Below are 60,948 nucleotides of genomic sequence, written 5' to 3'. Positions count from 1 at the left end.
TTACTGTGTTGACCATACTGGGGATGAAATCAGTGGACTACCAGAAGGAGTGTGGTCAAGTGATCACGGGCTGCAGTTAAAGTGCTAAGCAAAATGTTAGGATCATTATATCACAAACTTCAAAAGGAGGACTGAATTTTGTACTCAGGGTAGAGTTTCTCTTACATCAAAGTGACCAAGATTGGTTGTGCAAATAATTTACATTAACTATGTATGGAAACTGTAAAGATGTTTGATATTTACCATGAACGACAAATTAAATTCAATGTTTCCTTGTATAAATGATCTAATGCCTTATTCTTTTTCTCCCGAGTAGAAAAATGATAACTCTCTAGTATACCTTATTATTATGAAGAAATCCATCAATTATCACCAAAACAATGAATTATATAACATCATGATTAAAAAAAATATATCTTTATGCAGAGATAACAAAGATAGCAGCTAAATATAAATACCATGCATATAACAGATTGCTCAAGCATACAATTGTAAACCATAGTGTGATAAAACTGCATGTTTCACATTGAAATTTTGAAATGAGCATCAAATGGTGGCATTATGCCATGTGTGCAGTAAAAGAAATTGACAGATTGTCAGGATGAAGGGAATTCGGAAACCCCTTGAGTGAAATTAACATGCTTCCCATACAATGAGTTTCTCATAATATGCAATGCATTCATAAACATTTCATAAAGCGGGTGTAATTGTTTTATGCACTCACTGCATCCTTGATATGTGACATCATAGCATAAAAAATGTCGAAGTCATTCTTATGAAATTTGGAGACAGGCACGTTATTATGTACATTAATCTCTATAAATAATGTTTAAAACTGCAAAATTATTCTAAATCTCTGAAAAATAGGTAAACAATATAAACAATAAGAGTTAACTTTACACTGAGTACATAAGGGTAAATTTCATCTGCACAGTACAGTGACTAGGTATGAAAAATGTAAAGAAAACTTTTTTTCAGTTTCATCACAGAATTAATATCTCCACACCATGGTGGCACAGTCAGACTAGTGTCTCCATCCAGCTTCATGCCCACCTTCCATTTGTGGTTCCAGAAATCCTCGGAAATTGAGACCATCGCTGGTCCATCTCGCACCATAACCAGACGACTGCCTGATTTCGATGACATCAACTGCTTGCTGTCAAATTGGATTCAGAAGACATGCATGCAGGGATCAATGATCAGAAACAGTCCTAAAAACTTCAAAATTCTAAGGAAAGTTTTTGAATTACTTTATTACTCCCATCACTGATTTTTTTTTAAAGTTAGTCTCTTCCGCATTGAGACTTATCTCTATTGTCGTTTACAACTTTTCAAAATCATTAAACAGTAATTTAAGTTCATTGCTTTTTCTTTATACATATACAATGATCAAGGATAACTCCTTCTGGGGGAATTCTGTGCATAGTGTTTCAAGCTTCTGTCTTGAAATTCCCCCTCCATTCACCTGATATAGCTTTGATTAAGGTGTAATTTCTGTGCTTGTTACAAAAACTGACAACATTCTAAACACTGACAAGTTCATCAGCAAGGATTGCTATCAAGCAAGGAAGTTTGGTGAGGTGAGTTACATGCAAGAAGGCAGATTAACGGATAACAGCATAAAGTTATTTTATCACTGCGATAGATATTCTAATGGTATTTTGCTTTTTGTAACATATTTATATTGATATCAACAAAGTTGAAAATACATAACTTTGTTTCTGTAAAGTGAATGCTACAATGTACCTTCATTTTTGTACACTTTTGACCGAGATATTTCACTGATGAAACCTGTCTCCTAGAACTCTGAGCAATTGAAGAAGTGTACGTAATGAAGGGGAGTTCTTAGTAGATGACCAAAATCTTATTGAAATAAATTGTAAGTTTGCTAAACATAGAGGTGTCTCAAAGGACATGTTTCATGAAAGTTTTTCCAGGGAAGAATAAATGATTTGCAATAATTAATAAGAACTTTGACAATAACACTCAAGGAATATGGTCCTTGACACATTTGAAGTTAACTTGACATGTTGAAAAAAATGTGTACTTTGAACAGGTTTGTGAAATTGACAGACAGATTACTGATGTTAAAGTCCATCAAAAGAGACAACTCTTACCGGCAAACTGTGCACATTAATCCAAGCTGCATCGTCTAATATTTTATGCACCACCTCATTTGCATATTTATTTTGAACTTCTTCTCCTGGACAGACATGCAAAATAAGATAAGGGATGAAATATACAAATGAAAACAATCAAATGAAAGTAATCTTGTCAAAATATGAAATAATTATCCTATTCTTGGCTACAGCACAGAAACTTTTCCAATCATACTGGTTGGTGCTGATAAACCGTCAGTGGTGATGAGTATTGATAGAAAGGCTGGAACAAGGCTGCCCGTCACAAAAAGATCATTTTGTTATTATGATGCCTGTTAGATTGAAGATTATCAGTTTTGCTGATGCTTATTTCAAAAATACAAATTCTTGGGCAGCATCATTACATTTTCATAAATTTCTACTCTAAATATTTCTTACAGAATGATTTATTTTTGGGGGTGTGCCAATTTGTATCGAGATGAAATTGTTTCTTTTTTTGCATGTGATGTGTAAAACAAACTGACAGGGATCATTAAGTAGTAATGAACACCATGCTTGAACTAAATGAAACTGTTTGTGAAGCATGAACCAAGAGACTGTGTTCGTCATTGGCCGATGTCAAGGTGACAAATATCAATATTACTTTTTTTAGACTCTCCTCATGGGAAGCATTCACCTGAAATTGACAAATTGAATTTTCATTAGAAATCAACAAGGTGTTCCATATTTCAGCGAATCTTATCTAAGACGTACTACACTTTCCAGGTTATGAATGCAATTCAGGCAAGATTGCAGAATAATGACGCCATCAATTGTACAATATAACTGCCCAACCCAGTATTTATTTTGAAAGGGTGGAACTACATGCAAAGGTTGGCGTATTTTTGGATTGTGCCATGGAAATATAATTCAAAGAGATAGCTTAAACTAAAAGTTGCTGTTAAAAGTTCAAGGATCGAGACGACTCTGTAATTTACATCAAGTGTTCTATCAACACACAGTATGAAATGTTACATCATATCTGGTTTATCAGAAAATACGAGCATCGTTCTTCATTATACAGATTACATGCGTATCTATCAAGATTAATGAGTTATAAAGCTCTTTTCCTGTGCATCTATGAACCACATTGAAATCAAATTACAAATTACTGTAATTTAGAAATCAGCAACACAGCAACACATGCGGAGACATTGCATTGACATAAATCATATCAGCTGATATGTGCATGGAAAGCGTGATCTGAGACTTGGAAAGGTGTATCTTAACTACGTCTCACTGAATATAAATGAAATGTACAGCTACCTCCTTTGGCTTTTCCCCACCAGCTTGACGTTTCGTCCCTGTGACAGTGTTTTGCCAAAGCCCTTGCACCGACCGTCAGTTTGCTATTTGCTCTGGACAAACAAGGAAATTAATATGAATGGAATTGTCATTAAAATATTCTTCACAATTATGACATAAAATTTACATGGGAATACTTTAACAGCTGATAGTTGGTTTCACACTGCATATATACCAAACTCATACTAAGCTACAGATCAAGCGAAGGAGGCATTCTAAAATGGGCTTAAATCATGATCACTGCCACCAGTGAAGAATTAGAATGTGAAGTACTTTTAAATAATTTCATGTCACAATAATTTCTTTTCATGTCAGAAAACTTAGGCTAACGTCAGAAAAGTTAAGCTAACATATTTTTACAAAATGCTGTTGCTAAAAAAATCAGTTTTGGTTTATTCTTTGATTTTAAAATGAAATTAACTATCAGGTATGTCAAATTATTGTACCTTTGCTGACTTCTTAGCGTTGTGCAAAAACACGGTAAATAAAAACATTTTGGCAAGTTGTAGCAATTGTAGTGAGGCAAGTCTTATTGGAGTGCCACTAGTCATGCAATGTGACCGTGACCTTGACTCTGAGTTTTGATCATGGTGCATGACAAGCGCACATAAATGTGCAGCGACAAAATACATCCTAATCAATCGTAAGCCTCCATTCAATTGACCGAAATAACCTTAATTCATCAACGTACTTATTTTGCTGGTTGAAACTCTTCAATAAAAGTGATTTGGACGGCGGAAAACATCTCTGCTGCCGACTGTTTTCCTCATACACAGCAGATCCATCAATCCTCTTTTTCCGAGATCCTGTAAATCACATCACAAAATAAGTCTGGAGTTGTAAATCTTCATTACACAGCTTTCCCCCTTCATTGCTGGGTAAATAAATTGTCCACTTGGAGCGTTGCTGTGATGGGATCGTCACGACAACATGAAACCCATTTGTGTTGACAGTATAATCACCTTATCCCGCCGTTGAAAGGGCCATGGTAAGACGACGTCAGATCATAAATCCAACTTAAACAGACACTTTGTTCACTAGTGATCACAGAGGTGTTTGTGTTCAAATATATTGAACTGCATATATCCTTCAGCTGTCTGTGTCGTCTCGTCTTGTCATATCTTGTCTCACTGAGCCATCTTTTTCAGTAAAGCTGAAGGCTGTCCGGAAACTACTCATGTAACCAATTCACCACAATTTTCTCTATCAGACGTGCAGTACGTTGTTTTATAATGACAAATGTGTCGGTGAAAGCAGTAAAATATTGTAATCTTACCGCAAACGACTTGTTCAATTTCAGTTGTCACATTTCATCTTATGTTCTGACAGACAAATCGGCCCGAGTTATTTGCTTCTTCTCGCAAACGCAGTTGAAACGTAAAACAAAGCCAATGTACCGTAAATCATTTTTACTCACAGTGTATGAATTTTGCTCACAGAAAACAAAAAAAGAAACTTACTCTTAAAACTTCTTGCATGTTACAGATCTGTTCCGATTCTGACCAATCGTCCCACAGTGTTTTCACTCCTTGTAATTTTGATGTCAATGAGTCCATCTTCTCAGACCTGCAAAAATTTAAACAATTGATGTACGTGAATTTAGAATGATTGCCTTGAGTATCAGCTTTTGATCATTTGTGATTTACAATGTCAAGATGAGAAGCAGTTTTAGACACAAATGGGGAATGTGATGAGGCAGATAAATGAAATGACAAGTGATGTATTGACTATTGACGGGAAGAAATGACAAATGACACTGAGTGTATGCATATGAATTGATAAATCAACGAGTGGTGTATTGATTACTGATAGCAAGAATTGACAAATGACAGTCTGTAACTACTGAATTGGCACATTGACAAATGATGCATTGAATAATGCAAGAATGAATTGACAAGTGACACACACTGTAAATGAACAAATGGGTAAATTGACCCATGACGTAAGTCACATATTTGAAGGTGATTTCTTGACAACGAAAGAAAGGATTGACAAGTGAAAATTCTTAAAACTAATGAATGGGTGATTGATTGCTTGACAAAATGATGACTATAGTAGTATAATGGATATATATATATATGTATATATATATATATATATATATATATATATATATATATATATATATATATATATATCTATATATATCTATATATATCTATATATACATTAATATATCTATACATACATCTCTAGCTCTCTTGTTATCTATTTTACCATATATATATATATATATATATATATATATATATATATATATATATATATATATATATATATATATATATATATATATATATATATATATATATATATATATATATATATATATATATATATATATATATATATATATATATATATATATATATATATATATGCATGCAATCACAACATGCACAATACTTACACCTGGAAAAAAACATTCTTTAGGCCTATTTTCAAGTTTTCAAACTACAGTAGCTAATCCATTCAAATTCTCATCACATGCTACCCAAGTCAGTGCATAAATGGGTCTAATTTAACGTTCATTTTGGCAAGTATATCCCAAACAGTGTCCTAATAAATGGTCCATCAACTGAAACATGACTGGGATGCGTAAATCACCTCTCTGTGCTGTATTCACTCTCATCCAATAGGTGATAGTTCGGTAGTTGTAAAACCGCGCAACTCCTGAAAAAAAGGAAAAGATTCAATGACTTTGATTTCACGATAAGCAGGAATTTATGTCGGATAGAAAATATGAGCACTAATGTCTTAGTCACATGAAACAATGAACATCTTTCATACAAATTTGTTCTTTCTCCCAGGTAAATGTATTCATACATGCTAGTTGGATTAATGAGCATTGTTTGAATATGCAAATCAATTTATAATTACTCGTTATCCATTGAAAATACTAATTAGCATTAAAATTGTACACTTTGTAGCATAGGCCTATGATGACGATCCTATTCTAATTTAGGCATAGTTCCCCTTTCAGATCTTCTTCACAAGATCTTTTTCTTTTTTCCAAAGTACAGTCACTTCTTAATCTTGTCTACAGTTACGAAGAAATCAATGGTCTAAAGAAAATATATGAAACCCAACTGAAATACTTCAACTCATTTGTTAAGGAGACAAGACTGGCAAATGTACAAAAACAGAAATTCAAAGTTAGTATCATTTCACCCCGAGTGATAAAATTTCACATTTCACATGAACATGCTGAAGCTTGCTAGGTTCAAGCCTTCACAGCATTTTAAAACTTCCTGAACACCAAGATGCCGAATCAGTTGAGAGAATCCGGATAGCCTGTTGACATCTATAGAAAAGCCGGACAGTTCCTAGGCATTTAAACCTACTTTGCCGAATGCTACACACACACATACAAAACACAAACACTCCTGGATGTACGAAAAGCTGTGAACACTTCAGGAGAGAACTTCCTGAATAGCAGGAAATTGCACGGAAATTGGAAAAACCGGCAGGATCTACCTTGTCTGTGAATACGCAAACACACACACAGTCTTCCACCCGCTTACCCTGTTTCCAGACATCCTGTCAACACCGCTGCGATTCTCTTGTAGAGTGGAGAGCTGGGATAGCCTTTTAAAATGTCGTCATCACTTTTGACATTTTCTTCCTAGAAGATTTAAAAAAAAAAGTCTTTTGGCAAAATTTACTGAGAGCCAGAAAAAATGTTTGAGAATACAGGGCTCAGTCTAAGCCATAATTATGATGCAACATTTTCTCAGGGATGGGGTTGGGGTGGGGTGGGGTAGGGTGGAGGTGTTGTTATCTATTTCTTTATTATAAATAGTGCCCCGGACTGCTACAGTATTGAGAGTATTTCATCATATGCTCTGACAGTCTGGTTTGGAAATACTACTACTTCAGAGCTGCATCCTCTGGTGAGTGTTGTCACAACTGCAGGGATCATTAGTTCAGATTTACCTACACTACGATCAATCTCTTAATCCTGGACCTTTCGTAAAACCAAATCTATCACAAATGACAACAGTCACCCAGCATATAAATACTTTGAACTTTGACCCTCTGATGGTCGGCACTATCCATGCATTAAAACAAAATCCGAGCATTTCTGGAAAAGTGTTCATCCATCATCCACTTGAATTTTAAATCAAGTGTAAGAGGTTATTTGGTGATTACATTTTTTTCTAGTCTCACTTTTTGGTGATTTTCATGTCCCAGGTTATAATATTTTATCTTTATACCCTAGCATTTTAGTCTTAAATGGTTTTTTAATGTCTATTTATTTTATTTCTAATCTTTCCCTTTCAGAAGAACATGAGAAAAGTCAATTTTCATCGTTCTTGTAATCCATATGACAATAGACAAATTATCATTTGATGAACAAATAACAACCACGATTGGTCCATGATTTTTTAGTGTGAGGAGAGGTGAATGCAAACTTTGGATAAAAACTTAAAGGGTATACTTGCTAGGGAAGCTTTAGCTATATGTACATTCAGAAGCATATATCTGATACTACTCTCTGTGACTCCCTAGGTTACTAGAAATGAATGCAAAAAAAACACCATCTATGTCCACTTACCTTCATTCTTTCCAGGTGACCTAATGTTACAGCTGTCAATGATAAACTGTATACGTTTTCCATCTAAGCCCAAAATCCCAAAATCTTCAATATTTTTTGTTTTGTTGGTAAGGGATGGTCTTTACTTTTTTGCCACGAGAGCTAATATGTATTTGAAAACAGGCATTTCACAGTGTTTGTAATCCTTGCTCTGTTTCAAAAATGATGTTGAGTTGCAGTGTTTTATTAATTTTTCTCTCTATTTTTGGTGCTCACAGTATCGTAAACTACCAAAACAAAAGAAACATGAATTCTCAAATGCGGCAATAATCATGACCTAGCAAGATGATTATATAATGAGCTCATACTTCACACTGTACAGTGTATAAAGGTGATATTTCAGATATTAGTACTTTCTGCTGTGGGTAGTGTACTGACAATTTTCATATTTACAGTTTTCCAGGGGAACGTGAAAAACAAATGGCTGTCGTGATTGATGAGTGCATGAGGATAATCAAGAATTGAAACCTTTTTCTATTTTTTGGCTAAAGTAAGACAGGACAAAGAATGAATGACAGAAAAAAAAGCAAAATGTTGATGACTCAACATTGGGTATCAACAGTCAACATACAAAAAAACACTTACACAAGACCAAATGAAGCTGATACAGCTGATTTCTATGCCCTTCTTACGGTAGAACGCGCCTTGGGGACACAAATCTGGACTCTCAAACTTTTCTTTTCTGATATAACACTTGTGGGGGTTCATTTTAAAGCTCTTGGTGTAAGAAAACTTTTCACTGGCTTAGTTTTTCGAAATTCGAAAATCTTAATTTTCTCCATAGTGTTAACACAGGGATGGTGGCCATTTTGAATTTTAAATATCAGTAAATCTTGAGTTATTTGTTTCCCTAGTACCAAAATTTGCACGTTGACCCCTGATTTTTATTCTTGATTTTGAAAAAGAGTGGTTGAAAGACTCCTCAAGGAAAGTTTGAGCAAAAGTTTAAGTCTTTCACATTAGAGGCGCATACTACCGGTACCTTAAAGGATTAAATAGTGTGCAAGTCAAAGGAAAGTAAATTATACATTGACTGATTGAAGTATTACCCACTGTTTAGTGTTACAAGCAAAGAATTATGGGATTGTAATAACCTCTGACAAAGATGAATGTTGTATTAAATCATAATGTAACCATGCCACTGTTATCTCTTTAATGACCTTTGGCCCTTCAACTCACTGTAATTTCATCCTCCTGAAGGAGCAGATCACAGTCTTCAGATGTGAGGAAGGACGTCTCATCACACCTCTCTTTCAATATCACCTAAATGTAAGGTATAGATGAGATTATTTTCAGAAACACAGATACTGCTGGTATTATATTACAGTGTTTTTCTAATACTAGTTTTTAAGCGGTCTCTGATCACGCTAAATGACTGAAGTAGATTCAGGCAAGTCTGTCTCTTAAAGTACGGCATGCTCTGGTTTGTCGTGAGCCTGGAGGAAGAAGCATCACATTTGTGTCAGAGGAGATTAAAAGATTTCAATAACCAGTTCAGATCGAAAAATATCTGATGGTTTGTCCCCAGTCCATGTGCCTCAGAAGCTGGTGATCATTGAACAATGTGTGAACAAAATGACTTTAATAAATAATTTATAAAGTATAATATGAGCAGATGATACTGAGTGATTATCTTCTTGTGAATGAGGAACAGAATGGATTATCTGATATTGTATAAATGCCTTGGTCATAATTCCTGTCACGTGATGGGAAACTTATATCCAGCCTCCAGGGCATTTTCAGACTTGAAATTTTTATGTGGTACAACACTGAATGGGCATTTGTATTTGCTATAACGTTGATGTGAACCCATGGGCACAATGTATTCTTAAACCAAGTAACACTGGGACACGAAGCTCTCATCAATGAATGGCAATGTCATGCGCTACGTACCTTTTTAAGTTCTGTTTCCAGGTTCAACATTGTACAATTTGCTACGAATGTTCTACGTATTAAACCAACCAACTTGTCCGTCCAAATTTGTAACTTGTAAACGGGTCAAAATAACGTAATTTGCACAATCCCGAATGATCATTCGCTTAAAATGATCACGGAGCTTCAAATGTTACATTCTATCATGGATTGTGCGGTATATTTTATGGGTATAGTCCTCGGCCAACGATGATGAAATAAGTTGAAAGTTACTTTGTGTTTCATCAGTACTGCTCTGTCGCAAGCACCAATCACTAACGACTTCAGACCGTACGTCAATCATGATTGATAAAAACTTACGGTTTTGCCGTACGCGCACTTATACTTGTTGGGACAAAATGATATGTCACAAGTCACAAGTAAGACACACGGACACAAACGCCGGTGCCGTTGTCATGATGTAACACATGCAGGTACGGTGTAATGTGTTGTTGTTCTGTTCTTCACAACACACTTGCACCTTCTATTCATCGAGGACTTGCGGTATCACGACCGCGACTCTCTAGCAGTACATACGCACCTGTCGTAGCACATTTTCCATTCCCTTCTCAGCTTGTTGCGGAAAGGCCGATAGATTATACGCCAGCAGTTGGCACGGTTTTCGAGCCAAGAACTCTCTATTCGTGGTTGTCAACAAACCATACCACTGTCCGTTTGTTCGGCCGGGTCGCACAACAAGACAGGTCAAGGTATACTTCCGGATTTCATCCCTCGCCAACAAATCCTTGGTGAGGGCGCTAGTAAGGTGAATGGTGTGAATCGAGAGCAGTTTCTGATGTAACTTGCATCAATTATTCATCATTCCTGTTTATATCAATTTATTTATCATCACTATTTTTTACTGTCCATATATATATATATATATATATATATATATATATATATATATATATATATATATATATATATATATTAATCGCATCATTATTTTCTTTTGTTTCATGTGTCGGGTTTGCACAAATCGAACATTTCAACTAGGTAAGGCCAGGAAGAATAATTAAATAGTTCTACAGAATCGCGGCTTCTACTTAGCCAATTTGACTTTCTTTTGAATTGCGGCAGTTAGGCCCTACATGCTTCCTTATTGCAACTGTAAGGCAACTTTGTTGTGCATATTTTTAGGTTTTTTGGGGGGGTTTTCTTCTGGGAGCATGTGGAAATGCTCCGACTTTGTTCTGTCAAAGCTTCCTGTAGCCTATATGTAATGCCTCTAATATTATTATAGACAGTTTGTAAAATCTAGACTCCAAATTATGAGTGATAGTGGCCTCTGTAGCTTTGCCCCGTTCCCCAATCTGAGAAACAATTATTACTTTTTTCTCTGGCCTAAACTTCCCTGCAGTGATCCAGAGATGATACAAATATCTGAAATCATACAACATACAAAGAATGGCCTATTTCTACTGTCTATACTTTAATCTAGGCAGTTTGTATACTTTAATCTAGACAATCTATGTCAACTGTAGCTGGAAAACATCGATCCACAAGTCGATCCAAGAGGCCATATTTGCTGTTGACAAAATTCTCGTCATCACACGCAAGTCTGACACCTTGTTAAAGAAAACTGATTTTGTATGATTCAACTCGCTTTAGGGAACATACAAAGAATATGTGGCTAACGTACGGGACAAAAATAATGACCTGAGAATTTTTTTCAAAAGTTACACCTTGTAAATTGTTGCTGTCCAAGGTAAGCTTTGGGCGCCTTTTACATGTGAGAAGGAAGGGGAAACAACGTTAATTAAAAGTCAGCTTGAGGGCGCGTCTCTCGTCCGTGGGCAGAAAGACCTTCTGGCAATGGGAAGAATCAAACTACTTGACTCAGGCCTTTAAGAAACAAAGGCCAGAGTTCGATTCGAAAGTGAAAAAAAATAGTGTGGTTTGCTCGCTTTGGAGAAAACTTAACAATAAACTTTCTGTTTGATGTATAGAAACTAGAACTCTCACATCAAGCACAATTTTCTTGGGCTGCGGCTTAAGATAGAACTTGTTCCCGAGTGACACGTAGGACAAAGTGGGGGATTGCTAGCCTTGATTCTGTCCAGTACTAAAATTTATAGACCGTCAGTTTAATACGTAGGCCATTTGGTGTAATGGGCGACTGCAGAGTGCAGAGCCGTGCACTTGAAAGTTATGGGAGATGGTACTCAGCGGTGATTTAATCATTGTAAAACGCACCGTGTGAAATCTAGGTCTGCGTACTCTGTGGTATCACTTCAGCCAGTTTTCTCGCAATCGGCAGTCCGCCAGCTCTCGTGTGGCCCTCTTCCTAATAGAAAATTCCCTGCACCGGCAATTTGAATGGAATGAAAATTGTACTGCACTATGCAATTTGCTAGAAAGATAAAAAAAAAAACTTCACGCATTTTAGATATCATATATAAGTTACAAAGAGATTTCATCACCAAACTTGATCAGGTCTTTGCAGTTGAGTGATTTCGAATGATATTCCCTCGAATACCGAATTATTGATTTACGTGAATCTAATTAGTGAAGCAAATCTTTTTCCATGCAAAGTGTGAACAGATGTCGCAATACGCGCCACTGTCTGTGAGCACGCACACTCACTCATACACCCACCGTTCCAAAGTCTCAACATTCATCATCCACTTGTAGGTCCGTGTTTGTTTTTTGTTCTCTGCCCGTTTCCTTCCTTACAGCCTGTCTGTCTGTCTGTCTGTCTGTCTGTCTGTCTGCCTTTCCGCCCGTCTTTTTTGTATGTATGACCACATGTCTCACGGCAATCAAATTTACACTTTGCACGCCCGTGTTTGTTTTTATCGCCTGCGCGTTTCCTTCCTTGCAATCTATTTGTTTGCCGGCCTGTTTGTCCGTCCGCCCGTCTCTTTGTCTGTATGACCGTCGAGCGGCAACCAAATTTGTAATAGGTACGTATACCCTTCCTAACAAATGTCTCATCGCACAAGAACAGTGACACACATCTCGCGAAAACCTCTGCCATGATTCGGAGATTGATATCAACTTGAATAATTTAGAGAAAGTTTGGAAAGTCGGAGACTGAACGATACTCAGAGGCGCCACTGAGAGTCCAGTTTAGTGGTTTCTATCAAACTAATCATTAGCAAATATCATCATTCCTAAATAAAGGTGGACAGTTGTAGTTGAGTCTTGAGATGAGACACAAACCATTATCCTTTCTGGTATTCAGCGGGAAGACTTCGTTCCCTGTTTTCTTCCCCGGGGCGACAAATCGGTATAATTGAGTCTTTACAACTTCCGTATAACCCTAAGGAGACACTAAAAAACAGACGACCTTTTACTTAATAGCATACCTGGCTGCTCTACGTGTTCTGCGAGTTGTATCACAGAATTACAATAGCGTCTTAATTCCTTCGACAAGCCAATCGAGCTCCATCGCGAACTAACCAACCTTGTAATCCCATATTCCACAAGGACCTTGGAGTAGGTTCAAATCCTCATTGCTTGTAATAATCAGCCCCCAATCTGGCCAGGTACCTAACTTGCCCTGTTTTTTTTTATCCCTTACCAACTTTCGATGTGTGCGATGTGCAAGCAATATATACCTGACATGATGAAGATATATACCTGACATGATGAAGAACTAATTTCAACGGCTCCTTATGCCATGATCCAGTCGTTGACGACTTTGCTATCAATTTGTATGTTTTCTCCCCTCAAAACACAGCAAGCAAACTGTACCCTTCCTGGAAAAAAACGTTTGACATTTGCAGAGGCCTCTAGTCATCGGCAAGCATATACACTTTGCTATCGTCTATTAGGCCAGAAAAAATAAAAAGTTTGTTTCTCATCCTTGCGCGCGTCAATTCAGACCCGCCGAATCAACCTTTTTCTGCTCATGATGAAATAAAAAATAATAATAAACGCAAAAATAAGCGACGATAGTGCAAAACACAGTGCTGTATAAAACAGAACTGTAAACAAAATAACTGACACTAACATTCCATTCAGAACTGTACACATATGTCACTGTTATATTAAGCTGTCGAAACTGTGCATTGCTGCACTAAAAGTCAAACCACAGAACTGTTGCCATACAAAAATACTAAAGCAAACTGCTGCGCATTTCTCTCTGCGTGCATTCATACTTTGTTTCATTCATGTTTTTTGCACGTTCTTGTTGATTGAAGAATAAAAAAGCTCGAGAAAAAAAGAAACCGCGTCACCGCATCATTTTTGAAATATATGTTGGATGAGAAACAATTTTTTAATTTTTCTTGGCCTTACTGCCAAGTGCAAACTCCATGGACACTAGCACATCAACATTTATTTGCTAGTTTGCTATGATTTTCTATTTCTTCACCGACTTAACTTTCCTGCAGTAAAAACAAACATATAAAAAGCTGAGTTAATGTTTAAAAAGTGTATACTTCCACTCTACATTCTATACATGTTCTAATTTTTTGTTAGTTGGCCCGCGAGTAACCCCTGTACATCTGCAGGCTTACAAGCATCGGTTGAAGAAGTCTTTGAAGCTTACCAGATGCAAAATGTCACGATGTCTCCCGAAAGATCGCATTTAATGGTGATTAAATGCTAGAATACTCAGATCCGAAAAATAATGTCGCGTGAAGTTATACCCCAGCAAATAACACAAGATGAGCCAAATATGGTGATGAGTTCGCTTCTCCAAACGCTTTGATAAAAAAAAATCGTCTTTAGTGTATGGCATATGGTGACATTTAGGCGGCGTGATCTGAGCGCCCCCGACTCGCGTGATATGTGTGCTAGTTTTTGTACGGTTTCCATGGGGATTGATAGAAGATTCGAGACGCAGATGAAACGTTATCTTCTACAAGTATATACAGTATTATTTTTTTTTAAAGCGACAAAGCTCCGCTAGGGTGGATGTGAACGAAATAATTTACCACAATATTGTATGTCTTGGCCGTAACTTTAAAGTGGAATCTTTTCAAATTTAATTGCACTTTTCATAGTCTGGAAACGTCTGCATTTACTGGAAAGTGCATTTCCCATTTTAATAGAGTTTGTGCATTGATTCCTCTGGGGTTCTCCCGGTTTGGGAATAGAAAGTAAGCTTTTAGGCATATCTATCCTTTACCTTCGATTTTGTCAGTTCTGATAGTCTGACCTGATATCGCCGGCAAAATGCAAATCAAACTCTTCAACCGAAGAAGTCTCAGGTGTCTTGAGACTCTCTTATCGGCATTCATTTGGCCGATCTGTGCTGTTTATTCATGTAGTCGTGACGGCATCGATCTGTTTTTGTCTTGCATCTCGCAGGTTTGAGATCTGTTATTTCAATCTCGCCACATCACTGTCATTTAGTTTTCTTAGCCAGATGCTATACAATAAAAAAAGAAAGAAATCAATGAGTAACCGGTTCTCGAGATCGATTGACGCATAGGTAAATAAGTGACGCCGTCAACATGTTTCGAAATCTCGTTTAGTAACGTTCCCGTAGATTGCCTAATTTCAATTATAGGTTACACGATAATTGTGTTTGTCTTCACGACAAACATGGAGCATTGTAGATATTCTGACGTATTAGATCGAGTTAGGAATATGATAGGCTATAGTACATTCATTACAGTGATGTAATTTTATTTGCACGACAGGATATCGCCCCTGTTTGAAATTGCAGCAAATTACTTCACTGTCTAAGGCACAACAAGAAGAATTATTCACACGGCCTGGTTTTCTGTGCCTCAAAGGCAAGTAATAACAATTTGCTATCACTACATCATTTATCTATATTATCGTATTCCAAGAAATGTGCGTGTTTGTCTATAGTTTGAACGCAGTGGTAGTAATGAGAAAACATCTGTCATGCTTACCCATATGTTATTATTATTATTATTATTATTATTATTATTATTATTATTATTATTACAAGTTTAGGTACGGTGGCCCTACACGCCACGGAACTCTATTACTTTTGAATATAAACTCTAATTTTTCTTGACAATATCTTTAATATTTGTGAGAGATTTATTTCTCCACCGCAAACTTTTAATTTTGTACGGGCAACTTTATCTTAACATTATCTTAACTTTAACTTCTCGAAAGTAGCTTTAGTTTTAACAATAAAGAAAATATGTTTCTCAAAAAGTATTTTTTATTTTGTAAAACAAACGTAAATTTTTTTCAAGATAACAGACTCCCCTACACGTCATGGAAATTTATTACTTTTGAACATAAACTCATATTTTCTTGGCAATATATTTAATATTTGTAAGAAATTTTATTTCTCCACAGCAAACTTTTATTTCTGAACGCAGAAACTTTATTTTTGGGGTAAACTGTTTTTAAAAACTTTAACAAAAACACTTTAACTTTTAAAAATTAACATTAACTTTGAACAAAATATTTGTTTCTCAAAAACGTTTTTTATTCGAAAAGAAGTAAAAATTGTTCACAGCAAGAGTTTAAGATATTTGCTGAGCGCGAACTGAGTTACTTAAATGACATAACCTTATGTCCTTAGAGCAGAAAACTTAAATTCTTAAAGAAAAGTTTTATTTTTCAAGAGTAAAAATTATTTCTTTATGGAAAAAAGATTTTCTCAGAGCAGCAAATTGAAATATAGTGAATAAATTTTTTTTCTCAATGGAGAGAAATTATTTTCTGAAGACAACAAAACTAATTCCTTCAAGATATATTTTCCACATATGAGTGTGGTTTAAGAATTTGGTAAAACTGAACTGAGAGAGAACGATAAAGGGATGAAAAAGTCAAACTTACTTTTCTTCAGAGCGAAATTTATTTCTGAGAGGAGAAATATTTCATGTGAGGGCGCAATTACCTATAATGCATAGCAAACTCTTTCTAGCGAGAGTAAACATACTTTTGGGAAGAGTAAAACAATTTTTCCGACGAGCAAAACTATTTTAACGGCGGCGGAAGTTAAAGTATCCCACCATGCAACACCCAAGTTTGATGACCCAGAGTCTCCGAGTTGGTAGCCGGTATCAGACAGTTCGTGTTCATGTCGGCTACATGGACGATCTGCTCTCCGAGACAACCATGACTGACTTCATCGGCGATACGGGCACGCCTGCCCGGCCCTACCCTGCCTGCGTACGATGCTGTGTGTTGGGGCCGTATAACGCCGGGAACTCACAACATCGTACACAGGGCTACGGGCACGCGGGTCAGTTGCTGCGGATCTATAGCCCTACCATTCCCTGTGCTGGTTATGTTAACCAGCACAGGGAGTGGTAGGGCTACGGATCCGCAGCAAGCGGGTCAGTTGCCACTTGTCTGAGTCCCCGAAGAACGGTTTTATGTTTGAGTGATTCGTCCTGACGGCAGACGGTGTGCGACGGGACCGCATTGGGGTTCTTCATTAGCTCTGCATGACATAGCCCTGCGAACAGGTCTGTGTGTTCCCGGCGTTATTATACGTTATTAGAGAGGTTTAGTTACACGTAATTACGTGTAACTAAACCTCTCTACTATACGCCGGGAACACACAGACCTGTACGCAGGGCTATGCATGGCAGGGCTGTGTGTTACCGGCATTATACAGTCTCCCGCCACATAACACCGGTAACACACAGCACACACAGCCAATGTGTGTGCTATTCATCTTTTCTAAGAGGAGAAGCCAGATTCGTAATTTATAGAAACTGAAACTGAACCGAGCCCGCCAGATTTGACCACAGTCGCGGACTGGTTTTGACTTTCACGTACGTGTGGTTTGCGGGGTCAAAAACGTGAAAGTCTACCAGCCCGTTAAAGGCATATCCCGTCCGAAAACACCACAGCTGTGGACCCACAACTATTGTTTTGAACCACGCTCGACTGTGGTCAAATCTGGCGGGCCAGGTTCAGTTTCAGTCGAAGACTCTATCAATTACGAATCTGGCTTATAGAAAAGATGACTATCACACAACATAACATTTCACAACACAGCAACTGATGAAGGAATAGCTCTGGATGGCAGGGCTGTGTGTTACCGGCGTTATGTGGTGGAAGGCCGTATAACGCCGGTAACACACAGCCCATGCACAGCTAATGAAGGAATCCAATGCGGTCCATCCCGTCGCACAACGAATCACTCAAACACAAAACCGTTCTTCAGGGACTCAGACAAGTGGCAACTGTTGAACTGACTCGTTCATGTCGTTTGCGTGCCCGTGCCCATAGCCCTGCGTACGATGCTGTGTGTTCCCGGCGTTATACGGCCCCAACACACAGCATCATACGCAGGCAGGGTAGGGCCAGGCTAGCTGCAGTACAGTACGGCAAACCGTCCGACCCAAATACCTAGGTAAAACCTCGAGGTACTGTACTGCAGCTGGGCCGGGCTAGCGTGCCTGTATCGCCAATGAAGTCAGTCATGGTTGTCTCGGAGACTCTGGGTCATCAAACTTGGGTGTTGCATGGTGGGATACTTTAACTTCCGCCGCCGTTAAAATAAAGTTTTGCTCGTCGGAAAAATGTTTTACTCTTCCCAAAAATATGTTTACTCTCTCTAGAAAGAGTTTGCTATGCATTATAGGTAATTGCGCCCTCACATGAAATATTTCTCCTCTCAGAAATAAATTTCGCTCTGAAGAAAAGTAAGTTTGACTTTTTCATCCTTCCTTTTTCGTTCTTTCTCAGTTCAGTTTTACCAAATTCTTAAACCACACTCATATGTGGAAAATATATCTTGAAAGAATCAGTTTTGTTGTCGTCAGAAAATAATTTCTCGCCATTGAGAAAAAAGTTTTATTCTCTGTATTTCAATTTGCTGCTCTGAGAAAATCTTTTTTCCATAAAGAATTAATTTTACTCTTGGAAAAACAAAACTTTTCTTTAAGAATTTAAGTTTTCTGCTCTAAAGACATAAGGTTATGTCATTTAAGTAACTCAGTTCGCGCTCAGCAAAAATCTTAAACTCTTGCTGTGAACAATTTTTACTTCTTTTCGAATAAAAAACGCGTTTGAGAAACAAATATTTTGTTCAAAGTTAAAGTTATTTTTTAAAAGTTAAAGTTTTTTTTGTTAAAAGTTTTTAAAAACAGTTTACCCCCAAAATAAAGTTTCCGCGTTCAGAAATAAAAGTTTGCTGTGAAGAAATAAAATTTCTTACAAATATTAAATATATTGTCTAGAAATATGAGTTTATGTTCAAAAGTAATAAATTTCCATGACGTGTAGGGGAGTTTGTCATCTTGAAAAATTTTTACTTTTGTTTACAAATAAAAAATACTTTTGAGAAACATATTTTGTTTATGGTTAAAACTAAAACTACTTTCGAGAAGTTAAAGTTAAGATAATGTTAAGATAAAGTTGCCCATACAAAATTAAAAGTTTGCATACAAAAAAAAAAATAAGCGTTAGAAAGAAAAAACAAAATCTCTTACAAATATTAAAGATATTGTCAAGAAAAATTAGATTATATTCAAGTATAGAGTTCCGTGGCGTGTAGGGGCCACCGTATTTAGGGGCTATAAGTATTATATAGAAATCTAATAAAAATTCATTGAAGCTGTGGGAATTCTGAAAAAAAGGAAAAAGGTGTTGTTTATTTTAATTTTGTCAATAGGGGTGACTTCTAATTGTCGTACGTATATTCTCTCCGCCCAGTTAGATAGGTGTTTCTTTTGACATCACTACCCTTGTGAATATTCATATACTTGCAAAAACCAACAGTCGTTGTCTCTGGCAGCGCGTGCTCACAGCTGCTGAGCTGCACAGCGTAGCCTTTCGGATCGCAGGCCCATCGTGGCAGTCGTGGGCGCCCACAAACAAGGCACAGCGACTGTGGAGAGTCTATGCCAGTGGAATGTTAAATGTATCTTCAGCGTGGCATTTGTAGTTGTGGCGAAAACCATAAACCCTCTCCCTGTGCTGACGTTGTTGAGTTTTATTTTGTTCATGTGCATTTACTGTAAGCGATCGAGCAAGTTTTGGGATGGAAATAGAGCAAAAGCATGAGTTTTTCCCCGAAATCTGTGCTGCAAATATAACTTCACGCATGCGCACTCATCGTTTGCGCGTGAATGTGTCGTCTGTACACTACGTCTCGTGCTATAATCTTGTCGTTGAGCTTTGCATGTTGACAGAAACTGGAATTACTGCAGAGAATACTTTTCAGGAGATCACAAGTGAGTCCTAAGGTAACAAGTAGGACGTTTAGGAAATCCTTTCAGAAAGTTCACGCGGCCTGTGGCCATTTTGTGGAGTATAATACGAACCTGGACTGGAGGCGTGGAGCGACGGTATACCGTATTTCTACTGCAAATATTGCCAGATAATATGCGATGGAATTTTGCGTTTCACGTCGTTCAATCATTCAGATGGAAATGCCGGCCTTCTCCAAACTTTGAAAAAATCAGGGTGACAGACTTTGGCTAACTCTTGTATAACAATGACGTAATTTAATGAGAAGACCTTTGTATTCGAGCTCGCAACATTTTTTGATTTGAGAACTCTGATCATGACGGATTCACTGAAACAGTGAGTATTCAACAACTTTTTCGTATATCCATGTAGCACTTGTGCAAAAAATAAGCGAGTCCACAGGCCTTTGGCAAATCAATAAATGCGTTTTTCACCAAGCTGAAAGGTTGAAAGATGCGTCCGTCACTTTGGGACGAGCTAGATAAACGCAGTCAAACCCAGCTGGGCGTAGAAATCTGCCATAGTATGACTTTGTTCTAGAGACGACCGGCCGTGCGGTGGAACTTTGCAACAAAGTTTCCATATCTGAACTGACGTACTTGAATGACAGGCACAGGAAACGATGGCTAATACAAATGCATTGTCGTTGCATTTTGATAATAATGTATCAATCACAATGACACGGACATTATGCCTCCTCCCAACAGAAGGGCCACGGTCTATTTTTAGCCCTGCTACAGTATATCTCAGTGCTGAAAATGCCATATTGTTGTCATGTTGTCACGGCGACTTTTAAAATTTGCATACAACTGTGAGAGTGAAACGGGTTGTTTATAGGTCACAAAACTTTTGAGTCCCACTGTCGTCCATTACACCTGTTTCCTTGGGCATTAAAGGTGTGCAAGTATACACATCAAAAGACTAGAAAATTCACTTCATGGGCAGAACCTTGTAAAATAGCCCTTTCTTATCTGGTTAACGAAAAAAGATAGCCCTGATCTAAAATATGCATGGGCTACCAGCCAGTGTCACCGGCCTACCACATTCAGAACATGGTTGCCCAAGTGGACTACCAGGGAAAAAAAGTTTATTTCGAGCCCTGTGCAATATTAAACATGAAACATTTAACTTGTAATATTGCCCCTTGTCTTGGCCTGCTGGGTTTTAAAAAATGTTTAAAGGTATACAAGGACCATGTTCAAATTTAGCCATTGCTACCATGGAAAGGGGAGATCTAGCTAATCATCAGAATCATAGAGTTTATGGGGTCACGCCAGGTCACACAAAAAATAATGCACCACTACATGGCCATAATTTTACTTTAGTTAAAGAATCAGAAATACTTTGTCTTCATTATTCTTCCTAGAATGAGGCAAAGAAATTAAAATAAATTATTATAAAATGAACATTATTATACGTCGTTAATTATAAATCCGTAAAATAAATAAGTACCAGTGAATTATGTTTTAAATAAAACAAAAAAAAACTGTTACTGCTTCTTATAAATAATGGTACATTGGGTGATAAGGGGAATTGGGTTCATAAAATTAATTTGAGATACAAGTAGAATTAATTTTAACACATAAAATTAATTTGAAGGCATAAAATTAATTCGATGAATGCATAATAAGTTGGTACTATACTCTATAACACTTATTTGGGATGACTGCATGAAACAAATTAAAAATGCTTGAAAAATTTTTTCTGCTCTACATAAAATTAATTCAAACACACAAAAATAAACGGAAAACAATTTTGACAAGAATGGCCTCAATGTACATTATCTTTATTATTCTTCCTAGAATGAAGGCAAAGAAATTACAATTATTATTATTATAGAACAAACGTTAAAAGTTGTTACTTAGAAATCCATAAAATAAATAAAAAACAGTGAATTATGTTTTAACATAGACCCACTCAAGGGTATATTGTTTTAAATAAAAAAAGTTGTGGTTCCCAAATAGGTTACCATGGCAACATAAAACAAAAATGAACATTGAGTTCATGCTGTGATAAATACACTTAGGAGAGCATTTGCACAGTTACTAGGATTACTTTTATTGGAATTTTGAAAAAAAAATGAAATTTTAAAACTCAAATAGGTCACTATGGAAACACAGGAGAGGTAAAAATTGATATCATATTTTGTCTTTCTAACCTAAAATAACCCTTCGGTATAATATTTCTGTTGATTTAATGTATTTTTACACTGGATATTTGGTCTTTCTAACCCAAAATATCCCTTTGATATAACACATTCTGTTGATTACTGGATTTTAGGTGGAATCTTTGAAACACTGGTAATTTTTACTCCTAAATGGTTGCCATGAAAACATCTCACATTAAAATGAGTGTGATTTTTTTGGTGCTAACCAGAAAAAGCCTTATTATCAATTTTTTACATCAATCAATAGTTCTTTAATAGGAATTAGGGAAAAGTAACATTTTCAATCCCAAATTGGTTACCATGGCAACTCGAAACATTAAAATAAGTCTTTTTTTGTGTTGTCTGACTCGAACTCCCCACTAGATAATTTTCATAACAATCAAAGTAACTTTTCATGGGATATTAGAAAAACTGGAATTTCCAACCCCTTAAATGGTTACCATGGAAACATGGGGCAGTGAAATCGATATCATATTTGGTCTTTTCGACCCAAAATACCCCTATGGTGAAGTTTTCATGGAAATTGAACCTATTATTATTCGCATTATTATTTCTATATAATACTTATATTAATTATTATTATTATTATTAATTTTTATTCAAACTCGATAACTCCATAGGTGAAACACCTCTTTTCATGGAGGTCGAATAGACAAAAGAAAATCATATTACAGCACCAACTTGAAAACAAAAAAAATACCGAAGTACAAATATCAAAAAAATAACTACGAAGAGGCATCAGACAAGTAAATAGAATACAGAAAGTTGTAAAAAGATTTCTTAAAACTAGTCAGTGACTCAGAGTCCCTGATTGATTTGGGGAGATTGTTATATTCATCCACACCCGCAACAGACAAGGTGTTTTGATAAAGAAATGTACGTGCTTTGGGAACTTTAAGGAGGTTCTGATTGGAAGAACGAAGTGATCTGGAAGGGATATAATTATTGAACATACTGGTGTGAACGTATGTGATGTCGAGTGCACACTTCAAGAACGTGGAATTCATCTCAAATGATTGCCTAATCGTACAAGCACACTCTTTTCAATTCCTAAAGGGAGTGCTGAAAATGTGCTTTAAAGTTGTCGTAGTTTTCATTGGAACAGAAAGGTATTTCTCAAGATTTAAAGATGTTTTGAAAAAAGAGTAAGATGTATAAGTCTACTCCAATTACCAATTGAACCATGTCAATTATGTTTGTCTGTATCTTAGACAGATAAATTTGAGAAAAGCATTTTATCACTCTGCATGAATACCGAAAATACGAAATTGACGTAATTGCCAGGACGACTCGGAGTCTGTCATGAAAACCAACCCGAAGTTTCAGAATAAAGCATTAATTTTCATAAAATTATACTAATTCGCAATAAATCTAAAAAAAAAAACTAACCCAAAATAAAACAGTCGCCTATTCTGGCCTTGGCTTAACAGTCGAATGGAAAGTACAGTGCCCGGCAGGGACGGCATTTAAACCAAGGATGCATTTGACGCGTATAAACGTTGTGTTGAAAGCCAAGTAGTAGGTGTTTCAACATGCCTTTTGGAGATGAACAAGAACTTGCAATCGACACGCAAAACTATAATACTAAAAATCATCAAAAGTTACAGTTACTGGCCCTTTCAGTGATCGGTTATAAATGCTAATATTTGTCATATCCACGAAAGGAACCATTTACTTTCATAACAAGCACGGTATGTTTATGATCTAATGTGTCATCATTGCACCACAATCCCAGTTCATCCTTATGCAGATTTACAAAGTTATAAGTGCAAACATCAAGAGCGCGAAGCAGTCCAGCACAGGCAAGATTCTTTTAAGGGGTTACAAAGTTCCACTCTAAATTGCTAGATCCGAGACTAATCATGCATGGTGACTTCAGCTTATAATCTTTGACTAAGTCTCTCTAAAAAGGCAGTTACTTTCAAACTGGCCATTTCTGTACATTGAAGCACTCACTGAGAATTTTAGAATTATTATTACCTTCACAGATATTTTTTCAGACAGTTTTTTCTCCAGAAGGATGAAAAGTGAATGTACGTCGATGCTTTGCCAGTCACGTGTCTGCTTACCCAGTATTACCAGTACAAGAAAAAAACATCAACCTTGTAACATACCCCGTGTAGCCCCTGTGGCACAGGCCTGTGTCAAAGAAGACGGCAATTGCCTATAACAGCGCTATGACAAAGGTTTGTACATTGTACATAGAGCTGTAAAGATGTTATGGATATAGATGTATATATTGCCTTGTACACAGGGATGGGCAGGACTAAAATTTGTTGCTTTTATTAGTACCAGCATTACTTGACTGCACATAGATTTGTACAGACAGTCGTGTGACAAAGTTTGAAATGTTTTGTATTTCTTCCGTTTATCGTACAATCGTACAATGGACTCGTAATTCCGGAGAATGTTACATAAGTCTCGGATTGTACTTACTCACAGACTCTGTGAGATTTCGTCACCGGATAACAACTCTGTCAGCACGTTTTTCAGAATTATGGCAAAAACAATGGACGCAGTGAGAAATTACATGACTATACGCAGTCATGCACTGACAGATCTGGAAACGGCTCTGCATGCAATCTGCTCAAAACTATATGCCCTTTGACAAGGGCTTAGCCATTACTCGTGCCCTTTTAAAGTGACTGATCAGGGCCTGTAAAGGCATGTCCCGTTATCTTCTCTAGGATTTCTTCAGGATTTCTTTCTGTGTATCAAGGACTCCCGAAGGTCTCGTTTCACTTCAGTACATCATTACGTACCATTGTCGGTTAACAAGATACCCTGCATAAAACAACCAGTCCTATCTTTATGAGTGATATTTTTCGCAATATACTCCCGGGCGCCGATACTGTTTTATCGTAGACCCACGATGACGTCAACAGTGACGTTGGACTTTCACAAAACATTGAGATAGTAGCAAGAAATATATCTATCTACGATGAGAAGTTTATGCGAAAGTCTTCTAGGGTTGTAAACTGCCCAAGACTAGTAGCGCAGCGTCAGCCCATTCCATCGACTTGCGTGTAGAAATACAAGAAACTATTGCTGTAGTAAGTATCGTCATATTGTCGAAACTTTCATCAAACAAAAATTGGTGAGGGTAGTCGGGTTGTAAGATGTAAACGAAACTTCGTGTCACACACACTTGATTTAAGGGCAACCCTGGATAAAGTGTTTCTTTCTCGCTACAAGGCTGCCCGAAAATTTGCGGAATAAATGGTATCTAAATTTATCTGTCTTCATATTCGTGACAGTTCCCCGTTTTTTATTTACATAAATAGAAAGTCACTTGTAACTTTAAGGTATATTTTACAAATTTACGCTGGGAGGAACTGACCATTATTTATGTGCCACTGTCAGCTTCTTTGATGGCCGACATTAGTCACATATGGATTTATGTCAAAGGGTAAGTCAGTTCTCATTTGACATACATAAAAAAAGTAGGTCGACTCGTTTTGCTGTCTCATCATCCATCTTGTTTATATGCCTCTGGCCACAACATAGGTAATTATAAATAAAATGACAACATTTTCTATTTTGCGTAGTATCTTGCCTGAAGACATGGAGCTATATATCATATCTGCACTGAAACAGTAGATACCAAATGGTTTTCCACGAAATAGGACCGGATCGATGGGGGAAAAATACATGTCCATTGTTGAGGAGGTAAGGATAATAGGCCGAATATTAACCAAAACTCAGATGTATCGCACGACTGGAAAGCAAAATGTAAACGCTGTAAAGATCTCAGAATCTAGGGTATGCCGAAACGCCCTACAGCGAATCTAAGAAACCCATTTGCTACCTCCAAAAAAGCCGAAGTCCTACTCAAATTCTGCGATTGTCTGCCCGGGATGTCTCGGCGGCGATGGTAGTAATGGCCACTTGCACTGAGAACAACCGTTCGGTATTCGCTAAATGGACTCCATCTTCAAATCTCTGAGCAGGACAACGCTGTCTGTCAGCGGGTTAGACTAAGACGTAGAGTACACTTCCAGCCCCATCATCGGACGAGCCTCCATATGACACAGTGTGTAGTGTTACCTGTAACGAGTTTCTAGTACCCCTGACTGTGAAGAGATTCCGCTCGGATCGGCTCATCTTTGAACGCCTCAAGGGTGCTTTAACACTTTCTTTTCGCTACGTCAAGCGATAAAAGCCACTTTTCAACAGATAACCGCATGTACGTCCGTACATACATAAGATCCTGTATCTACGTACCTTCCAACGTGCATACCTACGTACATACTTAACTTAGCTTAGGCCTATATATTTATTCTACTGTATCGCATAATTAGTTTCTTGTTTGTTCGTGTAATGTCCTTTCTGAGGGTTCTGATGTAAATTACAATATTTTTTGTAACTCAGACTGCCTTCCGAACTCAAGATTATCATCATCATCGTCATCATCATCATCATCATCATCATCATCGTCATCATCATCATCATCATCATCATCATCATCATCATCATCATCAGCAGCAGCAGCAGCAGCAGCAGCAGCAGCAGCAGCAGCATCCCTACCTATCTACCAGTACATAGATACATAGATACCATACATACATAGATATATGGATACATACGTACATACATACATACATACGTAAGTACGTTATATTCAACTTTACTTATATGTATATCATATTTAAATATATATATATTTTCTATACGTTTTTTTATGGTTTTCTTTTTTACGTATTTCTACTTACTCGTAATGTATCTATTTAGTTATATATTTATTTATGTAGTTGTTCTTTTATTCACTTAGTTACTTTGTTACAATTAGGTTACTTTGCAGTCCAGCTACTTTCGTGTTACACTACCCTCGATATACTTCAGTTTTCTTGTTTCTTCTTCTTTTTCTTGCTTTAACATCAAATGGCTTTGGGAACGGACTAGACTAGCATTTGCTATTTTCCGTTTCCGTTTACCCTTTATCACAGCACTACTCAGATATACATTCATTACTGAATTGTAATATTAATATAATTAAGGGTAATAATTATTATTATTATTATTATTATTATTATTATTATTATTATTATTATTACGTACTTACGTACGTACGTACATACATACATACATACATACATACATATATACATACATACATACATAATACATACATAATACATACATAATACATACATACATACATACGTACATAATAATAAATAATAATAATAATAATAATATTTGGTTCTTATATAGCGCACATATCCACAAGTAGATGTGATCAAGGCGCTTTACAATTATTATTACCCCTGTCACTGGACCTAATATGATACCACTCAACTCCCTGGGGAGCAGACAACAGCTCACATGTGCAGCCAATAAGCGCAGCAGAGCTAAACGCACACATAACAACCTCTGTCCTACCAGGTACCCATCACTCCTGGGTGGGGAGAAGCAATGAGGAATAAAGTGCCTTGCCCAAGGACACAACACCACAGCCATGCCGGGGCTCGAACTCACCATCCTTTGATCGTGAGTCCACTGCTCTAGCCACTGGCCCATGATGCCTCCATACATACATACATAATACATACATACATACATACATACGTACATACATACATACATACATACATACATACATACATACATACATACATACATACATACATACATACATACATACATACATACATACATACATACATACATACATACATACATGTATTAACTGAATACCGTCATGTCTGTGGTAGACAAATATCCCGATCTATGATAAATTACGACAGTTTCAGTTTCATTCGAACAATAACCTTATGACATTTGATCTATCAGACCCTGACTATTGCCATATAAACGAGTAACACAGGATCGCTTTGCTTGCATTGAATATAAATATAAATAGATTTATGTAGAAATGTTAAAATTTGCCGGTGTTTTTCATTTAATAAATGACATTTTCTGGCAAAACCGCGAAATATCCTCAATTTTAATAGTAGCATCTTTATCTCTGAACTTTTGCGAACAGTTTCTATCAGTACTCATAGTCGAGTCACGACCCCTCCGACGCACTCACCGCATCCTGCACTTGTGAGAGACAGTGATCATTAGCAGTATAAAGACAATCGAAGGAAGAGGTTGGCCACAATAAGGACAAAAATAGGCATCTTCATGAAGCTGATTATTTTTGCACGAAAAAAAGACTCCGATAATTGGTGGCACATCCTCGTGAAACACTGGCGTCTCTTCAGCAACAGCTAGAGGCGTTACCGCAGTCGTGGAGCAGAACTAAACCTCTGGCCTGCATGCGACATTGCTTCTGGTAGGGTTTATACTGTCTAAAGCGTCTCCCCGGGTATTAAAGACAGCTTAGCCAATGTTGAACTCTCCTTTTTAGAAACATACTTCTTTAATCAGCAAAACCTAGTTGATAAAGGTCAATAAATGATCGGTAACAACATCTTTGGCATTTGGAAAAAAAATGGAGCACTTAGTTGACCTAATTTCCGATGAAGATGCCCACTTACTAAAGGTTTCTTTCAAAGCATATTAGCACGGAAAATTTAATGGGCCATGAAGGTATTTGCCGAGCTAACAGTCTCAATTACGTTAAATATGCATACCCTTTTTGGATCATTAGAACGCTGCCATAGTTTTGAGGTGGGTCTTGCGCCCGAAAATCCAGGCGACGGGAACTCGTGGTTCATTCTTGCATGCTCTATTATTCACGCAGTTTCAATGTTTTCCATATTTTCAATCGTAGCTACCATTACCAAATATTACAATGTGTTGTCCAAACTCGAATTAAGCCACTGGGGCGTGGACTCGTTCACTAACAACATCGCGTTAATCGAGAAAACCCTCAAGGTTGTATGCTTAGACGAGTTCAGTTTCTATACCCTTCAGGAAAATACTTTACATTAATACCAGAGTCATGTTTTTACAACTTTCTACGTCTCACACATGTAAGAAAATCTCAATTCATCTTTTGAAACGCGGATCGCCAATAAACCACGGATCGTTCTATTAAGTTTACAGCAAAACAGTTTTTACAATTTTGTCAAAGAAGGTTTTACAACAATTGCAAATGTCACAATTTTTAAGTCTAATTGCCGTAAAAAGGTAAAAATACTTAAAGCCCCTGTAGCTGTAACTCTTGAAATTTGTGAACCTGAAAAAGGCTTTCTTTTTTCACTGGTTTTCTTTAAATTCTACAGATTTAAAGGATATAGTCTTTTACCACTGAAAAATTGGACAAGCAAATTTAAATTTTAACCGTTATTTTGATTTCCCACCATTTTTAAAAATTGATAATAATTCAAAGAAAACATAGCATATGGTGTCCCAGTGGAGTACATTCAGCAGTTTGCATTATATTTTGGACTACTCTGTTGTTTCTTGAAGATTCCAATGCATATATGCACTACGTACTCTGTTTTTGCTTTATTTGCATGAGGGCGCCATTTTATGTTTGGGCAAACATTTATTATTTATCTTGCTCAAAATTGCACATGTAGTCCCAGTGGACAGTTTATTCTACCTGTATAAACACCCCTCAATGAGTACATTCCCATGAACTTGTTTTAGTTTGGAAGTAAAATCACAAAAATAATGCGAAAAAGATACAGCTATAGGGCCTTTAATGATGTCAGTGTTTGTCGTAAACTTTCAAAATCGAAAATTGGTGAATCGCTGGTCATTGGTTATAAACTATCGCGATAATAAAAAACAATAAATGTCCAAAAAGACAGATGCTAGTTTCGCTGTCAACGGCTAGACACTAAATTGATAACAGCGCAAAGGCTGTAGGATCATCATAGGTTCATTAATTTTAAATATTTTGTAACAAATTGTATGTATGTATGTATGTATAAATAATAATATTGGGTTCTTATATAGCGCACATATCCACAAGTACATGTGATCAAGGCGCTTTACAATTATTATTACCCCTGGTCACTGGACCTAATATGATACCACTCAACTCCCTGGGGAGCAAACTACAGCTCACATGTGCAGCCAATAAGCGCAGCAGAGCTAAACACACACATTACAAGCACTGTCCTACCAGGTACCCATCACTCCTGGGTGGGGAGGAGCAATGAGGAATAAAGTGCCTTGCTCAAGCGCAGCAGAGCTAAACACACACATTACAAGCACTGTCCTACCAGGTACCCATCACTCCTGGGTGGGGAGGAGCAATGAGGAATAAAGTGCCTTGCTCAAGGACACAACACCATGGCCATGCCGGGCTCGAACTCACCATCCTGTGATCGTCAGTCCACTGCTCTAGCCACTGGCCCATGTATGTATGTATGTATGTATGTATGTATGTATGTATGTATGTATGTATGTATGTATGTATGTATGTATGTATGTATGTATGTATGTATGTATGTATGTATGTATGTATGTTTGCAAGGCTTGTACACACTTTGTGTTTCAACATATCTGAGGAAGAAGAATAAAACACAATGCTTGTTCTATAGAACAAACACAACGGAAACATCATTTGACGTCACAGCTACAGTATGTATATATGTCTATCTATATACACTAAGGGGTTTCAGAATGACTAAACTCTTGCCTTTGATTCACAAAAGAATAACCTTTGTATACAGTGCCATATAAAAATGTAGAACTAGTCAAAATGTGGATCCTTTACCAAGAAAACAGCGATTTAAAAGTTTGAGATTTCCTACTGACAAAATAACGTATGATAAATTAAAATATCACTTACACAACAGCTTTACTAACCATCAAACGTTTTTCTGTCTGCCGAATTGTTCAAGCTGTTACGAGTATGCTTATTTATATTGTGAAAATTCTACTTATTTTGAGAAGACACGCTGCTCGTTTCGTAAAATTGAAACTAACAGTGACGCATATGCTTAACTTGCTCATCGAGAACAGACTGAAGTTGGGAGACTAAACCAAGCATGTGGACTCCCACGGGGACCAATTGTTATCTCCGTATCAGACGACGAGGCCAGTTTTCTAGGAAGATCTTCTCGACAACATATCTGTTAACTACGTTGGAGAACACATCTTCCTGGTGACACTTACGTTCTTGTTCGGCTGCCGACTTGTTGCCATGCCTACGCGGAGTAGCTTTTTTCCAAACCGTCATCACAGACAAAAATTTCTCAGTTACACTAACAAAAGCTTATCGAGTGATTCTAGGATATAAAACGGTATTGGTGACCATTTCTTCGTTGTTCTTTTACCGGTTCCATGATGCAGTGCGCGCTAGGGTATAGCGTTCAACGGTCCCTCCTGGCCGTGAGCCTATACACAGCGACTGAGCGTACGTTACTCTTGGCACTTTTTAGCCGTAGGGTACGTATACGCAGGGTGAGTTACTCATAGAGCACTATGGCAGGTTACACCCTTAACTATGTTTTCGTTGCGGATACAAAATACAAGAGGTGTTTGTTTGGCATTGGAAATTTGTGTCATTCTTGCATAACGATCCGTTGTAAAACACAAAATACGTATGTTGTTCGTTATTTTGAGTGCGTGTGTTTGATACAGCCACAGCAACTTGTACTGTGGGATAACCGGGAAAAAAGGTTTATTTGCTTCTGAGCTACAGAAAAGTGCAAAACCGCTCTCATTTGAATGTCACTGTCATCGTATCTCATGGCTCTGCAGTCATACATCATACATACCGGCCCATGGCGTGCACACATCTGTCAGCTCAATTGCTGTTACAACTCACGAAATATGTTGATACCCTTTTTCAAGGGCATCCTATGTTTTGAACTTTTGAGTTACCAGTTCACTTCATCGAACGGCACGATTGCACATCTGAATACTATTTTACGAAGAGTCATGAACTGCTTACAGTGTGAGGTAATTATCTCTGACAGATGCTTTCTTTGGAACATACCTGCTTCATATTGTGAATTATAGACTGAGACAATGCGGTAACGGATCTGTAGCAAGGTTAGTCCACTCTTTCCTTTGAAAGCTGACATCCGCTTTCAAATATACGAGTGTGACAATGGTTAAGAGGTTTAAATGGTCACGATGTCTGAATCATTGTAAAGACCTTATCAAAAAGTAAAATTGATGATTTTGCAAGTTTTGATGAACAATGGATTTTAAGAGCAATTATCCCTAGGCCTGATTTGTCTTAAATTTGATATTTTCCAGCGATATCAACACCTGCTAACCCTTGGCCATTACCCCGTCGCTACGCAAGGATGCGATCTAACATCTGCTATTTTGTTACAGATGTATGTCTAGGTTATACTTTATAAACATTCATAAATATTCTAAGCTGTTTTTCTCTATGTTCAGACCCCTTCTAGCGCTCGTTCACTTGTACTGAGACGCAATCGTTTAGAATACCGGTTATTTCCAACATCTTTATTTCAGCCATTCTCAGGTATAGTTTCCCATATTTTAGATTGGATAATATGAACACATCTCTCATATTCAGCTCAGCAGTGATGAAGTCATACTGGAATGAATTTATTAATTTCCTCGACCTAGCTTACACTTATCCAAGTACTTCTCTTTTGGTAACGGCAAATGCTGACTATCGCGAATGTAATTTTGCTGTATTAAAATTTCAGTGTATGTTATTTTTCATTTAAGCGCCTTAAATAAAATTCTTCGTTTGCCGTCCGCCTGCTGGATGGTTTTCAGAGAAAATTAAGAAAACAACACAACGCTAAGACTATTAAAAATAAAAATATCATTTTTCCAAAAGAAACCAAATGAAAATTGAGCTAATGTTATACACCTATTTTTTTGTCTGTGTTTCTTTTTGCCTGGTTGGCCTGTAGGTTTTTAAAAACTCCAAGGACGGCAAACAAATAATTTTCTTTAAATGGCCTTATTGCGCTTCATATTGTCTTTCATTATTTTTATTCGTACATTTCTTCCACTTCCCTCCTGGGAAGAGGAATCGAGTACCATGTAGCTTACTGCGGATGAATGTTAATTGATAATAAACCTGATAGTTGAATCCCACCGTGACATCCGTGCAATGACATGGACACTTTTCGGTGCAGTCAAAGCCTGCACGTAAATTAAGCTATAATAGTATATATATATATATATATATATATATATATATATATATATATATATATATATATATATATATATATATATATATATATACATGTATATATATATATATATATATATATATATATATATATATATATATATATATATATATATATATATATATATATATATATATATATATCGCAATATCGACCTAGTGGCTTCACCTTCTATAGCCTCTTAACTTGCATTGTCAGTCAATACTTTCTCCGTAGTCTTTTTACTTGTTAAATCACAAAAGGCAGAGCTATGTTGAGTGTACAAGCATCTCTTTCCCATATTGCTTTTGAAATTAAAGCAATTGTGATTTATGTCAAACATTTATGCTTGTCAGTTATATGACTAGCTTCAGTTACTCGAAAGTGATTCTGTAATATGTCTCTGAGAGTGATATTGTCCCATTAATTTCGTCAGCAAAGCGGCAGGCATTTCTGACTCCTTTTTGTATCTCACCCCACATGATTGTCAATGTCTGGTCCCCTAGGATGTCTACACTATGCTAACCTGTTATCTCAACGCTGTCCGTCTTGCATATTTGTACAACAAGGGCATCAATTCGTTGAGATGGCGTGGAGTATTCAAAAACGTTATCTTCTGCCATAGGTTTGCCTGCGTAGTTAGGAGAAAGACATGCAAGTCCTCATGGAACCCTTATCTTCCACAGAAAAGGCACCCCAAGCTTTTTCTTGGCTCTGCCTTTAGAAAGCTTGCAAAATCAGTTGCGTTGGCAGTCGCCGTGGCACCTGAGTGAGAGACGCTTCCATTTTGCCTCCGGCTGGATATTACAAAACGAGTGCAAGACCGCTGCAGGCTGAACAACCTCGAATCTTAGTTTCTCTTTTGACTGATGTCTGCAATGTCGATGACATTTCTACTGTCATATAGTGGCGACGCTCGGAACGTTTCACCCCGTTTTATTACAATCCTGCCCGCCATCACCATGCAACGTCGATCATGACATATGCCCACACCAGAGATGAAAAAAACCTCCTCGAACACGATAAGAACTTTTCCACCGCTATACCTGTTTACTTCCCAAGAGATCGCTACCTTAAAAATAAGAAACCCGAATTGTACATTACGCCTACATAGATATCGTATTGGTCAAAGGCTGCATCACGAATGATAAAAGTTCGCCTACTCTTCATATTCATTCGTCAGTGATAAAATCATCCTCGATTAAGTGTTGCAACTTTCGACTATAACTCACCACATATCTACAGAAAGAGAACGCAACGGTTTTAAAATGAAAGTGTTTGACCTTTCCCGAGCTGAGGAGCACGAGGTCGATTTATGTGGTACGTGCGTACTAGTTGGTATCAGTACTCGGTTTCAAACTACGTTTGGAAGTGCATCATCATTCACAGACTCACTGTACATGTCACTTGTCAATACACATGCTAATTCGAGTGATGACAGTTTAATTTCACCTAAGCATTCCAGATTTGCTGGTTTTAATACCCTGTCACAATAAAATTTTATCGACTGAATTTTACGCCTTACGATATGTCATGCGTTATGTGCGAACAATGCTGGCATTCTCCATGTAATGACTGCAATGCGGTGGGATATGACCCTTGATGGTCATATTGTCATCTCCGAGAAAGCTATCATGAACGACGCACTTCTATCAGCATTAAGGGTGGGATTGGATGGCTTCACTAGTTGACTACGTTATCAAACAAATACTCAGTAAACATCTTTAATACTCGGCTCACGACACTCTCCCGTTGTCAGGGCTATTTTTTTGCGCTGAATGTCCTTTTCACTGCAGGCGTGTTACTATTCGACTCAAAGTCCACGCTTTGGAATTAGAAGCTAGTATCTAGGGGATTAAGACGGCGCACTGGCAAGGACTGCCGAAATGAAATCGCCCCGCGAACGAGGAGGATACTTGAAACGTGTTGATAACGTTAATGTGTCGCGGAAACATTTATCAATTCACTTGAAAGTTCCAATCTTCACAGTCTGGTATAGTCAGAAGAATGCAGTACGATTATTGTTACAGATTTTTTTTTCATTCCACTGGCTTGGACACACTTAATCCACTTTGTTCGATCCAGGTATGATTTCGAGGCGCCGCTGGCTAAATAACACGTCGGCTCGGTTTGTGCCTCCATGCAGGTGAAGGACAATGGATCGGAAAATTGGAATGAAAGAACCGTGAACATCCGGCTTAAAATCTGTGTCAAAGTACCCGCGCGGACGGAGTTTTCTGAGGCGATCTGTGCAGACTGTAAAATACTGAGTCACCAAGAACGCATTTTCCCCTCACGGGTAATTTACACAGTCGCAAGTATTTCGTCAACGGCAAGAAATTTTCTAGTTTTGAGGACTTTTAAATTTAATTCCAGATGATCCGCTGGAATATTACAAAGTCAACAAACGACTTGGAAATCTTCATGGCAATATGCTATCCATCCATACATTTTCTTGTGAGGTAAAAATTGCCAATGGATTGTTTGCTTTGGTTCCCACAAATATTTGGCGGCTGATATTATGCTGTAGGGGTGACATGACCAAAAGCAATGCGATATGTCATGTGCATTCAGCTGGACAAACGTTTCCATTTCCGTACCATTACAGATGTCAATGTTTGTCGAGAACTTCTTCTTTAAAAAAAATGCCGATGCGACAGGGAAACCTACATATTGAAATCGTGCATTAAAACATGAACAGTCTTGAGTAAAAAGCTTTTAAAATACTTTGTTTCGTTTGATATCGTCTTTTCCAGAGCTGTTCAGCATGGATCATGGTAAATACTGTGAGCATTGGCATTTGCAAAAGAAAAAAGCGTAACGTCAATGTGCAAATTTCTGAATGGAACCATAATATCGACTTTTTTGCGAATGACCTTACTTCATTGTGAAAATTTAAACACCAGTTGATTTCACTTTAAAAACTATGTAAATATCATGCACAAGTCACGTTTCGTGATTTGATGAACACGAGAAGCTATATTCTATGTATGCATTGACTTTTTGCCCAGAGCCGATTACAAATACTAGCTAATGAAAGCTCCGAGCAGGAAGAGCCCCTTTCTTTCCTAAACACTTAACTTCATCACTTCTTTGATTCGCCACGAGATCGAGTTTCTCTGTCACTCCCTTGACAGTGTTTATTTTGTATTTACCATAATTACCTTGCAATGATATTCGTTAATCGTCGCTACAGCTGCTGTTGTTAGACTTGTAATTGCGACCTTGAGATTCAGCCCGTTAATTACCAGTGCGTGGGTTGGTAATGAACACTCGATATCTCTGACGCTGTGCGATGTTTTCCAGTCACATCTTTTTAAATCAGCGAGATAACCATTTATATGGCTTCTCCTATACCCGTGTTTTTTGAAAGATAATATTGCATCAGTATTTCTCTTGCATTCCACAAGTAAGGCAATTGAATCAGCCCCTACTTCACTGTCCGCTGGCAGTTTTCCAACTTTATAAAGTATTCATAATTTCACGAATATAGATGATGAACGGTATGATGACCCGTAATACGGTATATTCTCAGGAGATGACGATCGCTCCTCGAGGGAAGCTACCGTCGAAAACAGGGCAACACCGACCTTCATGGGAGGTGAACCTCGAAATATGACGTCAAAACAAACCCAATAATCCAAATGATACAAGGTAATAAAATTACTAGACCGCATAAACACAAATATTGACAATCTCAGGAAGGACCATCTTGCACCATGAAATATAAGTGGAAAAGTGTGCCCAGATGTACCATTCAGCTTGTTGATAAATGACCTCGCACTCTGTTTCAGTGGGGAAAATTGCATATCTCTATCAAATTACGATCAAAACACCAGAATGCTTTTATTACATCAATCCTTTAAAATATTTTCAGCTCGGTACATTGCCGTAATAATAATACTATTCATACGGAAAAAGTTCAAACGAACATTTTAAGCCCACGTTGAATCACCACAGTGACCTCTCGGTGCGAACTTTGCAAAACATGGAACCCTCTCGCCGGCTGAACGATACACTATAGTCCCGACTGAAATATTGCGGATGACGGTTCATTAAAACAAACTTTCCAATTAGTGACCCAACTTCCATTTTCTGAATGTAGGTACGGGGGATTGAAAAAAGTACCTTAAGCTGTTTTTCTGAGGTTAATGTTTTGAAATGCGGCGCTAACCTGTAGATAGGAGTTAGCTTGTACTTTTTTAATACCGTGATTGTGTTCGGTGTTTAGCACCAGACTGTTGTACTTGTAGATTAAGGGCACGTATATCACTGGTGTTTAAATCTCATCACTTTTCCAAAAATAGAAATAAGCATCAATTTTTAGTGATCACAAAAACAACCCCCGAACCATTACAGAGTTCTGAGACAAGACTGAGCAATGTTTACCTACAAAGTAGCCACAGGGGTATTTCATTTTGTGTGATTTTTTTCTCAAAATCGTTCTGTTGACTTATTTGACCGTGAGATCTATCGGCTCGGAAGATATGCAACTTCTAACTTAAGGCTTTTTTGTAACGTGCGGCTCATTTGAAGATACAAGAGACTCGATTCAAATAGAACATGCGCCAACAGGCTACGGTGGAAATTTAATCGCGAAGAAATAGCGCAGATTTTAGAAAATAGTTACTTTTTCGACTGAATGTAATGATTCAGTGATTTATGCAAAAACACAAGCATTGTCAGCGATTTGCTTTTGTGCATTAATGCTGGTATTATATACAGGAATAAATATCCCTGTAGGCGTCAGCGGTTCAGAATATGAAATAAGAAAAACACAGAGCCCACAAATTTTCTGCGTAAATTGGCAAGTGTTATTGTAAAAATGTATATCTATAATAGTCGAAGAGACGCCATCAGTTCAAAATGATATCGATAATTCTCGAATGCTCACGACCAGACCGTTGCCGTACAGTTTATCATTTACTTTCCCGGTCAACGAATGCAATTACACGCAGTATGCATTCAACCTTCGGGCTAACCACATCGAGTGGGCACGATTCCGATAATGCATCCCGGCACAAGTCTAAAAATCGCACTCGTTTATTTGTTTCGATCGTTCACCATAAAAGACAAGGATTTCTAATCTTCCTACGCACAGAAAGTAAAAGTTTCGACAATGGGTCATCAGAGGGGTCAAAGGTCAATTTAAACTATGTCAACACCTCAAAGTTATGCGAGTTTATCTTATTCATACTTTATTAATATACTTCATTGGTCTGCAGTCTGCGCAGAATCACTTGTAACCCGTAGAGACAACGTTGTTTTCTTTGTCTTGTTTGTGAAAGTCTAAAATTTCAATTTTTTTAAAGTACAGTTTACGGTGAGGATGGCAGCCATTTTGGATATCACTGTAAAAATGTTTTCTCTCAAAAATTATCAGTACAAAATTCGTCTCTGTCCCTCATTCAAAATGGTGCGCGGCACTGACGTGCATATGAGCGAAAAAAGTTTACAAAACTTTCAATTGGCGTATTACTTTAGAAGAGAATAAAATCTAATCTTGACTTTTGTAGGAAAAATAAAAGTGGGTTCAGTGCCGGGGCTTCGACAGCAATTTTATCCCAATCAACAGACCTAAATCGGTAGCTATACATGAGCACGACGTCTCTTACCATTTTAATCAGCAAACCGACATTTTTCATTTCCTGTCGGAAGCATAGAAACGCGCTTGACAACGGCAAAATATTTTGCCACGCCGATAGAGCTTCAAAGGTAGTAAGCAGACCTAATCATAAGACGCTCACAATGTAACTTTGTGGACATTAAAGCCGACGTGACCCCTGCTGAGGTAAACACCCAAGGGTAAACGCTTGTCCTCCGAGTCAGTCACTCCAGCAGTGAGTCACTATAGTATAGATTCAGCAGGGATCTTGTCCGTGTGCCAAATTTTCAGACGGTAAATCTATGTCCTTTGAAGGTACAGAGCGTTTAGGGACAATAAGGAAAAAGATGACCTGGAGAATAGAGGTAGAAGAAATAACTTAGTTTTTTCGGGATGTCCCAAGGAAGTGAACATGAGAGCTGGGAAGAATCGGAAGATAAAGTGAAACATCTGATCCGAAACCAACTGGGACTAACGGACAATATCGAAATCGACCGGGCCCATAGAATAACTAGTGCGCCACTAGTCCGCGGATACAGGCCCATAGTTGCGAGGTTTAGCAGCTTTAAAGACCGTGCACAAGTTCTTCGTAAAGCCTTCTTGCTAAAGGACACAAATATTTCCATAAGCGAAGACTTTTCAAGAAGAATTCGAAAAATTCGTGCGAAGTTGTTTGAACATCGTCGTTCGCTGCTGGAAAATAACAAAGATTTAAAGGCGCGCCTCCAATACGACAAACTTGTTGTTACGGACACTACAGGCAAGCGTATATTTAGAGTTAACGAAGAGTCTGGACTGATTTTGGAGCAGTCATTTACATTTGATAGTGATGGACCCCAATAGGGGTGTGACCAAGGCCGAAATGAAAAAAGTCATGAAGAGGTTTCGTTACTTGTATGGAATGTACGTGGTTTAAAGAGAAACTTGTGTAATGCAGAGTTTACGTCTTTCTGTCAAAGTTTCGATATTGTTTGTGTAGTGCAAACGTTTTGTACAATTCCAAAAGATGATACTTGTCATTTTCTTTCCGATTATAAATTGTTTTCCTTCGCAGCCACAAGAAAGTCTCGAAGGGGTAGACCAAGTGGTGGTGTTATGGTTTATGTTAAAAAATGGATCGGTAAAGTTAAGCAAATTCAGAGTGATCTTGAAAATTGTGTTTTTCTCGAATTTGACAAATCATTATTTTCATGTGATAAAATGTTATTTTGGGCTGTTGCTATATTCGCCCAGAAAATAGCACGAGTGAAATCGAAAAATTAGAGGATTACTTAGTCAATATCCGTTCTTTCAACGCCGATAGTTCTCTCATTCTGTTAGGGGATTTTAACGCCAGAGTTGGTTCACTTGAGGATTACATTATAGACGACTCAATTGATCATGTACCTCTATGGGTGATATTGGTTATGTGTCAGATACATTCTGTAAACCACGTCAGTCCAGAGATTCGACTGTAAACCCAGCTGGTAAGGTTTTGATTGATTTGTGTAAGAAAGTAGGTATGCATATTGTAAATGGTCGAACAGGTGAAGATCAAGTTGGTCATTTCACATGTTTATCGTATGCTGGGGCAAGTGTTGTAGATTATGTCATCATTTCTTCTGAGTTATTTGACAGCGTGGTGAATTTTGATGTACATCAACGTACTGAGTCAGACCATATGGCGTTAACATGTAAATTTAAATGTAATGTATTTAGAAATGTCAGTTGTGTGACAAGTGAAAACGACCACGAGTGTGCAAATGTTGAGTATTTTAAATGGTGCGAAAATTTCAGAAATACTTTCCTGGAAAATGTATCTTCAACTCAGGTAACAAGTCTCTTCAAAGATTCAATAGACAGCTTGCCGAATATTGACAGCGCTATTGATAAGTTTACCGGCGCTCTGAAAACTGCTGGGAAAGACATGCAGTGTCAAAAGTTTGTCGCACACAAAACAACTAAGCGTAAACAAGTAGGTTGGTTTGATAACATGTGTTTTCTCAAAAAACGCTGTATGTATAACAAACTGAAAGATTTCAGGAAGTCAAATACCAGCTTTGCCTTACAAGAGTACTTTGCAGCAAGAAAAGATTTTAAAGAAACGTGTAGAAGTAAAAAGTTAAATTTTCAAAATGTCATTAGAGAGAAACTTTCAAACGCTTTCAAGGAGGGTTCATCAAACATCTGGGGTATTTTGAAATCATGTATGAATCGTACAAGCTACAGCTCAAACAATATTAGTCTAGATGATTGGTACGATTATTTTAAAACATTGTATGAACAGTATGCGGATACTTGTTCTAGTGATCACTGCTTCTCTAAATCAGTGAGTGAAGTCTTACAAAATTTTGACGTTTCTGTAACTGAAACTCAGGATGTTGAAACTCTAAATAGGCCAATTTCTGAACAGGAGATCTTATCAAGTCTCAAAAAGCTGAAATGTTCGAAATCCCCAGGCTTTGATGGAATCCCAAGTGAGTTTTTCAAATATTCATCTGCTGTTGTAACACCTTTCCTTCATATTTTGTTCAATTTTATTTTTGAATCTGGGTATTTTCCCGAAGACTGGGCGACTGGTGTAATTGTACCCTTGCTTAAGAAAGGTGATAAGAATAATGTTAACAACTATAGGGGGATTTCACTTTTAAATATTTTTGGAAAGATTTTTACTTCTATTCTTAATGAAAGGCTGACCATCTGGGCTGAAAACAATGATGTAAGATCCGAATGCCAAGCAGGATTTAGAAAAGGCCATAGTACTGTTGATAATATTTTTGTTTTACACGCTGTAATCCAAAAGTATCTCAGTGTTAAAGGAGGGAAATTTTATTGTCTCTTTGTGGACTTCTCGAAGGCATTCGATAGAGTTGATCACTCCTTGCTTCTTTATAAGCTTTCTTCTCTCGGTATTTCAGGAAAAATGTTTCAGATTCTGCGTTCAATGTATTCAAATGTTAAGTCTTGTGTGAAATCGGACTCCCGATTGTCAAAGTATTTTAAATGTCCTGTCGGTGTGAGACAGGGATGTATGTTAAGTCCGATACTTTTTACGTTTTTATAGAGGAATTGAACAATATGCTTGTCAATTCAGATGGAATGGGAATTCAATTAACACAGGAGTATTATAATTTGTTTTCTTTACTGTATGCTGATGATGTTGCTATTATAGCGGATTCAATTGTAAATTTACAAAAGTTAGTTAATGTGTTGGGACAATTCTGTAGTAAATGGGCAATGCGAGTTAACATCGACAAAACAAAAGTCATGGTTTTCCGCAGGGGAGGGCACTTGGCTCGCTCTGAGAGATGGACACTAAATGGTGAATATATTGAAGTTGTTAGTTATTATAAATATTTAGGTCTTCTATTTTCATCAAGAAACGTTTGGGGAAAGACGGTAGCCACCTTAGCGGACCAAGCCAACAAAGCTCTAACATGTTTGCATATTGCAAGCAAGAAAATTGGCGGTTTTCCTTTTAAAACACATTTTATGCTATTTGACAGAGTTGTTTTACCCATACTTCTTTATGGTTCAGAGATATGGGGATACCAATACTACGAGAAATTGGAAAAAGTGCAAAGAAAATGGTGTAAATTACTTTTAGGTCTTCCACCAAACGCACAAAACGAGGCAGTTGTAGGTGAATGTGGTCGAGTTCCAGTTTTTGTTTCATCCTTGAAACGTTGTGTAAAGTTTTGGTTAAGACTTATAGAAATGCCATCACACAGGTTGCCTGTCAAGCGTATGATATGCTTATTAAGTTAGATTCTTTGGGAAGGCAAACATGGGTGACTTCTTTGAAACATGTATTATTTTCATATGGATTTGGATATACGTGGTTAGCACAAGAAGTTGGAAATAAGGATTTATTTTTATATGAGTTTGAATTAAGAGTAAAAGATGTCTGTAAACAGCAATGGTGGGTTAACATAAGTGGAAAACCAAAAATGCGTAATTATGTTAATTTCAAAAGTGCACTTGAACCTGAAAAATACTTGACCCTTCAACTTAATTTTAAATTTCTTCAGTTGTTTGCTTGTTTTCGTTGTGGGTGTCTTCCACTAAATATTGAAGAAGGTAGACACACGGGCATAATATCTAGTGAAAGATTTTGTGCCTTATGCAATCTTAACAAAGTCGAGGATGATTTCACTTCTTATTAGAATGTCCTGCCTATAAAGACTTTCGTGTACTTTATATTTCAAGTGAAACTTATATCCATCAAATTATTGTAAATTTAACCGTTTGCTACAATCATCAAATGAAGGAACGATACGTAAGCTGTGTATATTTATTTATAAGGCATTTAATTTCCGAAAACAATGTCTTAGTAATCAATTTCCTAACGATTGTAAATACTTTGTTTCATACTATATTTATTTCATACCAAATTGTAACTTTTCTTGTGTAATGTAACTCTTTGCAATGGGGCCGGAGGCCTTGAAATGCAAATAAAACATCGCAAACAAACATGTTTAGGGGACAGATATTCGGATTATCAAATTTCTGCAATTTGTTTTTGATCTACCATTTTGAGGGCTCAATTAAAGCTCTTTGAGTAAAAAAAGTCTTTCACCTTCTTAGTTTTGCGAAAATCGAACATTATTTTTCCCAATCGAGTTAACCCAGAGATAGCGGCCATTTTGAATCTCAAATACCGGTAAATGTTACTTCATTTGTTTCTCTAGTACCAAACTTTGCACGATGACCACCTGACTTTCATTGTTAATTTGGCATGAGAATGGTTGAAATTTTCCTGGAGGAAAATTGGAGCAAAATATTAAGCCTGTCACTTTCGAGGCGCATACTACCTTAGACATGACACAAAGTACCTCTCCAAACTACAAACTACTATGGAACTGTTCTTGCATTATCGAAACCTCAAAAATTCTCCAATTTGAAATAATATTCTAAACATTCATAAAATGATTTTTAAATGATTTATTCTGATAATGTGGTAAAATTATCTGCATGGTACCACACATTTTACTTAACTTATAGATAAACTAGTGCATATTAATTAACACATGCCTCACTTCATTTTATTTCACATGATAATCTAAATGAAAAAATAACTTAAAAACATCTATGATACAAAGTGTGTTAATGTATTCTTGAAAAGGCGTGTACACTCTGTACAATTGCTACTGTAACATTATTGTATTTATATCAAGTATGTTTGTCTGTCTTCAAAATAACTAATCTGTAATGTTTATTTCATGGAACATCACACACGGAAATAAATGTATTTCAATTTCTACTCGTAAGGATCAGCGAGTTTTTTTATATGAAATTTCATTGCGCCTACAATGACGTGTACTCTATGAAATCAGCTTCTGACGTCAGCATATGTGCGGTGTTTTTTGCGCCAGACAGATACGTTCACTTCACGAGAAAATGCATTTAACATGACTGGCGAGGACCAGAGCGGTAGTTCAAGTGGAACCGATCGTGTCCCTGGCTCCAAGTACATACAAAAGCGAAGTTATACAGTTTGCCATATTTGTTTTCATTAAATGGATATGAAAATGCATGAGCATTTTTCGTTACGTAAATTACTGTAATGCAGCTCGATGTTGAATAGGTGATTTTTCTCTGAACATTTAAACACATTTCTCGACTTAATAATAGATTTCATTTTTGTTGAAATATCACTCCCATGCTTGACAATGGTATATTAAAAACAAATCAATCACTTTGAGTTAAAGTAAGCTTTAATTTTTTAAGTACGAATCTTTTTCCTTAGGCAAATCGTGTACCACATTGACGTGATGAAGATCTGACATACCGGAAAGACTGAAGACAATTGTTTTCGACGGTTGACAGCAGGAGACTCCAATTCCTCGTCTACCTTGAATTCTGATAATTATCGCTAACCTACAGCAGTGACCTCAAGTTCTTTATGTCTTCTGCCGACGGTATGTCTTGCGCCCCAGTGGAATAGACTTTGAGACTCGGTGAACGACATTGGAGGCAGGCAGAATAGTAAATGCCATTGCGGAATGACTGCGTGGAGTCAGTTTGTGTCAACGGGAGCTGGGGCTGTGATGAGGTAGTAGCTTCGCGGGAGGTCGTGTCAAGAATGATTGTACTGACAATGGGAGCATGCCTGTTCTTGATTGAAACCAATTTATACACACTGGTAACGTCGACTCTAGTCATTTTACGTCTTTTTAAAGTTTGAGCGCTGTTATTAAAGGGGAATCGATTGATGACGCCTGTCATAATGACGGAAGCCGTGTTAAAGGAATACCGCCGTCGGAACAGCGCATGTGCCAGTTTCTTGTTTACAAGCAATATATTTCGTGCACGATATCTAGACGCACCTCATCATCATATCTGCAACATTAAATTCTTTAAATACGATGTAGATTATGACAAACATGTTCAACTTTCATCAGTCACCATCGCACCTTGGATACAGTGTATACATTCGTCGTATGGGCCCATCCGACCTTTGAGCAAAGTACCGACGTCTGTGTCCCTTTAAAAGGCAAAAAATCAAAATTGTATACAGTTGGCTCTTCTTGCATCGGTTTTGTTGCTCTGTTCACAACAGCTATTACGTGATTAGTGAATGACACCATTTCATAATGGAGTCGTCACTGTGGTGGTATTTTGAAAATGTTCGCATTTTTTAAAAAGAATATTCCTTTTGTGATAGATTAACCGGTAGTAGAACAATAAAACCAACTTGCTAGTACATGGAATGTAGCACGAGCTTTCCAAGAAATGAAGTCATCTACTACTATCACTCTCCTACTTTGTCCTACATGTACACTGAAGATCAGCGAGACTACACCTAATCGTTTGCGTGATGCGGTTGAATCGCTTCATCCTTAACTTCAAGAAACTCAGTTGCTTACGCGAGCTTCGGTGCGCATGCGTTTTGCGATATCAGTTTTGGTGGACATGTGAACGTGACACCAAGCAATATAACGGAAAACCGCGACTCTTTCCTTTGTCGATAATCCTGTGGGGAGAATATGCACTCCTTGTTGACAATACATCCTTTTGACAGATAATATGATACCCCCCTGAAACTGCGTAATTTGTCCTAGGGATAATGGGTTGCAAAACATACGGGTTAACCAAAATCGGTGGAATTGAACCTAACAGGAGGTCGCGTGGGTCAGACAACATCAAAACGAGGCCACTTCAGCCAAACACGCTACGTTGTTACGTGCGTCCTGCCCAGTATGTCCCTGAATTAATTGGATCTTTGCTGCTAGCTAACGGACCCTGTTTCTGCCAATACCGCGGGATGCAATCGCATTGTCTCCTTTTAATGATATATCGAGTATCTCTTTATCCAATTTCCCCCACAAGATTTCTACCTTCTTCTCCGGGAATGAAGCAGGAACATCCTTTTGAAATGCAGTGATTTCCTCTCTTGAGGTATCCCCGGAAACACAGCAGGCGATTCACACATTCTTTAGTCACGAAATCTGCGTCCTCGCCTTCTCATGTCAGTATCAAATACCCACAGATCTTCTGCTGACATTTTAAAACTAGTGTATATAACACTCTTCCTAAACCGAGAAAAAAAAACGTCACAGTATATTTCGGTCATCTTTTTCGTAATACACTAGTTATTGAGACTTGTCATGATTTGCTGCTCAGAACATTTCCTGCAAATTATCACGGGGTTACTCGAAGGTAAATTGCAAAAACGTCCAATGATTGACGCAAATCTGACGGCAAAGTGAATCACCGACGGGTCGATGTCTAACGTAAAATCCGATTACTTTACATTCAATGTGATTGTCAGCCGCCTAGGAAACACTGTGTGAAAAATGTTTTTGTCCTTTGAAGGATGAATAAAAAACGGTAAAGTAAAACGACTAAATTAAAGCTTTCCTCGCTTGTTTTAAGGATCGTCACTCGAATATTGCAATATTTTCATTATTATGAAATAAATATTTCACAGTCGTCGCAAAACTGAGTTCTGTAGTAACCTTTTTACGGCATAAAAGTGCCCATCCCTCAAATTTGTTACCAAATTGTTGATTATTATATATCCACAGCAATCGTTAGATTTCAAAGTGCAACGTAAAACAATTCATTGATACTCAAACTGCTGGAAATTCGAAAGGAGAGTTTTGTGATGTAGACGCAGCTGAAACATCTTTTACATGGAAGAATTTACGCCTATAGGGTTCTAAATGTGCAAGGAAAGGACAGTCCCCAGTCACTCAGCATAAATGGGGTTTCCGATTGCAAAAGTTGATGAGCTCGAGTACACGTCGTGAATTGTGAGATCGTTCTTTCAAGTAGCGCTGCTTCGCTCAATTACATGTATTGTCGCAGCAGTTATTGCATATAGTTGCATATGCACCGGTCGTTTAATGAGGAATGCTTGGCAGTAAGAAAACAACTGACCTCTAATACAACTTTAATAATACATGATTACCGTAGGGAAGCACAAATTTATTTTTCTATGTTTTATTTTCGCACCAGCTTAATTCGTATACGCGCTGCTTACAGAGCATTACCGTGTCAGGCAAGACCAGGGATCTTTCTCGGAAGAGGGCGGGTTGGAGGGGGGGGGGGGCACATAGGAATACGCAAACAGATGCATCCGTTGGACTGATCAAAATGCGTGAAATGTGCGACATTAGAACTCGCGTTGATGAGTGTAATTCTAAAGGCCTAACAATGGAGATTGGTGAGGCTGATATACACACTGTCTGTATCAAATTGCCAATTACCAGAACGCTGTGTTTCTAGGCAGATGTCCCAGCCCATTACCGGGCAAATTTTCAACAGCTGCAATTAGTTTTCTCTGAGTGTGTGTCCTTGCAGAAGACAAGGAGGTGATGAGAAACTCACAGGCAAGGCACCGACGCAGAAGAACATTTTGAAAACCGAGTTTTCACAAATCGTCGCGCTGTATTAATAACTTAAACGAGACACAACAGAAACCTCCAACCAACAAGGATGATCTCAAGCACGCACACAGCACTGCCTCCGGGTTGCTGGAGACAGAGAAATTGAATTCTCTCGTTCATCTGTAGACGCGGACACGCTATGAGGATACCGTTGGCTGACCTGTACACTCGCGGCTTTGGGAAGTCACGTAACCCAGTCACGAGATTTCAATTTTGATGAATCGCTGATATCAGTTGTTCAGTTGAATGACAGAACGTTGCACTGTACACCGGCGTTCAAAATCGCTCACAGGCATTCATGTTACGATAACTCGTACGCTTTCATTATAGAACTACAAAAAAGAACGATATATCTATGTGTATATGTCGTGCATTGTTTGCGCTGTCGTAAGTTACAAAGGCTTTTTTAAATAATTGATAACAAAAATGCAAGAATTGATAACAAGAATTGATGCAGGTTTACCATCGCCATGTAAATGCTGTCATCGTAATCCGAAGGGAAGTTCAGTACTTTGCGGGCGCTTTGCGAATTTCTTTAAACGACTTTCTGCAAACAATGACTATAGTTAGTAATATTGTTCTGTAAACCTGGCAGTCAAAAAGGAAACACAAGACATGGTTGATGACGTCATTTCCTTTCGTAATCGAAATTTTGAATCTACGAGCGAACATGTACGTAGTGTGGGTTGTCTCTTGATCATATATGTGCGAGATGAGTCGAATACATTAATTTGCACACTGCAGCATCGAACAGAACAAATTATTTAACGAAGTTAATATTTCGGCAAAATGGTTCCAAAGTCGTTTTCTTATGCTTTCGCACTGCCGACGTGTCACTTCACAGTTTGATCAGGCCAACTACTGTAAATAGCTTTATTTACTTCAAGGGAAAATAGCTGATCAAATTAGAGATAACCGCTGTAAATATATGACATGGATCTGGTCCCCGTTTTCGGATTCGAACTTCCGCTCGGTTTCAAGTGCTTACGCTGTCGCAATGTGAAAAGGGTAGCTTCAATTTCGCCGAGGTCAAAAACACGCCCCCACAATATGAATCTGAACCGAAACCATTTCAAATCATTATTTGGAATTTGACATCAAAGCTGGTCCAATAATCATTTCCATTCGAGGAGGTAAAATATTGCCAGGTCCGTCAGATATTTAACTGAACCTCTAGTAGCAATTAAGTGGCGGAATCAGGTGTCCGGAATAGTTTAGCGTACCCTTCTAGCCTGCTGCACCCGTCGAGATTGTCCAAAATGGTCAAATGTATAAGTTATACCATAGACCCTCGAGAAAATTTTCTCGAGGGTCTATGGTTACACAAATGGATCGCTTTACTGAGAATAGTTGCGTGTTTGTAACCCATAAATTTTAGTGACACCGTCGTTTTTCTCCACAATATCCCCGTATCTACCGGAAAACCCTCGTAAATGACCTCATCAATATACCTTCTGAGTCTCACTTGTTTTGATGCTTATAAAATGTGTCTCACTGGGAAATTATCGCATGAACCAGAAGCCCTGCAACGTTTTTAGAAGTCGAGAAAGAGAAAAGCTGGGACAATCGCAACTAACGAACTATACCCTTTCAGTCACTAAATCGAAATTTGACGGAAGGGTAGACTAAGTGATGGTGTAGTGTATTCCTAAGGTTTGCTAAGCTGGAGATTTTTCGGGGTCCAGGCCAGATTAAGGGGGCGGTCGATGGAAATTGATAGAAACTGCCCGAGTTTTATACCCTCGGGTCTAAGAACATAGAAGGAAAAACAGCAGGTGGCCCGCAGATTTCTGTCGACTACATAAACCCGATATCCGTCTGTACATCGTCTTGGATTCCATCTAACCTTGAAGCATCGACTAGGTTTTGTCCATGATTTGGCTGAGGTACTTGAAATTTGGAAATCGCCACGTAAAATAAATATAATTGCATCGCGTAACGGAGAATAATTGAACAATAAAACAAATAACGTTTTCATTAAAGTCCCAATATTCCAATGAAAATAACTTAAAATGACAAAATGTATATGCATAGAATAGACAAATACGGAGTGTAATTGATGAGAGACCAAATCCAAAATGACACAGGCAAAAAAGCTTTTAAGAAGCTTGGCGTGCGTCATTCTTCTCCCCGTACAGCAAAAAAATGAAACAAAAATCCTTCCTTACATTCATAAAATGAATACATTAAAACATTTATATCATTCTATACTGTCCAAATCACGTGTCTTTGGATGGAAAAAAATAAAAAATTGAACTGGTCGACTCAGAATGGCAGCCATATTGGATCGTGCATCAAAACAACGATTTGCATATATATGGGCAGCCAACAGAGGAAGGGCAGTGGGCAGCTTTCTTGTTTGTTCTGAGATGATAAGAGGGGAGATTTCCTGATGTAAAGTTTATTAAGGAGAAAACTTTTGTTCCAAAAGTAGCATATTTAACTATAAAAACAATTATTGTTATAATTTCTGAAAATTATCTGGTTGGTTACCCCTGTGCATACCATTCAGTATAATATCCACTACAAGGTTGGAGAGATGTTCTGATATTTATCAGATAAGTGTCACGAGTAAAAAAAACATGATTCAAAATACCACTTAATAAGTGACCTAACAAAACAACGTCAAATGCAAGGAATTGTAGTAGCTGTCTTTGTATCAAGTAAATCTGAAGAAATTAATGGACTCTTATCTAACCTATGAATCCTGAAAGAGTAAACAATCTAGAAAGTTCGACCACCTGGCGACCATCTTTGGCCATATGAATGAATTACTACGTATCTGAATTTTCAACAACTTTTATGTAGCAAAGTTGTACAGGGCAAGTTGCTCGCTACTTATCTGTCCCAGTCTATATATCGATCTATTCATCTTTCTTTTTCTCTCTCTTTCTCTTTCTCTCTTTCCGTCCCTCTTTGTCTCTGTCCCTATCTGTCTGTCTGTGTCTCTGCCTCTCAGGTCTCTCTCTCTCTCTCTCTCTCTCTCTCTCTCTCTCTCTCTCTCTCTCTCTCTCTCTCTCTCTCTCTCTCTCTCTCTCTCTCTCTCTCTCTCTCTCTCACGCGTCTGTGTGTTGCAAATCCAAATCAGATAAATTTGGAGAGCACATATTGCTTGAATCGAGCATGGGCGAATTTACTCCGGGAGGGTAAGATGATATTCCAAACTGTACAACGTGGAAAATTGCCCATAACGAGAGATAGTTTTTTGAGCAATTTGTTCGTTTAGATTCGCAGCACGAGCTCCATTACGGCATGTTGAAATTAAGGTGAATAATAAACATGCCAATGGCTAACGTCTCTAAAAGTTACAGCGTATAAGTGTTCAGGTCAAAATGCCCAGTAATTTTTGTCAATGTTTAAAGACATGCTATACTGATGACAACAAATTTTAGAGAAACGAGCATAAAGGTCCCCTTTTTCTCTGTCGCTACGTCGACTTTAATGGCACGACGTTTTCTAAACGACGCAAATTAGTACCTATGCTAGTATGTCAGTCGATCTCCAATTTGCCTTCATCATATCTTCATTTGGGAAGAGATTGTCATCAGTTGTGCGTGACATCACGGTGTCTGCATGTTGTACAACTGGTAATCGTGACATGTAGTGACTTAATGATCACCCCGATGGATGTTCGGCGCACGTAAATGGTTTTAACGCGTCGCGTCGTATACAGGCGACGTCGATGGATGGATGGCATCGAGCACGCGCGAACTCTTAAGGCCGGGTGAACTTCAATAATCGAGATTGAAGAACGGGAGAGTTAAGAAACGCGATCTTTAGTCTCACTTTCACGGCAACAAAACGTCAAGCGAAAGGTTTTCTCGATTTGGTTACGTGACTCTTTTGAAGCGTATGCTGTTCGAGTATGTGCGCTCAGTTCCCTATTACACTCGGCAAAAACTTTGCTCGTGAGTGTTGACGTCTTTGTCCTTGATATCATACCGTCGGTCGCTGGTTTAGGTCTTGCCACATTCTTGACCCGTGCAAGGTACAATCAATCTTTTGCAGGATAAGAGCTCAAGAGAAGTGTGGACTGTTTTGTACACGACAAATCAATCTTCACGTTTCGTCTAGCCCAGCTCGCTATGAAAGAGCAGTGACAAATTGATGACAAGGAATTTGGAATCGAGGCCTTGTCCATAAATACCATTTATATATCTGTTTAGACATTTTGATGTAGCCTGTTGAGGTTTGCCTTACGAGCGATTTACCTCGCGCGGGAAAATAAAACACCATAAACACTTGGCGTTCGATGCAAGTCACCTTGGCAACACCTTATATCAAAAAGAGTGACGACAACCGGTGATTTTTGCGACCATACTTCAAAATCTGAGTTTACTTAATTAAGCTTGCAGGCGAAGAATTGGTAAACGGAACAAGCAGTTGAATAGCAGATACCTGATGTTTCACGGACTCCGAGATTACCTGTGCTTTGATAAAGCATGTCATATCCTATTACAGCGATGTTTTCGCAAGCAATCATGTCGTCTTTGTGAAAAGTTTTTTAGTCAGAATCAAACACGGTGAAACATTTGATACAGTAACACGATAATGGAAACCTTATACGGTCTTGGAAGAACACATTTCATGCCGGGTTCAAGGTTAATTCCGCTGTAATTGTCAATTGAGCAATTACATCTTCAAACGGGAACCACCCTTTACAGAAAGAATCGGCACGACTGGTCCAGTCGAAGTTAGCCGCCGCCAAACAGATAGATAACAATCGATGAGGATGAGTCCCCTTTTTCGCGGTGGTTAATATCTTGGAAGCCCAACTCGTGACTTGAGCGTTTGTTGCGATGATTAGGGCAAAGTAGCAAAATACTCACTGCAAGCAATGTGATAAAGCCTTCAACAGATTAATTCGATATCATTCCAGCTCTCCAAGTCCATTCGGCATGTTTTGTGGGGGATTTGGATTCGCGTTGCGACTGTCATGAATTGTTGCCTAATGGTCCAGGCCTGCAACCCGTAATGGCAAAATCCGTACCCCTCTGCGTGAAAGCCATCAAATTGAACCAATATAGCTCACCCTCCGACTGCAAATAAATCTCCAGCAGTTATTTCTCCTGCGACTGTTATTTTATGAACCATGTCATCATTTGATTTACTAGCCTGGTAATCACTCCCATTTAAGTGCTCGTCATTGTAACACAGCCTCACTGTAGATCATGGATGAACGATTTCTTCCAGATGGTATGACTTCAAGTGGACACTCACGTAATTGACATTTAAGCATGTACACGATTTTTTTCCTCCCTGTTACTAAGCAACTTACCAAAGAGGAATTCAATGTTCTCTTTCGCTGAATATATAAACTAAAAGAAATTCTTCAACAAAGTCAAGTCGTTTTTTTTTATATCGCGTGTTTTCTTAGAATCTTTCTACAGCTGTTTTGATGTTGAATTCTGAATCATCGTTTCCTAGTATATAGGCTTTTTGGACCATCGGAGGAAACTTCTGAAACGATACAGCAAATTAGTCGCGTGTGTAACAGTCTGCTTGAATGCACTGTTTATGGTGCAGAAAAAAATAGCTGGTTGTAAAAAGTGCTATTCAGGTCTAAAATGAAAGTGCGCGTTAATTTTAACAACTGCATTGTGCCATATAAAGACGGACCATTGTTAAATGTTTTCGTTATGCAATTCTTTTTTGAAGCAACCAGCCAAACTTGTCGAATATTTTTCTCAGTTCACTTCCAGTAACATATTTCATCCTGTTTATTTTGAGTCAAACGTACTGTTGGTGAGAACGGATCTTGGCTCGGCATTCGTTCTTCCCCAGTGGTAGCGCTGCAACACGAGCGAAAAAGAAACAACGCTAGGTTGGACACCAAGCTTAATGTTTGGCATCGTGCCAAGATTCAGTTCAATGATGGCTGCCCAAATCTTCCCAAACAAAAGAAATAACTTCATTAATCGTGGTGTACGCCAGAAAACTTTGCGAAAACATCTCCTCTCGGCGGAGCAGAAATCTTCGAAAGACATTTAAAATTTCGACAGTAGCCATCCTCGGAGAATACCATGCAAAGATCTCAGAAACAAATAAATAGCGACTTTGTTTTCCCTCGCTGAACAACTATAGTACATCTCCTAGCCCATAATATTGCATCACGATTCAAAAATCGAATTTGCCCCATTGATCACGTCGACACGAAAGTAAAAATTAAAGTATTACCGGTTATACTATTTGCACATTTCAGTCATTTATCTATGGTCAGATTAACATTTCGTTTCGTGAAAGGCAAATTCATGACGCGTGGAAATTACGATATTGATGTGCACGCCACGAGAGCAGAGGTTAGTATATTAATTGCACGGTACAGATGTTCAAAAGAACGGGGTTCGCAAATTCTCCCCGGCCTCATAAATCAAAGCCTCGATAAAAAAGGGGCACAAGACGGTGCAAGGATATGCTGTGTCATTCTGGAGCTACACATACGGTTCTCAGAGGTTCGAGCGACGTAGAGGAAGACACGCTTCATACGGAAAGGTACACAGTTTACGGTAAACTGAAGGTTATACCTATGATTGGTTGTACGGAGATGAATACATTTGCATAGCATGGGAAATAGCTCAGAAGAGAAAGTATCAAACGAGGGACAACACGCTACACGTAAGTTGAGAATGCAGTATTATGCTATAGCAGCTTACTTTCCAGTCCCTAAAGAACAATGCTGAACATGTCTGTCTGTCTGTCTGTCTGTCTCTGTCCGTCTGTCTGTCTGCTTGTCTGTCTCAGTCTGTCTGTAAGTCTGTCTGTCTCTCTGTTTGTCTCTCTCTCTGAAATGATCGTAACGCTCTGCATTCTCGAATATATCTGTCGCAAACGTGGTGCAAATATTCGAATCGCACATTTCGCATCTCTGCGATTCTCATTTACGATACTGTGCTCGTGATCACAAACAATCAATTGCGCGACGTTGACGAGCTAATCTACAGTTACATTGATTTCAGCAAACTCAATTCCAAAAGTATTATAATTTCATTTATTGTACGTATTTTGAAAGGTTACGATTTTTTGTTTTGCCTTGATCATGACCTCCAAACACACAAAACAAATTAGTATAACATAAACAGGTGACAAACGAGAGTAAGCACAGTACGTGTAAGCTCTCTTCCTGGAGGAATACTGCCACCGATTTAAGTTGTTTTCCTGGGTCGGCAAGGAAGTCCACCTAAAACCTATTGACACATCAGAAAAGGATTTTTCAAAGCTTCGAGAATCCCAAGCTCAGCCAGCAGGACAATACAATCATTAGACGAAGAGTTTAAATCTCTTCAGAAGTTTTATAGTTCTTCTCTTGTTTTGTGGCAGATGGATCACCATGGCAACAAGAAACAACTCATAAGACATTCTAGTACTGCGCCTGTGCAGTGGATAAAAAAACCCAACCTGGATAAAAGACTAGTGACACAAGGCATCCAGATCACTGATTATCAGCCGGGGATGAGGAAAAGACATACCCTCAGAATACTTTGTGGCGAGGTAAGTCTTACGATCACGCTTTTCCGTACATCTCTGCACTGTGTGATTGCATTGCCTTGCGTTCACAACATATTGACCGACGTCTCCGGTCTCTCATTTCCGTAGGCGCTTTAAAATTTTACCCCTCGGATATGCAGAACGATTTACGAAGTGAACAGTCGGAAGGCCTCTCAGGTGCCGCGTGAGACGGAATTGACATACGCGATGTTCGCAGTTCTCGTACTGTCGTAGCCGAGGTTGAGTACAATCTATCGTTCTCTTACGTGCATGGCCGTTCTGCAGTTCCGTCAGCCTACGGTGATACAATCACATTCACACTATTCTTATGCATGTGTCAACTTTGTAATACTGGTATTAATTTTCTCTGGCTTGATTGATAAAAGTGTGTAGAATTCAATTATTCGTGACCGGTTGTTAAAATTTCCGCGGTGGGCAGTTTGCTAAAACTTGATATAGAATATCAAAGAGTTACACGATACATTACCACTTGAGATAAACGACACGTTATTACGTCGGAAATCAGGGAACGCCCTTTTACCGTCACAGCTCTGATATGTCGGAATCTATTATTTTAATCGGCGGCTTGTAAAGTTAACCTCTCTTTTTTGTGCCGATCGTGACTCTACAATTAAGGATTGCGGTTCCGAAATTGAAGATCTCGCGTTGCCCGCCATTTCGCCTGTGTGCTACGACCAATACCCGTTAACTTGTCTGCCGATTGTAACCGCACTCATGATCTGCCACGATTGCCTGCGGGCAAATCGACGTACCAGCGACGCTCTTTCTACGTCAAATTGACCGGCAGTGATGGCCTACCTGAAAAGTAAACTCAGATAATGAAGGGGTATCTTCGATTCAGAAAACAAACCATGCGTGTTTTTGTAATCTACCGCATCCCTTTCACGTTAAAGGTAGACGACATAATCGCCAATATTTTGCTGGCATCACCGCTGCGTGCATGGGTACGATCACCCAGTGGGGCACACAATATTCGGTGTCCCACTATTCTCTGTCTATCTCTGCAAAGTACCTTTCGCTGACTTTGTTATATTTTGGATGAGAAAAAAGGTAATTTAAATCGAACGGCAAGAAATCATCCTTGTAGTCAATGCCGCTACTTCAATGTAGTCATGGTTTCAGACAGAAAACGTTCCTTTTTATAACTCTGAGACAACGTAAAATGATATCTAAGGAACTGTGTTCGATGTCTTCTTTCTCCAGGGCCCTTGGCAAAAGCCATCCATCGGTTCAGTACAGAAAGTTTACTTAACCCTCATATGGTAAAATCCAACGACGCGTCATCCCACAAACCTCTCCGTATGTTATAAAGATCTTCTCTCACTTGAACCCAAAATATATGTGATGCTTTGAAAATGCTATCTCAGTGATAATGGGAGTAGGTTTCTTCTTACGAGATTTTTCGTTTATTATTGGGGGGAGGGGCAACAGCAGTAGCTTTTGGTAATGTTTCCGTTATTTTATATTTTTTTGTTCCTTAAAAATAAGTCCGTGATTTTCTCTGTAAGGGAAGTTGAAGTACCAAGCTAGTCGTGCAAAGACAACACATTACTGTGATTCTGTTTGTGAATACGGTTTCTCGCCCTACTTCTAAAACTAGCACAAATCCCAATGCTTGATGCTCGGCTTGTCAACAACAAAACCAGATTGAGTGTAGGTGTAATATCATGTGTTATTGGCGGAAACGTGAATTTTTCACCCAGACTAAATTTTCATTTTGTCAACAGTAACATTGCACACTGACTACGGTACCTCAACATTTCGCATTTCAACATTTTGTAAGGCAAAGGAGAAGTGGTCCTTGTGTTGCCGAATCAAAAAACAATGAAAATACTGTCTAAATTTACCGGCTATTGCGTCTCCCTTTTCCCAGATTTTACACACCCGGCCAAAAATTCAGTCTACTCTCCGACACTGCTTTTAATATGACACAAAACTTCTTTTCTTTATTTGAAGTAACAGCATGTGTCTTTACCCACAGACAGACGGTTTCATTCATATGTTCTGACGGTTTACTTCCTCTAGCCTCGGGAATTAATAATCGTGATATTGCCTTCCCAGCCGCGTGATATTTCTTCATTACGGGACTTAAAACTATGGGAGAGGTTTATATCAACTGACAGATAGTATAGGCCCGTGTTCAAAAATACCCTTTCATTTTAAAATGCAGATTTGTCCTATTTACCAGGATCTTTTGTTATTTTATGTTATTACGTTGAGGGTATATGGTTTTCAATTTTCAAGAACTTTTATTGAAGGCAAAATAGCAGTAAAATCTGCCTGATAGTTTCCGTGTTTTTGTTCTAGAAAACGGACATATTTCCCCATTTACCAAATTTATGCTGAAATATGTGAACAAAACAAAACGCAGCGTGTACAATATGCAATGTTGTTGCAGACAAACGAGTTTTAATCCGAACCAAAATTCATTTTTCAACGATTTAACGTTGGCAGTTACACATCAGGGGCTCTGAATTCAAGTGGAACACTCTATGTTCTGACATGGTTTGGGAGTAGAACCGGAAAATTGACCTCACAAACAGAACGTAAACACTTGCAAAATACATTCGAAAGTTGCAGCTTATGTAATCTTCGCATTGAAGGCGCGGTTTTTGTTCTTCTACAAGAAAATCGCGCAAAATGACTTGATAAGGCGCGAAGGATACATACTTATGTCAACCAACCAAATGCTGTCGGTAAATTACAGTTGTTACCTGAACCACACAACGGCAGAAACCAAGAGTAACGCATAGAATATGCAAGCGTTTCACTTTGGTTTACATCTGAAAATCTTGGATTAAGGTAATACGCATCTTGAAACAGGAGATTCTCATAGTTTGTCCAAACTTTACTAAATGAAAGTTTGTATCATGCTTTAAAAAATCATGAATAAAAATCGGAGGTCACCGTGTAAATTTTACGATATGCGAGAATCAAGATAATATTTAACCGATATTTCCATTATGGTCTTTTTATCCTGTGTAAACTCTATTGGAATAAATATGATTTTCTATTCTGACGTAACTGTAACGGCAAAAACTAAGTTTTGTGAAAATCAAAACTTCTATTTTCCCCCATGGAGGTAACAAGGGGTGGGCGGTTGTTTTGAATTCAAAGTACTAGCATTCGATAATGTTGAGCAATTTCTTTCTCTAGTAGCACAATTTACACGTTGGCCCCCAGTTTTTATTCTTGATTTGGTAAGAAAATGGCTGGTAGGCTAGTTACCCTGAGGAAAGTTTGAGCAAGCTTAGATTCAAGTATTTCAATTTCGAGGCGCAAAGTGAAGGTCAAAGTACGGCCTAGTATTTCAAGATGAGTGTTACCAAGTCGTTAATAGCCTACTTTAGAAACAATATGTTCTCACCGAACTTGAAAATGACTCACTCGACGATGACATGACACCCTTCCTCGACCTTCAAAGCGTGCAGGAAGGTCATGATCAACTTTGATTGAATGCTGACGAAGTTGCACCCACCTTGCGTGAATTCTCAAATGAAGAGTATCGATGTAGTCATTGTACTGGGTTGGATCGATTTTTTAATTAAAGCGCATGCGTCATCGTGAATGTCCACATATCCACATATCCACATGCATCTGGCAACGCTTCAAATGCATGATCACGTTGGTTGGACAAGACCGTATATGCTGACTACAAAACACATTATAGATATTCATCGACAAAATTCACCAATCACTCTGAGTATTCGCCGGCATAGTGATACAAAATAATATAAAGTTCTCTTGTCTAGCAGAAAAAATGGATCGATGGAAGGGATTGAGTACTCTCCCTTTATGACATCGTTGTCTTAGGAAACAAAAGTTATGTCAATAAAAACGGGAAACAGAGAAAACCTGGAAGTACAATTAGTTGAGGGGAATTGCCAGAGCCTTAAACGGGAAGTTACGGGATCGTGGGCTCACAATAGGGGATTACTGATGGAGCCATTTGCATACACCGGGCTGGAGTTTTTGAGTTCTCATTGCATCGCTTTGACCGTGTGATAAATTTGAATTATCACGATGGGCACTTTTGTGACATATGCAAAGAGGGGTCAAATGGTCGTACAAGGAACACATTTCGGAACACATGCGTTCTCCGACAAAACAACTGAATTTTTTCTTTCAGTTTATTTCGACTGAAGTTTAGTCGCTGTGTATTCACAGACATCATATGCAAGATTCAATGACAATGGACGCCTGGAACATGGCAAAATTATGGGATTCTGGGACCAAACACGGCACGTCCGATCGGTATAGCGTGGCTTTTTTACATTTGCATAGATTTACGATGATTCGGCTTTTACAGGGAAAGTTCGATTAAACACATCTTATGAGGGAATACACAATGGAAAACCCTGGAAAAATGAATCGAAGCAAATCCTTTTTTCCCAAGTCTCAGTCTGCCTGTCTGTCTGCCTGTCTGTCTGTCTCGCTCATGTATCAATGATTACACGCATGTTAAGGGTCAAATAGTACTCAGATCAACTAAGTTAATTAAAAAAAAATTATCTTTGAAATTTAACTATTTCATTTTTTCCTTAACGACTTCTTTAACTACCGGTAAACTTCAATAATCACGTTTTCAAAATCTTGTCACCCCTGTTGAAATCTTCCATTGCACTGACATCACGTGCACTGAAGAGCTCAATGAACAAAAGCGTTCCTCTGCGGCTAAAGATGAAAACTTCAACTATTACAGTAAGGATTTGCAACCAGACAACGAATTAAAGTCGACCAATCTCCTTCGGCTCCAATCTGATTGACTCGACCGGCATGATCGGATCCGTCGGGGAAAAAAGGTTCGAGGTTAACCGTTGCTTTTAGTTTTGCCCAGTACATTGATATACGCACATGCATGACAAGTCCCGGATACTGTAGGCCTAGATGCTTCAGTCAACGAATGACGCGGCTAGTAGTATACCTTAAGGAATGGGAGTATGAACATTATGAAATACCACACAGATGCAGATAATGAGACCATTGCCGTGTTAGTTATCGGTTACGTCATGTCCTGATGGTAGCAAATGGCTGCTAGTTACAGCTTTGACGATTCCAGTGTGTTTATTTGATTGTTTTATGTCAACATAAAATGTTGCAACCTCCCCTAAACAACTTCCTACATTATTCTCATACTATTTGTGCCATAGCAAACAGTTCAGAAATCCCTCTCTTCGTTATTTAACATTTGCTTTGTTGTAAAAGTATGAAAGAACTAATGTCTTGTGCAAGATGCCAGTAGGAGATTTTATGCATGCACTGCGACAGTTTTTAAAGCTTAGAAATCTGTTGTCATACTCGCAGTTTACTACCGTAAGCCAAAGGCGCCACAGACGAAAATGTTATACATATGCATGCAAGGTAATCACAGGGCTGCGTGGGAATAGCTTTACCGGGCATTATACATATTCCGTCTTTACAAAGTGCATTCACATGATTTAACAGACCAAATGTCAAATGGTCCCCTTTTCTCTCTTATCCATTGTTCCATATTTTTTTCAGAGGTCATGTTCTTAAAATCGATTTTGGAAAGAAAGTATTGGAAGACACAGCTGTAAGCTTCATCAAATTGCGACTAGTTTAGGTGGTAAGATTGCAAAAAATAATAACGAACCGTTTAAAAAGTCCGTTGCGTTTATTCTAGGCCCTTCGTGGATATTTGAAAACAGGGCTATGTCGTCGCGTCCGTGATATTTAGATTATTAGGCCGCGCGATTATGTTTATGC

General features: G+C 38.1%; 2 protein-coding genes across 2 annotated transcripts in view; one reads left to right on the top strand and one right to left on the bottom strand.

Moving 5' to 3' along the window:
* Nucleotides 1-268: 268 nt before the first annotated feature.
* LOC139152250 (uncharacterized) lies at nt 269-31,270 on the bottom strand. The gene is made up of 11 exons (XM_070725391.1): nt 31,241-31,270; nt 26,569-26,747; nt 10,493-10,709; nt 9,220-9,303; nt 6,968-7,068; nt 6,051-6,116; nt 4,904-5,009; nt 4,135-4,249; nt 3,405-3,496; nt 2,118-2,203; nt 269-1,156 (listed from the first exon to the last, which is right to left on the bottom strand). The coding sequence occupies exons 1-8, from the start codon at nt 31,268-31,270 to the stop codon at nt 4,157-4,159; spliced, it is 876 nt and encodes a 291-aa protein (XP_070581492.1). The 3' UTR covers nt 269-1,156; nt 2,118-2,203; nt 3,405-3,496; nt 4,135-4,156.
* Nucleotides 31,271-55,099: 23,829 nt separating this feature from the next.
* Nucleotides 55,100-60,948, top strand: part of LOC139151184 (mu-type opioid receptor-like) — a 16,247-nt gene continuing 10,398 nt past the window's right edge. Inside the window, exon 1 of the mRNA XM_070723781.1 lies at nt 55,100-55,203. The gene's annotated coding sequence lies outside the window, so the exon portion shown is untranslated. The remainder of the gene's footprint in view (nt 55,204-60,948) is intronic.

The sequence above is a fragment of the Ptychodera flava genome, chromosome 15 (assembly GCF_041260155.1).
Source record: "Ptychodera flava strain L36383 chromosome 15, AS_Pfla_20210202, whole genome shotgun sequence".
Taxonomy (NCBI): Eukaryota; Metazoa; Hemichordata; class Enteropneusta; family Ptychoderidae; genus Ptychodera; species Ptychodera flava.
Note: the sequence above shows the minus strand (reverse complement) of the source record. Positions and strands in the feature narration are given on the sequence as shown.

Excerpts from the sequence above, each read along its gene's own strand:
- LOC139152250 (XM_070725391.1), bottom strand. The coding sequence starts at position 31,270 with ATGGCAACAAGTCGGCAGCCGAACAAGAAC. Across the intron at positions 26,748-31,240 it reads GTCGGCAGCCGAACAAGAAC|ATAGGTAGGGATGCTGCTGC; the intron begins GTAAGTGTCACC and ends ATGTACTGGTAG. Across the intron at positions 6,117-6,967 it reads ACAGGATGTCTGGAAACAGG|GAGTTGCGCGGTTTTACAAC; the intron begins GTAAGCGGGTGG and ends CCTTTTTTTCAG.